This window comes from Manis pentadactyla, chromosome 10, assembly GCF_030020395.1.
Source record: "Manis pentadactyla isolate mManPen7 chromosome 10, mManPen7.hap1, whole genome shotgun sequence".
Classification (NCBI taxonomy): Eukaryota; Metazoa; Chordata; class Mammalia; order Pholidota; family Manidae; genus Manis; species Manis pentadactyla.
Genome location: NC_080028.1, coordinates 27,729,211 through 27,801,299, shown reverse-complemented (window position 1 = coordinate 27,801,299; position 72,089 = coordinate 27,729,211). Strand labels below are relative to the sequence as shown.

The 72,089-nt window shown below is 35.1% G+C and overlaps 2 protein-coding genes and 1 pseudogene across 3 annotated transcripts in view; all 3 read right to left on the bottom strand.

The window, feature by feature from the left end:
- LUM (lumican) overlaps nucleotides 1-3,896 on the bottom strand; it is a 7,157-nt gene extending 3,261 nt beyond the window's left edge. Inside the window, exons 1-2 of the mRNA XM_036891465.2 lie at nucleotides 3,739-3,896; nucleotides 489-1,374 (exon numbers count right to left, since the gene is read on the bottom strand). Coding sequence (XP_036747360.1) covers nucleotides 489-1,353 — 865 coding nt within the window. The 5' untranslated portion in view covers nucleotides 1,354-1,374; nucleotides 3,739-3,896. The remainder of the gene's footprint in view (nucleotides 1-488; nucleotides 1,375-3,738) is intronic.
- Nucleotides 3,897-31,922: 28,026 nt separating this feature from the next.
- On the bottom strand, nucleotides 31,923-68,452 carry DCN (decorin). Of its 2 annotated transcripts, none has more exons than XM_036891174.2 (8): nucleotides 68,250-68,452; nucleotides 64,164-64,410; nucleotides 52,097-52,209; nucleotides 46,393-46,606; nucleotides 45,458-45,571; nucleotides 41,213-41,306; nucleotides 37,623-37,761; nucleotides 31,923-32,659 (listed from the first exon to the last, which is right to left on the bottom strand). In XM_036891174.2, the coding sequence occupies exons 2-8, from the start codon at nucleotides 64,375-64,377 to the stop codon at nucleotides 32,465-32,467; spliced, it is 1,083 nt and encodes a 360-aa protein (XP_036747069.1). In that variant the 5' UTR covers nucleotides 64,378-64,410; nucleotides 68,250-68,452; the 3' UTR covers nucleotides 31,923-32,464. The 2 variants fall into 2 exon arrangements, with proteins under 2 accessions (XP_036747069.1, XP_036747070.1); XM_036891175.2 differs by lacking the exon at nucleotides 68,250-68,452 and adding an exon at nucleotides 65,170-65,325.
- LOC118915607 (U4 spliceosomal RNA) lies at nucleotides 39,060-39,189 on the bottom strand (annotated as a pseudogene).
- Nucleotides 68,453-72,089: the final 3,637 nt, after the last annotated feature.

Here is a 72,089-nt window from a genome sequence, read left to right as displayed (position 1 = left end):
AAAGACGTCAGAGAAGACCCTGAGCGCACACGGGCTGCCCTGGAGGCAGGCGGAGGAAGGTGTGGAAGCTTTTGCTAGCTGTGTCTCTTCAGGACGTGTTTGTTTCTGCCTCAGCTACGTCTTGACAAGAAATAGATGTAGGACATAAATCTAAGTCATGAAGGAGTCAAATAACAGATGAATATCAGAGAAAGCACAGTAAGATTAATTTTCCCAGAATATTAAACTGGAACAAGTTAGTCCTTAAATTCTATGATCTTAATGGTTTCTTATTCGGACACTCCAAAGAAAAGCCAAGTTTTGGAAAAAAAGCTGAGCTAGACTTCTTCTAGAATTGAATTAGAGAGATATTTTGTTGGCATATTAATTCGTTTTTTTCTGTTCTTTTTTTTTTTTTTGCAAATGGAGCCAGGACAATCTTTGTTGCTCAGCCATTTAAGAATTTGAGAAAACAACAATTAAACACAGGCACGCAGCGTTCTACTTACTTTCAAGTTCATTGACCTCCAGGTAATAGTTTTCAAGGTTTTCATTGACAGTTGGTATATTTTTCAGTTTATTATAGGAGAGATCCAGCTCGAGCAGGGATGATACATTAAAAGAATTTCCTGGTACCCCACTGTCCGCCAGATCATTGTGGGATAAACGCAGATACTGAAGTGCAGGGAAACGCTTGAAATACTCATCAGGGATGTTGCTGATCTTATTGTTGTCTAGGTAGAGAGTTAGAAGAGATACTGGGAGACCAGAAGGCAGTTTGGTAATCTGATTGAAGCTCAAGTCAAGGTACTCGAGTGACTTAAGACCTTTAAAAGCAGCTGAAACAGCCTCCTCTTTCAGTTGGTTGTGCTGAAGGTGGATGAAGGTCAGGTTCACCAGTCCATCAAAAGAGCCCAGCCTGTTGATCTTGTTGTGAGTAAGCTGCAAGTCCACCAGCGACTTGGGAAGAGGGCCCACAGACTCGGTCAGGTTGTTGTAATTTATATGCAGTTTCTTCAGTTGTTTCAGCCTAGAGAAAATTCTTCCTTTTATCTTGGAATTTTCTAGAAGGTTATGATCTAGAATGAGCCACTGCAGATCAGTTACATTTTCAAAGGCCTTTTCATCAATATGGTCAATCTGGTTATTTCTGAGATAAAGGTACTTGATTCCAGGAGGCACCATTGGCACGCTCTTCAGTTTCAGCTCATCACAATACATGGCAGTTGGATAGCTTTCAGGGCAGTTGCATTCTGGTGCACAGTTTGGTGATGATCGCCCGTAAATCGACAGGGGGAAGTCATAATCCTCGTAGTACTGGCTGCTGACACCACCGATTAATACCAAGAGGAGAGTAAACACACCTACATTCATTTTTGGCAAATGCTTTGAACCCTAAATAAAGTGGAAACATACATTATTATAACATAATATACTTTCAGGAGAAAGGTATTCTGTTGCAACCTTAAATGCATTAGCAAATGTGTATTTTATTACTTCATAATGCTTTTTCATACATCTTATAATGTCTCTTTAATTTTTATTGAAGTATGAGGATAAGATTATTCTGTGTACAATTTGTGGGGTGGTAAGCAGGTTTCAGGTCAGATTGCATACACATGCGCCCCCTTCTGGGCCGGCCAGACCAAATTGTTCCAGTCAGTCTCTCCAGGTCCTTCATTAATTAAATGCCTTCCTACAAGAGGTTTCTAGGTGGTGCCCATTGACCACCATGTTAGAATAGGGCTTCAGAGTACCCTTCAAAACCAGAAGAAATGAAAATAAGAAGATGATCGTAAACTGTATCCTCTACCCTACCATTCAACATCATTAAAATGTCTCATTAGGAAGACCCTTCTTAGAACACAGGCAATCTATGGTTTTGCCTGGAGGAAAGCAGTTCTTAATGTGTGTGTGTAAAGGGGGAGGATAGTCCCTTTAAAATGTCTGTTTTTGTTGTTGTTGTTGTTGGTTCTGAGGAAGAGGAACAGAATTCTTGATGGAGATGTGTGTGCAAATTATTTCAACTTTTGTTTAACATGCTAAATTTTTAGGCACATTCCCAAACTGTCTTCTCAAATTAGTCTCTAGTATATTCGTTTCAGTAAAACTAATGCTTATGAATCAAGGAAATGTCACAAATTCTAAAAAGTTTTCAGCATAGAAAAACAACCAACTAGCAAAGAAAGATTCTTTTCCAAGTTTTGAATTAAAGATTTCCTTTCAGTAATACAACAGTTCTCTACCTTCTTCATGCCAAAATTTAAGAAGGCATGGTTCTTGCATCTAGATTTTAGTGTTCTCCCAGAATGGGAGTCGGAGAGGGTGGAATGGAGGAAAGTCAGTATTTAACAGTGGCATTAGGAGTCATGTAGGAAAGGATAAAATTGAAAATATAAATTAAAAACAATTTACAGCAGTTGTCTTCCCATGTGAATATGTTTCTAAGGTGAGGCTCAGTAAAATATATTTCAGTTGCTTGGGGAAATACAAGGTCAGATAGAAGGAAATAGGATATAAGTTGGACTTTTATAGAGTGAAGAGTTATGGATGAGAAATTGATAACTTGGGAAGGAAAATCATTAATGTGTAGCAGGATCCACATTCCAGTAGATGTCATAAAACAATTTATCTTCCTGTGAGAAATATGGTACAAGTTTTTGGATCTAGGTAGTTTAGGATAAGGAGGCAAGAATTTTAGACAACTTTGTCTTAACTTGGAATTATAAGGCACTTTATTTTAGCAGATGAAACACTTAAAAAAGTTGTTAGAATCACTCTGATAGCTGACATAATGTAACAAGTAGACAGATTCTTAGTAAATTATTCCCTAAGATTATGATGGAGGCATTTAATTTAGTTGACAGGACTTGGCCATGAGAACAATTACATAGTGCTAATGTAATTATAGAATTCTCTATGTTATAGTATGTTAATGTTGTAAAGATTTGTCTTGCTTCATTACTAAGCTTCACCTTATTTAGAACTGAGTACATACCAAAATAGTCATGGTAACTATGATATGAATGTTGAATTTAATGAAAAAACGGTTACATACTCTTTAGTAGAGTCAAAACAAGGGTTCTGAATTCAAAGAGAGTTTGCAACCATATAATGACTCCACTATAAAGAAAGGAGGCATTTTACTCTTCCCCCAGTTTTTCCAAATACCTGTGGCTCTGGAGGAAATGCATTTTTTTCAAAAAGTAAATGTTTCCCAGAATTTCTTTAAAACATGCTCCTTAAGATGTACATCCAAAGAAGCAAATCTTTTAAAATTAACAAAATAGAAATAAGTAATTCATAAGACAGTCTAAGTTCTTTGGCTTACATTGTATAACATAAAATGTTTATTGTAAATTATAACAAATTATAACAATATACTTATGGCAAAATATTTTGAATATTGGTTGAAATGGCCTTCTTTGCTCCAGAATTAGGTTCTAACAATACTAACATATATAACTAACATAAAATAACAAACATTTTAACTGCCATACGTCTTCACCTCATTCTATCTTGAAACTTCTTTGATTTCCTTTGCCAAGCAACATAGTATATATTGTATAAAATTTATCTCAAGCCCCATAAATCATGGAAAGTATGTTAAGCAAAATGTGAAAGTAAATGCTCAAAACTGTAGACTTGCTGTTGAATAGCAATTGGCAAAGTTGCTCTGGAATCTTTTCTGTTCCTTTTACAATAAACAATGTCCCAAACAGTCAGCAGCCCCAGTGCTATAGTTAAAACAGCACTTACCTTAATGTCCTGACACTGCTTTCGTTAATTCTTAAAGCAGATGCACTATGGACAAGAACCCACCAATATATGCAGTAAACTCTGTCAGGACGGAGCTGGCTGCCAGATTCTTAGTGATACAAGAGCCGAAGGGGGGAAAACCCAGCCCAGTCACGCCAGTCTCTGAATGGAGTTATGTCATTGTGGGGAGCTTGTGGTGTGGCATGTGAATACTCTGCTCTCTAACGAAGTGCAGGTGGACATGGTGAACAAGGAATGTCCAGTTTATTCCCTATGGGATGGTAGAAAGATACATGCTTAAGTAACCCCCAAACCATGGCTTTAATCAAGTACTGAGTCCTGCAGCAAATCAGGCATCTACAATTAAAACATTTCTCTTGCAAAGCTCTTAACTTCTGTTGCTGTGGCAACAATTAATTCTGATTCTCTCACCCAACTATCATGTTCAGCTAAAGGCCTCATAAATCACAAACAGAACAAATAATTTCGGGAAAATGCAAATGAGCAGATTCAGAGGAACTGAATTCTTTTTGTCCATTATCTTGAAATCTGTATTGATATACTGGGATTAACTTTATTTTGGGCCCAGAAGGTAACTTAATATTAGTTTCTAAAATATGAAAAATACTTTACTTACACTCTCATACAAATGATAAATATCAGCATTGCCAGTTCACTTCTTATATTAGAGAGACTTGTTTTATGCTGTTCAGATCTGGAACAAATCAGCAATGTCCTGCCTGTTTCTTATTTTGTGGATTTAATTTAGGAATGCATCCAAAATCTTACTCGGGGATAATATTCTATAGCTCAAGGCCAAAAAACATAAAAGAACATGCAAAAAATATATACTAAAAATTTCATAAGGCAATAAACTTTCACCCTTTTATTGCATGCTAGCAATAGTTATTTTTCAAAACTAAAAGTTACACAAAATTATACTATCCCAGAGGCCTAGTTTGATGTGTCTTTCATTGTCAGTTCCTTATGCATGCTTTTAGCAAATGAGAGATCTACTTGATTCCTTGTCTATGTCATTTTGTGATTGTATCAGCTGTATTTTGGGGATTTTTTTTTTCCTGCAAAATTTTCATTTCCTCATGTTTCTAAGAACTCTTAGAATCAGACATTTTAATATAAGTTGCCATACTGTATGATTTCTTTTCCTTTTAAAATGAATGTCACTTTTTAGCTGTGAGACCTATGGGAAGTTATTTAATCTCCATGAACACTAATGTATTTGCCTGAAAAGTTTATATTAGGATAAATGTTTTATTTTTGTCATAGAACTGCTCAAAACAAAAGATAACCTTGAAAGTAACTCATAGAGCTGTGTTAATAGAATAATATTTCATTATCATTATTATTTTAATAAAATTACAGAAAAGCCTCAGCTTCCTAAGAGAGGAAATGAATAAACTTTGAAGAAATAAAGAAAAAAAAAAGATAAATAGACCGATCACATATAGAGGGGGTTATTGTCAGAAGATAATTAAAACAATTCTAAGCATTAACTTTCAGTGTGTCAAATTGTATAATCTAAGATTGTGTTGGAAAAATTCCAGCTATCAACTCCTAAGATTTTCCTTTATAAGCAATAAATGTGTTGTGGTATCTGTAATAGAGTTTAAATGCATTTAATTGGATTTAGCACATTATAAAGTTGATATTGTTAACATAAACTTTTCTTTTGTGAGACCAGTAATTGGATAATGTTGCGTATTTCAAAATGTATTTCTTGGATCTAAATAGAAAGAAATGAAGTTAATATTATAGTGTGTCTACTTTAGTCTCAGAATTTTCACATTTTTTAACTTTAAATTTTGTGCTTTAAAATACCTATTATTATCACATTCTCAGGTGTTGAAATGGAGATTCAGAAAGTCTAACTCATTTGCTAAAAAAGTCAACAAAACAAGCAAATGGAAGAACAAAATCATGAATACCTTCACCTTTTGGAAAAAGGTTTGGATTGGATAGAGTTAATTTAATCAGTCTAAAATCTCTTAGAGCCAATATTATTATCTTTTCAGAGAAAGCTGAAATATTAAGTAGGCAATAGTTTTGAAAAGGAAAACAATTAACTAACCAACAGTTTCTTTCCTTGCATATCACACACTCTCATGCACACTCACACCTGCACCCATCCTTTAGACCTTCAGGGTAAAGGCTAAGCTTTTCACCCTGGCAAATGGAGATTCAGTCATTTGTGGTCATGAATGTTGGCAGTTTCATTTGTATGCATGTTGAAATGACTGATTTGCCGGCTCTGCCCACCGACTGGATTCCCTGTCTCCTGAGACCAGCAAGGCGTTGAGGAACGTTATGACTATCTCACCCACCTTGTTCTGAATCCATCCCTGGACTTTGCAGAGTCCCCAAACTCACCACAACTTGATGGTCTCTTTTGTCATGACTATTCTGATGTCAAGTTCTGCTTGTCTCAGGCCAACTGGTGAATTCTGAAGAGTAGGTTCTGGAATAGGAGAGTAGTAAAGAACTTTCACTTTGTGGAAAGATTGATACATTAGAAATATTCTCAAGCAAACTACCAAGAGTTAAAATGAAAAAGAGAAAAGGTAATAGCTTTGATAGCTTCATCTTTTAAAATGGGTATTATGATGTCTATTAGAAATCTTTAAAGCATCAAAGGACACCATTTGTATAATGCCATTGGTATAGGGCTTGGCACAATACAATAGATTCCCCTTATCCATGAGGTATATGTTCCGACATCCCCAGTGGGTGCCTGAAACCACTGATAGTACCGAACCCTATATATATTATGTTTTTAGCTACGCATACATAACTATGATGACGTTTAATTTATAAATCAGGCACAGTAAGAGATTAACAATAGCTAATAATCAAATATAACAATTATAACCATATACTGTAATAAAAGCATGTGACTATGGTCTCTCTCTCTCTCTCAGTGTATCTTATTGTACTGTATTCAACCTTCTTCTTGTGATGAGAGATGATAAAGTACCAATGTGATGAGATGAAATGAAGTGAATGACGTAGGCATTGTGATTTAGCATTAGGCTACCACTGACCTTCTGACAATACATTAGAAGGAGGATCGTCTGCTTCAGGACCATGGTTGACCATCTCAAAGTACAGAAAGCAAAACTGCTGATAAAGGGGGACTACTATATAAGTGATTAACATATTGAAAGACTTACTATTTTATAGCTGCTATTAGTTAGTATTCAGAGGGTCCTAGAACCACATATTTGGAATGAATCTCAGAGATCAACTGCTTGATGGGTACTATTAAAAAAATATTTTAAGAAATATTACATTATGCTTATAGTTTTTATTCCTTTTCATATGTCATTTTTATTTACTAGGTGAAATTCTGTTATTTAGATGTACCATAATGTAGTTGTTATTTTTAATATTACAACGAACACTTGTTTTCTCCTATATTTTGCAAAGCACTGTCACATATAATGGAATTTTATTCTTCAAATTGGTTGTACTTAATCTGTCTACTCTGCTTATCTCAAAAGACACATTTTAAATGAAAATGGCCTTTTCTTAAATGGCTTATGTTTCCAAATCAGGCAGTAAAGGAGCAGATTTGAATTTTTTCCCTCCCCTCACAACAGTCTTATGACTGTTCTCAATTTTAGCATTTCTTACAAACCATGGGACTGACTTTCATATTCAGTCCTTATGGTTTTATGGGTGCATATTTTTAAACTTTATATGTTAAACTTACATTCTACAATTGCTTCCATTTATATTGCTATATTACATGAAAATAAATTTTTAGAATGATAATAATAGGGTTTATTGCATTTTTGCATTAATTTGATTGCATTATAAAATAATATACATGAATAGTAGAACACGTTTAAACATTTAATAGCATACTGGGTTATGAATTTAAATGTAAAATAATCTCTGATCCTACTGACTCTCTAATCTCACTCCCTGGAATTATTAATCATCGTTTGGATTTTGTTTATTATGTTTGTTTATTAAATCCTATATACACAACAAAATTTCATTTCCCTACCTCTCTGTTTCTCTCTTGCCCTATATAGAAGCCCTGCAGTTTTCACTGAAGATATTTTGTCTTATTAGTGTTTTGCATAGTTACAAAGCATGCCACTGTATGGATGTATCAAAATTTATATTCTTGCCCAGTGATAAGTGATTTAGTGGTTTCATTGTTTGTTGCTGATTTGATTAATTGCCATGACAAACATTTCTGTATTTAGCAAATTCTGTCCTCTAGTGAAACTGTGCACAAAATATTATTGCAAAACAAGACCACAAATTATAATTACTTCTTTTTGTTGACTTGCATACACACAAAGAAAATTTGAGGATTACAAAAATAATGATACACTGGACAATAACTAAGTTGCAGAAAAAATAGCAGGTATAAGCGAAGATAGCAGGGAACAGTATCATTTCTGGGAACAAACTGAATTCATCTCTGAAAATGCATTGATACTCTAAATCTACTTCTAGAGAAAATTCTACAAAGCACAAGAATACATCAATAGGTAGTCTATTAGCTATCAGAATGACATTATCACATGTAACCTCAGAAAACTCTACTTTTCACTTGAGAGAATTAAAGTGAAAAAATGCAAATAACATATTATTATAAAAATAATTTTCACTATCTCACTCTCCTAAAGATCCTCACTTTGAGAACAAATGCCCTAGACCTATAATTGTTGTCTTCTTGTCACTTAGGTCTCAGTTTCCTCAGACTTTCTAGCTACCCAAATGCAAGTAGTCTCTGAACCTCATTCAGTTATTCTGTCATCTTAATATATTATAGTTTCCTGTCATTTACCACTCCCCAGAATTATTTTTAGGTACTTTTTTTGGCAGTATATTTTATAACATTGACATTCTAGACTGTCATGTCCATAAGAATAAGGATTTAATCTGTCCCTCAGGCTTGCACAGGTCCTCCATACATATTTGCTGAATGAACAAAATATTTTTCCAGAATATTCCCTGTTATTATTTTAGATGGATTGTTATATACATTTTGTTACAGCAAAAACAATATTATTGGATTTGAATAAGATCATATTAATCCTCAGCTGAGGAGAAGTTGATGTCTTTAAAATACTGTGTTTTGACTCAAAGGATAGATTGTTCTAGCATTTATCTAATAGATTTGTGTGTGTCTGTGTGTGAATATCTAGCTTTTAACTGAGTCTGCATAGTAAATTAAGGAACTTTTGAAAACTCTCTGCTATGACAGAATCATGGTGGAATATGATCTCACTTTAATTATTAGAGAATTTTAAATACTTAAAAAAATTTTTTTTCTTCAGGCATAGTTTTCTCCAGATTATCTTGTTTCATTTAATGAACCAGCCAAAGTTAGAAGATTTAATTCTATGCTGTGCAGTGCTGATTTGGATTTCAATTCTGTTGTACAGGATAAGTAAGAAAGAATTAAACTTCCCTTTATTTGCATGAAAGCAGGTAGTCCATGAGAACTATGCCCATGGAATTATGAGTTTTTTTTTCAAAGTTCAAACAGAAGTTTCCTTGATATGTCCTCTAAAGCTCTCATGACAGATACAAGACACTGCATGTGAAACATTTCTATCAGATGCTATGGTTTTGTGTATCTAGTATCATGTATATCATTATTGCACATATTTAATTGGATTTAAGCAGAGTGAAATAGGAAGAAATGTGATAATCATTTCACATGTGAAAATAAAAATCACATTAAGATTGTATTATAACAACTAAAAACAAAAAAGTGATGACATTGGCATCCTGTCTTCTACCCTCCAATAATCTGTGTGCGTGTGTGTGTGTGTGTTCATGTGTGTATTTGTTTTTACCAAATACATTCTAGCAGTTAAGAGTGCTGTATAATATATTTGTTGTGTTGTTGGGCAAGCTACTTTGCCTCAGCTTTATTGTTTCTAAAACAGCAAAGGTCATGATGCCTATTTCATAAAGCTTTATTCATGAGCTTAAATGAGTAACATATGTAAAACACTTAGGACAATTGCTTACCTTAAGTAAACTACTCGATAAATGTTAGTTCTATCATTACTGGCATAGATGTCCACCACTTAACAGCATGTATGAAAGAGAATGACATGGGAGGAGCAGCAAATGCCCGGAGATGGGAATCTGCTCGGCAACTAACTCTATGCATAAACTCTTTAAACCTCATTTTCCACATTTGTAAAATAAGGTTAATGGGATGTTAAGAGGATTAAATGAGTTGATACTTTTAAGCACTTAGAACATTGTAAGCATACAGTAATTTATTTTTGTCATCCAAAAAATATACAACCAGGTTTAACATTCATAAATGCTTGATATTTATGCTGATATTTACATCAAACAACATGCAAAAACAAATAATACTTACAACTTTTCATAAATATTATGAAATAACAGGATGTAGTAAAAGAGAATACAAGCATGGGAAAGCAGAGGAAGTCTCCCTCTTGGATAAATTAATATTTAAACTGGGTAGGAAAACGTGAAGAAGTGAAGGAAAGAGTATTTAGTGCAAAGGTTTCAGAATTTTTGAATGAGGGACTGATGGTAAATGCATGGTGGTGAAATGGTATGCAAATCGTAATTAGACACATAATTATGATGAGCTCACATAGGTATCATAATCCATACTACACATTTTGGATTTTCACTTAAGTACTTTGGGATTTTTGTAAGTAACAAAATTACAAAAAACAGCATAAAGGCCAAATGAGACACAACGGCATTGATCCAGACAAGAAACAAAGATGTCAGCTTGAACTAGAGAGGTGGCAATCGAGTGGATAGATCTAGGTATATGCAATTGCAATATAATCTGGGAATAAGTTAACTGCATAAAAATATTTCCTTCTAAGTTCTGTTGCTGGGACTAATCAAGAATCTTAAAGATTGTAAACACTAAAAAAATCTTATGGAGTTACTCCCCAAGATGTAATTCAAATTAAAATCAATACAAACCTATAAAGTAAGTGTAAGAGAGTTTTAAAAATTCTGACTTGCCTCTGGAAGGAAAATCCAATTATTCATTCATCAGTTCACACATAAATGTCTAAAAAGACTTAAGCACCATATTGCACTAGAGACTGGTCCCTGTCATCAAGAAGCACAAAGTCAAGGTGGGAAAGATGCAAATAAACATGCAGTTATAATACCATGTGGCAACTTCCTCTACAGGAGGAAAAACAAAATACTACTGTTTAATTGAGTAGCAGCACCAGAATCAGTCTGATTTATAGAAGATTTTACATTAGGAAGTGAAAATCAAGATGAAGCTTTATAAGTGAAGGATGAGCTGGGTTTAGCAAAGGGGAGAATAGTGCACACAATTCTAGGCACAGGGAAAGCTTTAAAAGATACAAAGGAATGGAGGAGTTTTATACTTTTAGGAGTTGACTGGCTCACCATGGCTTAATTTATGAATAGAAGATCTGTATATATACTCAAAGTTAAAACTAAAATTGTTTTTCTGAAAAACTCTATCGTGGTTCAGAGCACATTGTTTCTCAAGGAGCTAAATTAATTGAAGGTTCAACTATGTGTAAATAACATATAAGATTAAAAATATTATGGGCTTACCTATTTACAAATGAAGACTTTCCTAAGATATCCTTTCCAGTAGGCATATCCTCATAAAACTATAAAGTTTTGAAGACTTAAGTAATCCTAAAGTGTGTTTTTTAGTACCAAATTCATGCGGCATGTTTTGAAAATGATATAATGTTGACTCATTATAAAATAGGTTCCACTAAAAACAAATTGACTTCTAACAGCAGGTGGTGTAAGTACTCATTATTATAGTGTTTAAAGCCTTGGTCTTGAAATTTAATATTTACCTTTTACTACAAATATCCTTCCTCAGTTATATTTGCAAGGAAATGGTTGATGTGTAAGATTAAGTAGTTAATACACTTTCAGAAGATACACATTTTCCAGGGTTATATGGTTTCCCCAACGCTTCAGAAGGAAATTTCAGAAAATAGTTCTGGGCTTTAAACTACAAGTTGTTGTTGACTTATTCACAAACCACAGAGATGTTTTTAGGATAATTATTTCAGTATTAAAAACTCTAGAGTACTTCTAAGTGTCTCCTGTGCAGAATATACATTTTTGGATAATCATCCAAACCTATTATATTCCAACCCACATCCAATTTCTTCCTTTACACAACAATGAAATGACCATGATATCCGTAAAAGTCCTTCTAAAGTTTCCAAGAAGAAAATGGGATAGATACATTATGGTAATCTTGGCAATGTTTTTTCTGTATTAAATATTTCTGTATTTTAAAAAAAGCCATGTTTTTTTGGTTCCTCTAGTTAGAGTTGGCCATAACTCACATTTTGAAGTAAATAATTGATTTCCTAAGTTGGCTGGTAACCAAAACTATTCAAGGAACTTTTAAAAATATAGATTCCTAAGAGATTTCCCTTGGAGATCCTGACTGAATGTGTGTGACTGAGGAATCTACATTTTTAACAAGCATGGAAGGTGATTAGAATAATCAGATAGAAGTAGAAAAATTGTATTCTATTCTTTCCTCTATTTTTGCTTCCCTATGTAGTTGAAGATCCCATTACCCTGAGTATGGAGGTGTTAGGCTAATATTAGGCACAGAGAAACCCCAACTTTGTACTATTGGAATTTATCTTCTAGAGACCTCAGATCCCAAATGCCTTATTTTTTATTAGCTCCTGCACTAATTAGAGAGTCCCTTTATAATATTTTTCAGTTGTCTCATGGGAATGGTGCTTCTGCCTTTTTTTTTTTTTTGTAAATAAAAAATGTGTATCTTAAATGGAGAAAATTTGGATTTAGTTAAACAGACCCCACTGGGGAAGCAAAGGTGAGATCAACAAGACCTGCCTCATGCTTATCCATAAATAATGCAGATTTGAGGAAACAAGATGTTAAAAAAACTCAAGGTCTTCAGAAATATATTCCTTTTGGCCAGACATGGATTCAGGCAAGTCTGGAAGCTAGCTAGTCACAGAATATTTATTTAATGTTGTTTGGAAATTAATGCACTGTATTCAGATGTACAAAGAAAATTAGATTTTTTTTCAACTTTTGTTTAATCTCCTGTCTAACAACCCTGGATGCTAGGACATTTGGATTTACTAATCGGTTAGTTTCTGTGTATCTAAATGGTCTCTTTCAATTTAGGTTGCCCCTTTAACCTTCCAGAGGTTCACTTCCTCACCATTATCTTCTGTGAGATGGAATCTGGGTGTGGGAAAGGCTGATGTAGACTCCTGGTGTCTGGGGACTGAAGGAAGGAGTGGCTACTAGGATTTGTATTTTGGTTCTTTTGCTCCTCTTAGTATCTTCATTAATTAACCCCTATACCTGGAGGCCACGGCTTCTGCCTTTGTGGCCTCTTTCTCTGCAGTCAGTTATGTAACCATCAGTAGTCCACAAGGATTCATTTCACAACACCTTGGACTGGTGTAATTTTTTAATTTATTAATTGAATTTTTAAATTAATTTTTAAAATTTAAGGTTTTTTTAAGGTTCAGTCATTCCGTGGGGTTTGCCTATGGCTCTCAAACAAATCCCTGCTTGGGGCGTTTACTCGGCATAACAGAACCAACGTTGGAGTGCCTGGAACACAGTGAGGGAAGGGGAGAACGACCTCCGTGAGTTTCGGTATTATTAGTTTCCTATTGCTGCTGTAACAAATGACCACAAATTTCGTGAGCTAAAACAGCATAGATGTATTATCTTTCACTTACAGAACTCAGAAATCCAAAACAGCTTTCCTTAAGTTAAAATGAAGGTGTCTACAGGGATGTATTCCTCTAGAGGCTTTAAAAGAGAATTCATTTCTTGCCTTTTCCAGCTTCCAGAGACACCCGGATTCCTTGTCTCTCAAGCCCGCAGTGTTCAAAGCCAGCAAAGGCGAGTCGGGGCTTTCCCACAGCACATCACCCTGGCAGAGCCTCTCCTGCCTCCTTCCTCCCCTTTCAAGGACCCTGTGATTCCATTAGGCCCCCAGGGATCATCCGGGATAATCTTCCTATTTTAAAGCCAGCTAAGTAGCACCCTTAATTCCAGCAGTTACTTGAACTCCTCATTGCCTTGCAATGTAACATACTCGTATCTTCTGGGAATTAGAAGTGGACATCTTTGAGGAGTCACTATTCTGCCTACAGTTTCCAAAACATTTTGCAGAGCTATAGGTTCATTTAAATAAAATCTCCAAAGACGTTTGTTTGGAACAATCTCTGCTCTTTAGATCTATGACTTCTAATATATTTGATAATAGTTTTTGAAAGTCAATTATGGCCATACCACATAATATCTCTTAATTTATACTCTAGAGAGTTGGACTTTCTATTTTTAGGCTTTTATTATCCAGCTAGAAGGTGAGTTAAGATGCGATCTTTAGTAGAGTAATGCAGCTGTTACATCACCAAATTGTGAATTTAATATTCCTTTGGAAGCCAGGGAAAATAAAATATAATGAACTTATTCTGAGTCTGGTTAATGTCCTTTCTGGGAACAGGCTTTGGAGTAACTTGAAAAGTGCATGGAGAAATGTGCTTGTGGGTATGTGGGTTGTTTTTCCCAGAAGTGATGCCATAAACTAGACTGGACAACCAGAAGAGGGAGGGTGTGAGTGCTCGCAAGTCTGCCTTCATTTCTGTGATCACCGTGGTCATGACTCAGAGTGGAATCACTGAATGAATCATCCTCTCGTTTTGCCATTTGGAGAAAAACAGAAGATGAGTATCTAAACAGAAAAATAGTTGTTCTGATGCATGGGTCTCCACCACTGGGAGTACTTGCCTAAATTTCTAATATCAATTTCTCCATGAACTTTATCAGGGTCTTATTAATGCTGACTCCCGTCCTTCCCCCTTTTCCTACCTACTCCCCAATTTTGTTTCCCTTTACTGCTCCTCTGATCACTTGTGATCAATGCAAACACCTGCCATTGTTCTATGAATATACATATATATGTATTATGCATTGAGTACATCATGTTGTGCACACACAGATTAAGACTAAACAGAACATGGAAGTAAACAAAGAAAGGTGGTGTGCTATTACTTTTAGATTCACTACTTCAATTTTTATTAGCCTTTATATATGATTCTTGCTTAAATCCATTATGGTTTAAAGAATACTGTTATAGTGTTCATGTGGTGGTCTTTCCTTAGAAAAAGAGAAAAAAAAGAGGCAAAGTTTTCTTGAATACAGTTACCATGTGGTTTAATTAGAGACCTATGCCTCCCTTCTGCAATTCCTAATATCGCTTTCTTCCTAAGACTATTTCAAAATGTGGAAAGGAAAAATAACCCTGGGAAAGGAGTCGGGGTTTGAAAATAAGTGAAATTCCAAGGTCTCCCTCTTTCACCAATACGTGAATCTTTCCAATTGAAGGGGTGAATGATGCCCAAGCGTCTGCAGACGGTGAGTCTGAAGCCCCAGGTGTCACCAGGTTTCTTTAAATGTGTCTCACTGTATCTGCTGGGCTCCGTGAGCAGCTTATTTTATTGCCTTATTTCTTAAGAGTCTTTTTATGGTTGTGATAGCCAGAGAAATTCACCAGTTTACCATTCTTGACAAATATAATAATGGTCATTAACATTTTACTGATTTACAAAGTAGGATGTCTTTTTGCATATATTTGTTTGAATTGGTCTTTATTAAAACCCACAGAAATACAAATTATTAAGTCTGTATTAAAGAGAAATAAAATCAGGCCTTAGAAATATGATGTCTGCCTCCAAATTCCCTGCCTTTGCACCTCTACCATTCTTATAACAGGTCATGTATTATCTTGTTTCCATATCCCTTTGGATACTAGTTCTCCTGCCAACCGTCTCCACCATCCCCAACTCAACTCTGATTCTTCTACTAAACGTGGTACATATAAGCCCTTGGGCTCTGATTTCAGCATGCTACCAGTTTCAGTTACTCTTTTGTTTCTACTACAGCAACTATTACAATTTGCCTTTTATTTATTTTTCTGTGTTTTCTGTGCCTGTGTGCATGTGTCCCTCAACAGCATGATCTCGTACTTGCTCTTTATGTTGTTATTTTCGCTGTAATGCCTCCAGCATCTATCACAAGGTTCTGCACAGGTAGAAGTCAAATATTTGTTCATTAAATGAACACATACATGAAAATCATGGTTTAACCTACTTATTCTTAAAATATTATATATACCAAATGATTCTGAATTCTATTAGGATTCTGTTGGATATCTTTTAAGAATTAAACCATATGGAGGTAGTCCAGAGATTATGTGAGGTCTTCCCAGGCTGTTTAATGAAAGCAGTTAAGTTTGGTCCTTTTGCATTTTAGTAGTCTCTTAAAACTTCTATTTTTCAACCAGTTTGTTTCAAAATTATTCATACTCTGATTCTCAGAGTTAACAGGTGCTTGTTAATTTAACAAATACAATTAACACCAATGTTGCATGTAAATAATAAAGGAAATATGGGTCTTGAGGACAAGTGGTAGTATTAGTACTTGCACTGATTTGCTGTTTTGTTTTTTTCTGGGCAGTCATTTAATTTCCTGGTCTTATCATTATAGTGAAGTTAGCAAAATGTAACTAGATAAAAAAAAACAAAAATAATTCTAAGCAGAGAAAATGAGTTACCATTGTGGACCTATGAAATGATGCTAATTTAAGACACATTTTTAATTGGCAAAATGCACTGAAATGTTCATAGCCTTTGATCCAGTAATCCCCATATAAAGGTCTCAAAATATTAAATGATGCATAATCAGGACAATATTTTTTCAATGCTGTATCATAATAGAGAGTTGGAAGAAATTCTAAATTACAGGAGTAAGTGCATAGATAAGTGACTGTATAGGAAATACACATAACGAAATATAGTACATCATTAAAATATACCCATATTACATAATGAAGTAGAAACATTTCTTTCCAAATAAATCAGTAAAAGTGTAACACAAAAAATCATTTCTATCTGCAAGGATATAATAGCATACCCTTGCATCAGCCTACATACCTAACAATGAAGAAAATTAAAGTGAAATCAATGAAACAGTTATCTCTTTGAACTAAAGATTCCTTTTTTAGCTTTAGAATCACAATTTTGCACAACTTAATATCAAAATAATTGTTTCACTAAGAAGCAATTTCTGATTCCTAATACCAGATCTCCTACTTGTAGCTCAGTTTTCATTATTTTATGGATTCTTTTTAAAAATTATGATCTACTTCTCTATCCTATTTATGATTTCTTACCCTAGCAGAAATGAAGTGAAGAATTTGCCTGCTAAACTTATGTGGATGTTTTGGATAAAACTTTGAAAACTTTTCATTTAAGTTTTGGGCTTTGATAATTATAGTCCTTTAATAAAATAAAATGTACATTCTGATTCAAATTTGAGAAAAGGTAAAGTCAAAAGTTTAAATGACATATTTTCCAAATTCCCTCATGTTTTCAAATAATGTGATAAATATTCTTATATATATTTTGTCAAGCACATCACCCGCATTTTTATGCCTGTACTTATTTTGAAGAAAATACTCTGGGATTCAGAAATCTTTACCTCACCTGAAAAAAAAATACTGTTTTTAAATAGATGTACAGTCTGATGACCAAAGAAGGCTTTTCAGACATTATGCCTAGTGTAAACACAGGCAAAGCTCAAACAAATCCTGGCTCGGTTTGCAAAAAGGAATTTTTTATGTGACTGTTTTTAAACTTCATTGACTCTAATTTTCCATTTTACAGCTCCTGAGGATGGTTCCTTAAGGTATCTGTCAAACTCACCAACATTTACAGAACCCAATATGAGATGTGATTTTCCCTCATTTTTCTTGCTGAAAATAATGTGGTGTTTGACCACAACTGCAGTTTTCTGATTCACAACCCAACCCAGAGAATTTCATTTGGTTTCTAATTTGGTCCAGCTGTTTAAATGGAGCTAACTTACCTCCTTCCTCCCCACCCCGCTCCCTCCCTTCCTTTCTTCCTTCCTTCCTTCCTTCCTTCCTTCCTTCCTTCCTTCCTTCCTTCCTTCCTTCCTTCCTTCCTTCCTCTCTCCATCTCTCTTCAGTCAATAATTCTTTGGACACTCATGGGAAGATGAAAGTAATCTCATTGAAAAAAGTAAATTTTCAGTACCAGAAATGCTACTAGCACACATTTGTTCCATAACATAGGTATCTGTGGGTATTTACAAGGGTTAATGAGGACTTTGCTAAATGTGCTAATACTGTGTCACCTTTTACTTATTTTTCCCCCTTCTAGTATCCAAGCTATTCCCTCAGATTCCTCTGGCAGAACCCAGCTACAAATGACCTCTACTAACTGGACTTGCCCCCAAACACTCCAAATTAAGGAAAATGAGAAAAATAAAGCAGCTAGTTTGCACAGTTTTGAACAATGATTCCAAATCTGAGTAGTTGTGGTGGGTGAGTACAGAGAATAACCAATAGTCTCTTTGTTCATTCAGTCGTTCATGTGTTTAATCGTGCATTCATTCACTCAATATATATGGACTGCCCAACTATGTGTCTAGAGTTATCATATGTTCTTGGCGTATAGCAAAGAACAAGACAGACCAGGCCTCTGACCTCAAGGAGCTTATCTGTTTGGAGGGAAAAGATAACAAGTAAACAAAATAATCTCAGAATAGCTTGAATGCTATGAAAAATAAAACAAGATAAAGGAATGGAAAGTGATGCAAATTGTGTATGGTGGCCATGGAAATAGCATTTGAACACAGATCCAAGTATCCCGGACAGGGAAGAGTGAGGATAGATGTCCTGCAATAGGACAAGCTTGGTGTGTTCGTGGTGGGGGTTAAGCGCAGAAGGTTGGACAAGAAGGTGTTCATGTTACAGGCTTATGGATTGTGTGGTCGCATAGAGGTGGAATAGAGAAAGAGGGGAAAAGTGGAAACAGGAAAATGACTCAGACTATTTCACATCCCAGGTAAGATATGATGGCATGGATTTGGCTGGTAGCAGTGATGATGAAAAGGGGACAGATTGAAGATATGCTTTGGATGTTATGTCAGTAGTACTTCTGATGGATCATCAAAAAATGTCCCAGTTTTGGGGTGAACAAATTGATGACTATGTACTATGTTAAGAATACAACCTTCATTCATTTCAATTAACACGGAAGCAATGAAGATCGTATTATGTTCTTTTGGACAACAAAAGGTTAAGAATATTAACAACAATCAGCAGCATATATGGTTGAAAATCAGGTACACTAATGACTACTTAATGAGTAAAACTCACACTCTATGTTTAAAATTCACTGGGCTTATTACCAGTACATTATGCTGTTCCTTAGTGGATTTAAAAGGCTTGCTCTATAGCATTTGTATCTATTCCTTCTTAATTCAATTAACAAATATTTATTGGCTGCCTGCTATAACTCTGGTCTTAAGGCAATAACATAAAAGACTACATAGACATCAACACAGATTTTTCTGTCAAAATTTTCACAGCTTTGCTCCATTTCTTTCTGAAGCTTAGAGAAGTCCAAGGCAGGTAATTGTTTCCCTTTGCAGACAGACTCTTATTTGTGGCTGTCTGTCCCACGTTATGCCAGTGTAATTATTTTGAGTTTGGTATTAAGTTCATTTTTGAAATCTAAGTACCTTAACAGGTTTCAATCAGCTTGGTTTCTTTTCATTAATTTTTTTGATACTTCATGGCCTCCTTTTTAAGCTGTAGATTCAAATCTTCAACTCAAAAAATGTTTCTCCTATTCTGCCTTTGCATTATTTCCTTCTGCATTATTTCCATTTATTTCTTTCCAAAGAGCAGCAGTTACCCACCAGGTGGTCTTCTCGTTCTGTCTTTATTTGTCATCATCTTGGATCATTCGTCCTTTTGTCTTCAGTTTTTGCTTTCTTGCTGTGGTGTTGATTTACCTCTTCACTGCTTCTGAAACTATGTTAATCTTCTCATAATGTATGTTCATTTCTTTAACTCTACCTATTCAGATCTCTACTTCCTTCTATCTTATTATCTGTTTCATACATACCGCTTTTTCAATATTTATTTAGAGTAGAAAGAAATGTCTGTCTTCTAGATAAATGGTTTTCAAAGTAGTGTTTTTCTCCACAACTTCAGTTCTCCTTTTTCATTTCATGTTACAGTGTTTTTCCATAAGGTTCTAGCTTTTTTTACAATGTTTTCTCACCCTTGAATGATTTCTATTCAGGCTGGCATTCTGCCCCACCAACAAACTTCAGATTCTCCTTGTTGTGTTTTTCTTTCTTTTGGCTTTTAAAGAATAGTCATTTTCTATGTTAAGCAGGAAATGGTGGTGTGCGGCATTCTCATCCTTTATGGTGTTTTCTTGAATATGAATCTGCTGATTTAAGGAAGAAATTCCTGGTTCCATCATCGGTCATCTTATCTTTCCAGAAACAATGAAAAGAGGTTTAAAAAAATTATTTAAAGACTCTGGAGTGCACGATTTCTGTGGCTCTACCAGGAAACATAAAAACAAAAGTCTGTGTAAGACATTATAAAAATGAATTGCTTATCTCCAAGTTTACATTGTTGGATGTGAAATACTATTTTCTTCACTTTTGCCTATAACTAACTGAGACCCCAATCACAAAATGAATGCCCCCCCAAGAAAAGTATGAATTATGACATAAGGTGGGAAACTTACAAAGCTTTTGCTCTCCCAGAAGTTGACTCTAGATAAATAGTGTTGCTGGTTTCCTCATTCTGGCCATGAAAGGACCAGTATTTTTGTGGTAGGATAATTACGTCTTGTCACCAAAAATATATGAGAGTTCCAGTTGCTTCACATCATTGTCCAGGCTTGGTGTTAGGAGTCTTTTAATTTCAGTATTGCCATAGGTACATAGTAGTATCATATTTTGTTTTATTTTCTTTATTTTAAATAAAACTTGTATGTATGAAAGGTGTATAGTATAATGATTTGATATACATATACATAGTGAAATGATTACTATAGTCAGGCTATGACTGTATCTTCTCACATAGTTACCATTTTCTTTTCTTTGTGATAGGAGCACCTGAAATCTACTCTCAGCAAACTTTCAGTATTGAGGACAATATTAGCTATAGTCATCAAGTGGTTTTAATTAGCATTTCCCTAATGACTACAGGTAATGCATTTTTTGGTTATTTGCATAGTTTCTTCTCTAAAGTGTTAAAAAATTTGCCTATAATTTGAAATTTGCTTAGTCTTGCTGAATTTTTTAAGTTTATATATATGTACACATACACATACACATATTCTAGATATAAGGACTTTGTTAAATATATATGTTGTAAACCTTTTCTCTCTGTAGCTTCCTATTTTTTTTTTCCTTAAAACATCTTTTGAAGAGTAAAAAAAATAATTTGATACAGTCCAATTAATCAACCTTTTCTATTATGGTGAATACTTTTTTGTATCTTATCTAAGAAATCTTCAAGTTCACAAAGACTGTCTCCTATGTTATATTTCATATTTATTTCTCCCATTTAGAAATTTTACAGTTTTAGCTTTTACATTTATGATCCATTTTGAGTGGATTTTTATGCAGAATATAAGGTAATGGTCAATGTGCATTGTTTTCCATACCAATATCCAGTTGTTTCAGCACCATTTGTTAAAGTGATTTTCTTTCCCAATTGAATTACCTTGTTACTGGGGTTAAAAATCACTTGACTGTGTAAGTGTGACCTCTAAGCTCTCTCTTCTGCTCCATTGATCTTTGTTTGCCCTTTTGCCAACACCACACTGTAACTTCATGGACATTTTAAAAAGTATAAGTCCTCAATTTTTATTCTTTAAAAGGGCTTTGTATCTATTAGGTTATTTGCATTGCCATGTAAACTTTAGAATCAGCCTGTCAATTTCTGTGTAAAGGTTTATTAGAATTACTGGAATTGTGATGGTCAATTATCTATTATCTTGGCAATACTGAATCTTCAAATGATGAATATGGCATATGTTGTCATTGTTAAGGTCTACTTTAATTTCTGTTGGAAATATTTTATACCTTTTTATGTGAATGTCTTACATGTCTCCTCTTAAATTTATTCATACATTTTTCAAACATGTACTTTTTGATTCTAAGGTAAACAGAATTTTTTATAATATTATTTCCTAGGTTTTGCTGCTAGTAAATAAAAACAAACCTGATTTCTTGATTCTGTGATCTTGCTAAATTCACTTATTAATTCTAACAGGTATCTTTTATGGGTGTCTTAGGATTTTTCTATGAACATGTTCATGTCATTTTCAAATGAAGTTTTATGTCTTCCTTCTGATCTATGCTTTTGGTTTATTTTTCTTGTCTGCTGCATTATCTAGGATTTTCTGTGCAATATTTAGCAGAAGTGATAAGATCAATCATTCTTGCTTTTTCCTGACCTTAAGGGGAACACATTGTGTCTTTTACTATTTACATATAGTATCTCAGCTAACTGTCCTAAGTAACTTATATGGAGATGGCTTTATTATAAGTCCCCATTTTTAGCTGAAAGTGATAAACTGGTATTCCTAATGTCACACAGTTTGTAAACACAAAACAAAGACTATCCCAGGCCAATTTGACCACAGGCTTTTACTCTTTGTGATACATCCCACTGCTCAGAAGCTGAATCACATTTTGAGGCTACAGTTCAGGCTTCCACATGGGCTGCCTGGACCCCCAGGCACATCTTCCCTCACCTCTGGAACTTGAGCCCACACCAGCCTCACAGCCAGGCAGGGGATCTCCACCTGTGAGCCAGAACCGTCTGTTCCAACCCATTCATGCAGCAAGGATGTGAACCTCCGTGCATGGTGGGGACCATCTTACTCAGCCTGGGCTACCCTACATTGGTTGGCTTGTAAATAACAAAAATGTATTTTTCCAGTTCTGGAGGTAGAAAGTGTGAGATCAGGGTGTCAGCAAGTTCAGGCTCTAGGGAGGGGCCTCTTCTGGGTTGCAGAATGCTGATTTCTCATGGAATACTCACATGGCAGAAAGCTGAGCAGAAGCCACATCTCTTGCTACCCTCCTAAGGACACTAATGCCATTCATGAAGCCTCCACCCTCAGGATCTCATCTACTGTTAACTACCTCCCAAGGGCCCCACTCAATACGTTCACAGAGGTGGGGGATAGGATTTCAACATAGGAATTCTGGAGGGTCACAAACATTCAGAACCTAACAGGGCTGGGATAGATAAGTGGGAGAATGAGGGAGTAAGGGAGAGAATGGGGGTAGACGATGATTCCAAACAACAGGAAGTGAAAAAGAGACCTTTATCTTCTCCAACACTATTAGCAGTTCAACTCCTTGTCCCCTAGTTAATGGAGTAGGCCTATGTTTAATCTCATTTGTCTATGAAAGTCCTTTTAAATTACTTATTCCTTGTCTCTTCTTATCAGACTATAAACCAATTGTACTATTGGTTGTGAAACAGCAGTGAGATTGTATCAGTGAATAAACTTGTCAATGAAAAGCGGTCATATCCATGCAAAGTAGCATTGGTGTTGTTATTGTTATGAGTGCTAATGAAAGAAAACTGAGAGACACAGATGGATGTTAGCTAAACTTACTGTGGCCATCATTTGGCAATACACACAGACACACACACACACACATATATATATATATATATACACACATAATGGATATATTGGACACAAAATCATTATCTGTATACCTTCAAATTAAATAACATTATAACTTACACATTATAAACTTATATAACATTGTATGTCAATGATACTTCAATAAAACTAGAAAAAATAAATGTTTGCCCATGTAAAAAAAAAGAAACTTTAAAACAGTTTGCTATTTGCAAGAAAGGACCAACGTCAAGTTCTAGTGAACTATGGAAAGACTATGTTTACATTATTATCTGACTTCAACGTTTTGCAAGGAGGGCCTAAGGCATCCTTTCTGAGGGAGTTTAAAAATGGACCCTGGATAGCTGGAGAAAATGTGGGCTTTGTGAATGCGTAGCAACTTTTAAACGTGGGCTAAACTGTACAGCCCCCTCACGAGTAGTTGAAGTCTTTTGTACTAACTTCTAGTACTCTACTACTACTAACTCTCTTGTCATTTATCTTAGGTACACAGATCTCTAATATAGTTGTCAATGAGAGTTGTTGAAGCTAGGAAGAAATGCCCTAGAAAAAATTCCATCTATTAATCCAGATGGCATGAGAAAGCTCTTAATCAAAATAACAGCATCCAGAAACATCTGGTCTCATAAGCTTTGTTTATCCTTTCCTAGGCCTCAGTAAAAGCTTTGTGATTTGTAGGTGGCCTGGTAGTTCTTACAATGGTCCAGATGTTTTTCCTGAAGTCAAGGACAGGCACAGGAAATTTTTTTAACATTATAATTTTTAATAATGAATGGCTACCCAATAATTTTGACTTTCATTTCCTCTCAGAACCTTCTCAGATATTATCTTTTTATTCATTTTTAAACTATTGAAACACCTCACTTTGACATTCCTCAGTTATTTACTACAAGAAAAAAAATACATATTTTTTATTTCCTCCAGATCTAGCATTTTTCATCATATGTCAAGTGTTTGGTAAATGTGTAAATTAAAGGAATAAATGATCAAAATAATTACAAATTTTTCTCTCTTATGAACATGTTGAGATTGCAAGAAGATGTCTCCCCCAACACACACACACACACACACACACACACACACACACACAACTGGTTTGTGAAAAGAGGGGGAAAAGTATTTCAAGAGAAATGTTTTATATTTTCCACACATCAATGCTAGATCAAGTAACCACATGGATTTTTTATAACTAGTGGTCAATATAAGTAATTACAGAATTGCCTATGCTAGGATTCCATGGAATCATGACCTTGGTTCTGAAATTTGTACGATTTTCTAGTTAAGTGTGCTGGTACAGTGCCTGAGGCCCACTGAGACCTCCTGTAGTTTCAGGAATATGCTTTCTTTATGGTGCAAGACTGTTTATTCATAACTGTCAAACCTCCAGCGAGTTGTCGACCCACTTGCAAGGCAGGCACCATGCTGCATTTTTGTTAATGTGAGTTTTTAAGAGAAACAGAAACTAGTTTTGTTTTTTTATACAATTTTAAACTCATAAGAGAGAAACAGGGATTTTTTTTTTTCAAAAACAATAAAATCCTTTCTCCTCAAGAGGTTTTTCTTTCATTGTGTTGTTCAAGCAAGGACTGTTTTGGAAATGCTGACAGGATCTTAGCAAAGGCATCCAGAGGGAAACATATAATGTTTATTTACCTTAGAAACCACAAGAACATTGCAAAGGCCAGAACTGGCTCTGTAAAATGTGCTGCTAACATGCACAGTATGAATGCTTAGTTTGGACAGAGTCAAGTCCTTTCTGCACTGATAAAGAAGCACAATCTACACCTTGGCATTTCACAGATTTATGTCTACAACCCAGTCCTCTCCCTTGAGCTGCAGATCCTTGAGCGAAAGCCTCCTCGAAGGAAACTGAATAGGACCTGAGTGTAAACGGATTCAAACCAAACTTTTGATATCCACCCCCTCCCCCTCAATTTCGCAGTCTTTCCTGTCCTAGTCAATGGTGATCATCCCCGTGGTTCAGACCAATATTCACAGACTCATCTCTGGCTACACTCTTTCTCTCTCACACCCCATTTGATCTCTCGGCCACCCTTGCCCTTTGTGTCTTAAAAATGCATCCATATTATGACCCCTTTTCAACAACTTCTCTGCTACTTCTAGATTAAAACCATCATCTCTTACTTGATTATTACAATAGCTTCCTAAATGCCCTTCCTGAGTCCATCCCTGTCCCTTTCCATCTATGCAGCCAGAAATATACTTTCATAAATAGTTGAGTCAAGTCAATATTCTGCTGAGAACCCTTCAAAAGCTTCCTATCTGCTCAAAGGAAAAGGTAGTCTTTAAAATTGCCTAAAAAGCCCTACAGAACTTCGTTCCCACTACCTCTTGACCTCACGTCATACCTTCCCTCTCCTTACTCACTTTACTCTGTTCACACTTGACCTCTGTGCTATTGCTAGAATCTGCTGTGACTCTTCCCAATTTGTCTTTGTCTTGCTGGCTTCCTCCTGTCCTTCCTATCTCTGCTCAAATGCCACTTTATCTGAAGGTCTTTTTCTTACCATCCTATGTAAAAGAGCACGCCCACCACCTCACATCCCCTGTTCCCCTGTCCTGCTTTACTTCCCTCTGTTTCAGCTGTCCTGCCCTGGGACATCTCTTCCCTCTATGCTGTCTGCTACCTGAGGACAAGGCATTGTTCCTTGCTCTGCTCAGCCATGAGGACAGTGTCAGGCACACAGTGGGTCTTTAATAAACATATGTTGAACAAGCAGTAATATGTGCTAGTAGACATATCAAACCTGGACAAGAAGGTTGAGTTATTTTGATGTTTTGAGGATATTTTAAAACTGATTTGTGTTGCTATGCTTTTTCTGATGGCCTGGGAACATTAACTTAGCCTTCATAGTACCTGTTGAAAAATCAGTAGCCTGGGGAGAGAGTCCTGTGATCATTGATGGCTAACATATTAATGGCAGTTGTACTCAGGAATTATGACATCACCCAGTCCTTTTTCAGCTATCTTCCAGTGGGGAGATTTATGGACTTTCTCTTATTTGAAAATTATTTAACTCTATTTGAAGGGTTGTTTTACATTCCTGGATGTTCATATTTGCATTTGATTTTAATAACTTCAGTGTTCTCCCTCCCTTGACTTTTCTTGGCTTCCTACTGTTATACTTTGTAGTGTGAAATTGATAAGGTCTCTCACAGACTTGTGACTTGAAGTAAAGGGGACAGATGATGTGCTAGATACATAAACAGATCCACTAAAAGAAATTCTTTAGCAATAAGTATAGGAATTAATAAATGAGCAGCAGAGCCAAGAATCAAAAGGCTGTAACATCAACTCAACAACCTGTAATACCTGTGCCCCTGGAGATCGGGGTCTGAAGGGCAATGAAGTTCTATACAGGGTTCTCTGTGCACTAATGGGCAGTCTTGGAGCCAGCCTCGTTGGGACTTTGGGTGAATGAGAAACTGCTCTATTTGATGTTTTTAGTATACTTGAGGGATTAGGCGTTTCTTTGTTTGCATGGACGCTAAAGCAGTGAGATCTTGCCTCTGCATCCGCAGGAGACTGTGGAATGAAGTTCTTTGGAACAGTATTTTGGAGAAGGAGGAAGGGAGAAAAAAAAATGATAATGATGGTGACTCAGTAAATTGAGTGAACCAGAAGGAAAATGGAGACCCAGGTTGTACCTAATTTATGTCATGAAAATGACATAGTAATTTTCATTGCCAGATCAAGGTCATTGAAAAGGAATCTATTACAATAATATAAATACTGTGTTCTGGAAAATTTGGGTCACTTGAATATGGTAAGAGGACTGGACTTAAGACAGAAATGTGTGTACAGCCCAGGCTCACAGGAAAAATGAAGGGGGCTTACCCAACCACAAAGGGTCAGAGGCACAATCACACTTCGCAGCTTCTTAGGCAAACCATTCACAATCACACAAAAGTGCTAATAACAATAAGAACAAAAAATAAGCAACCATTTTTATAAAGAAAGAAAGAAAGAAAGCATGATAGTTGAATTGTGTTCTCCCCACGAAAAGGTATTTTCAACATCTAATGCCTAGTCCCTGTGAGTGTGATCTTATTTGGAAATAGGGTCTTTGCAGATGAAATCAAGTTAAGATGAGGTCATACTGAATTGGGGTGGGGCATAATCCAGTATAACTGGTAGCCTTATAAGAAGAGGAGAAGAGACAGCCACAGAGGGGAGGCCATGTGGAGTCAGCAGCAGATGCTAGAGTTACGTAGCCACAAGCCAAGCGAGACCCGGAGGCATTCAGAAGTTAGAAGAGCCGAGGAAATGTTTTCCCTTAGAGATTTCAAGGGGATATGGTGCTCTCAACCCCTTGATTTTGAACTTCCAGCCTCCAGAATTGTAAGAGAATAAATTTCTATCATTCCAAGCCAGCCAGTTTGTGTTGCTTTGTTATAGCAGCTCTGGGAAACTAATACGGTGGGAGTTTCTTTCAGGCGCCAACTAGTGGGAGACAAGAGACAGATCTGGGTTTAATAGGCAATGAGAGGACTCTGTTGCTTTGTTCCTCAAAGTATTGGAACCAAAAAGCAACAGCATTCCTGGGAGCTTATTTAAAATGCACAGTCTCAGACCTCATTCTAGACCTGGGACATAATTTCCCTTGAGATGGTTGCAGCCCCAACAACATGGCCTGGAGAATAACTGCAACAGCAATCAACATATCTGAGCCCTTTACATGTGCTGGGCTTTGGTGTAAGAGTTACATCCTATGTTAACCGACTTAATTCACACACCAACCTATCAGATATGTACTTTTATTATTCCCATTTTATATAGAAAGGTTAAGTAACTTTTCTAAGTCATGGAAATAGCAAATGGTGAATTATTGAATGAGCTGGATCTCTTTTTCAAAAGAAAGATTATAGGAAAGTTGTGTTGATACTTGGTGTTGAAATGTCAGGCACCTCTCTCCTGTGGATCCTGAACAAAATTAGGAAGAACTTTACTGCTGGACATGAAAAAGGCAGGACTAAAGAGGAGAGGACAATACTCATGGTCCAGCCTTGAAAACAAAAAAATATCTAGCAATGACATGGACCGTGAACACCTAACTTCCTTCCAATAGAGACTACCTTCTTGCTGTAGTCATGAGTGGGATCTCTTGTTAGGTCTAAGAGAAGAAAAAGAAAGACATTCCCTCCTCTTATTGAACATTCTGAGAAATTGATATTTTGTGGGCCAGCAAAACTGTAGAAAGAGGAAAAGGGGTGGCTCCCCTAACATTTTCCTTAACTCTGTGTATATCAGATGTGAATGTAAAGTACTGCCTCTGCTTCAGTAGAAGGTAAAGGAGTTCAGTTAGCTCTCCTTTATGCCAGTTTATCAGAAAGGATGTGCTTTGGCACACCTCTGAGTCTTTGAACTTACTCTCTGCCTTGAAGAGCTGCCTCTCCCAAATCTCCCTGTTGAACTCTTGTGCATTCATCAAAACCCTCCTCCACCAGTACCTTCTCATTGAAGTGATCAGTGTTCCTCTGTGATCATTCGGCTAGCCTTGGCAGGACTGATCACTCTGCCTCTAAGCCACTGCTGTAATTTGCATATATTTCTAATGATAAAATTTATCTTTCTGTATTTCTATTATTTGGTCACATGATTGCATAGATTTAGTATTTTTGCATGAATAGAAATCCGCTCTGTGTCAGGAAAGTCATATGTAAACTCAGTGCAGTCTGATATGATACCAACTGGTTACATATGGCTGTTAGCTTTAAATTCATTGAAATAAAAGACAACTTAAAACTCAGTTCTTCAGCTACATAGTATTTCTGGTGTTCATTGGTCATGTATGGCTAGTGGATACCATGCTGGACAATGTTGATATAGGACATTTTCAAAATTGAATAGTGTAGAATATTTTCAGTTTTTTAATGAACAAATCCATCCTTTTTGAAATGTAACAATACTAATTCAGACTGGTAGGACTACCCATTATTTTAGAGTCCTGCACAATATTGCAAAGAAGATGGAAGATGCTATGGATGTTCAGTGATTCTTCATTGTTGGACACAAATACATTCTTTTCTAAGGCAGCAGATGACAACACATTGAAGTGATGGAAAATTTACCTTTCCTAATTACAAGCTATGTATCCATGGGAAATTGTTTGAACCTCTGTGGCTATTCATTTGCTCATCTGTAAGAGGAATATTGGAAAACCATACAGAGCCCAAAGGGTTATTATAAGTATTAAATGAGACACAGTATGTGCAGATTGACATATGATGTTCAATAACTGATAATTATTACCTTTACAGCACCTACACCTCAATAGATACCAACCTATTGACACAATGCAGAAAGAATTGCTAAGAGCCATGAACAGATGCCTTTCTTAATTTTAAGATTACCATGTTTCATTTCAACGTGCTATGAATTGTTTAAACTACTAAAAGCAAAGGCTGACCTTAGCTGGTTCAGCATACATCAGAGTTATAATTCGGACTCTGCATTTACTGTATCTCAATTTCAGCATCTGTGAAATGGGAATATTATATTCTGATGGACTTTTTGTGATAAGCAGACATGGTCCAAAAAAAGACTAGCACTTGTTGTTTTCATCTTTCTACCAGAAGTTATCTCATGCCTACAATATACTCAGGGCTATTTTATTCAATGAATGAATGAATGAATGGAACATACTAAATCAATAAATAAGCACTCCTAGTTATTGCCTGATGCCAGGCTATAAATAATATCACTAATATGAGCACTTCATAAATGTCCAGCAGGAAATTAGCTCTTACAAAGCTTTGTACATTCGAGGTCAATGGATAATTATATATTGTACATAAATTTAGCAGAAAACTGGCATAATGGAGACTATGACCTAAACTGCAATAGCTTAGAACTCTATGCTCCAATTCTCATAATTCTCATGATTATTCAAATATTTTTTTCTGCTAAATTTATTTATAATACATAGTTATCCATTAATATTGACAGTGTAAGTTGCCTGATTACACTTTGATTTTTAACACTAACCATATTTCTTTAAATAAGTAAAATCCTCTTCTGTCAAATCCATTAGAAAAATAGCCAGGTGTTTCTTTATGGAAAACCATATCCAGCTAATCATTTGATTAAGTTTCATCAGTTTCTGTTTTTTAGTACCTCTGATCAATGCAGAAAAGTCTAAAATAATTGGGGTTCAGAAAAAGTGCCTGAGTTGACATAAAATGTGAATGTAATGCTTAACTGAGGCTGAAGGAATTTGTTCAATAATCCTACAGATATAATTATAGTGCCTGAGCTAGTTATTCTCCAAGTGCCCTGAACAGATCCATTTTCCTCCCCTCTCTTCCCTACCCAAGAAGGCTTTCTTGATGGTTGTCTTCCTCCTAAGTTTGATGAATGGGAGAACGTGAAGTAGGAGAGGTAGGTACTCTGCTCAGCACTGCCGTCTGGCAGAAGCTGCATGCCTCCGGGAACACGGCCCCTTGGGCATGGAAATCCTCCACAGTTGTCCTCTCACATGGCTCCAGAAACTTTCCGCCACGGCCCACCTCTGAATGCCTCACCATCCCTTGTTTGATGCAGGAAACCCTGTGCACACTGTATGACAGTCCTTTCCTTAAATCATCTTCATTTGAACTCTCAGAAGTAAATTCTGTTTTCTACCAGACCCTGACTTAAATAAAGATGAAAAGAGCAAGTTCTGTGGCCAGGTATTTGACTACAGGAACGTTATTTAACTCCTAATTTCAGGTTTATCTTTCTACAAAATTGGAATAACAATAGGATTTTCTCATTGACTCTATAGGGTTGTAGAGTTGGTATGCAATAATTAGAGAGAATCTCATGATTTTTCCTGGAAATTTTGTGTTAATATGCTTTGGTTGTCTGAGTGGGGTACATAGTGGGGGAGAATCATGTTTTGCAACCATAAGGGAGTCAGCTTGAAAATGTAATGAAGGCCGGCAAAGCTGAAAGAACTGCGGAGAAGCTCAGCAGGCACGCAGACAAACTGGACCTAACGGCTCACCTCGCAGCAGGACTGTTTTGTATTTCCCTTTATAGTTTAAAGCAGTTTGGGTTGGTTTTCAGTATTTGCAACCATAAAACACCCAACTTTGTAGAAGAAACAAACTGTCCCCTCATGTTTGCTTATTAGAGGTTGATAGAAGAAATGTACTTTTTGATAAATATTTACTCATAGTAAATCAGCCCATTACCCAGGCTGGTTGAATGGTCTGCTTTGAGAGCTGTTTCTAAGTCCTACAGAAAAAAATTGTTAAATTGAAGGTTTAACTAAATGCCATAAATATTTCTCATAGTAATTATGGAGATGGTCAGGTGAGCAGCCTGATTGTACACATGGTAGTTTTAAAATTGATTTAACATTTTAGTAACTGAAAAATAGCTGTTTTCTAGGCCAATTGGAAAAAAGTCAGCTTTGTGCTTTCTTAGCTTACTATTGAATTCAGATGATATAATACACAAATGTCAAAGCACAGGGTAGAAGAAATATCTAAGAACTTGAAAAGATGTGCTATTCTTATCTAGAAAGCAATATCTACTCTCTTTAGGAAATTGCGTTTACAGAAAAGTTACAATTACACTTTATACAATGGTAATTTTGAATGTATCTGTGAATTTATTTTTTTCAAAATAATGACATTAGCAAAACTTTTACATAGCCTGTATTGAATTCACATGTTCAAATGAGGCTTTACCAGTAATAATGAGGATTAAGACAGAACTAGAACTGGACTTTGGACTTCATGCCAAAGGAGCTAATTATCTTATGAGTTACAGAAGATGGATACTTTATTCTATCTCTTCTGAAAATTAAAAAGGAAAAGCTTTACTAAATTGTTGAGACACACAGTTACTCCAAATTTTACATTTAGTGAAAAAAAGAAAATCTGCAATAGCTCAGTTAACATCAACAGGAAGCTTCAAAAAAGAATTCTGAAAATGACAGGCAAAATTCTTTTTATTGTAGGCAATTATTTAAACTGCATATTTGGGTGTATGCATAATAAGTCATGTGGGAAAAAACATCCACACTGCTATTAGGCTTCCAGTATCTAGCTTTCTTTTTTTTTTTTTTTTCGAGTAATGATATTAACAGGATTTTTCCAGGTTATAAAAATGAGGGCTTTCTTGGGAGTTACTTGTAGTTTCCGAGCTGAATGGCAGAGCGCACATAGACACATCGGAAGGTGGATGGCTGGATCTCCCAGTACTGGACTGGATTGCTGAAAAGGCTAACACCAGAATAAGAGGCCTTTTTGGTGTTGTATCCAGGCGGGCAGAAGTCGTTAGAACCAACTGCAGAGATGTTGTTGTTATGAAGGTAGACAACCTATAACATGAAATAATGGAGAATGATTATTTTCCTTTTAATATATTGAATGCTTCATACAAATACATTTCTTTCTTTTTTTAAATTTCTTTTAGTATTTTCATCCTTTGGTTTGAATACTTTAACACTTCTCAAACCAAACTTGAATTTTCTCTTCCTTTCTAAACTTGGTTTTCCCTTTTTTAGTCTCTCTTATCTCAGCGTGGGCATCTCAATCATTCCAGCTGCTAAAAAATTGTTATAATCCTTGACCCTCCCTTTCTCTTATCCTCTCTGACCAACCATCAACAAATCTTAACAGCTAGATCTTCAAATCCATTTCTTCTTCCTATGTGTATGCCTACCACCTTGCCCAAACCACCATTATGTCATCCTGGATTATTGAAGTTGCCTTCATTGTTCTTGCTGCTTCCTCTATTGCTTTCTTGCCCCCTTTTCTTCTCTTTTCTCTTTTTTTTAGCTTTTAGAGCAATTATTGAAAAAATTAAGTCAAATTATATCTTCTTTGCTTCAGTTCTCCAGTGGCATCCCATCTTATGCAGAATGAAATCCAAAGTTCTCACAAAGGCCTGCAAATGCTATGTGATCTGATATCCTTCTGCTCTGACCTTATCTCCCTGCAGCGTTCATTCCAACCACACTGGACTACTTGATTTTCCTCTAATACATAATGCTTGGTTCCTCTTCAGGTTGGCACATACTTTTGCTTCCACCTAGAATAATCTTTTTCAAGATGTCTGCAAGACTTACTGCTTCCTATACTTAATTTCTCCTTACCAGAGAGGTCTTCCCTGACAATCTCATTCAGCCAGTCTCTGTCCCAATTACATTTCTTTCTTTTTCTTCATGGCAATTATCACAATATAGCATATCATATTTGGTTTTTTTTGTCTGCTTTCCTCCTCCAGAATAAATGCTTAGTGAAGAGAGGAACTGGTTCTGTTTTGCTCATGACTGTATCTTTAGAGTCTACTAGAACAGAGTAGGTGTTAAATAAATACATGCTGAATGAATAAATGAGTGAATTCATGTTATTTCATAAATTGTATCTATATGGGAATGTTATGTTTATAGGGCAAAGATAAGATAATAGACCTCTTAATGAAATTACAGAAAATGCGGTAGTGATATGTAATGAAGAAAAAGAGTGAATACTGTATCAGAATCAAAATAAAGAGTCACAAACTCTGAGAAATATGTGTGTCGCAGCATTTGAAATAAAGAGAAAGTTTCAATGAAAATTCAGCCTATGTTACAAGTTCTACTCTATGAATATAGTATTATAGTTCATCAGAATTTTTTCCTGAAATATATTTTATGATTATTTTTAAGATAATGGTAACTTATTCATAGATTTTCTTAGAGAAATTAAATATCAGACTTACAAAAAGAACTTTAGAAATAGGTTTTTACTTACATTATGTAGACATGAATTCTGAAGAGCAAGAAGTGACTTAATTATACAACAAATGCTAAAATATAATGTTGATGTAACAATTTCTAAAGCGAGCTATAAAACCTATGATTTACTCCTTTAAAATAATAACTTGAGATATAATTCCATCTACCAGAATACTGACACTCTTATGTTGGTAAAGAGGGCCTTGTTTAAGAAAGGTTTAGAAGAACAATAAATGCCATATAAAAACAGAAAAAAGGGGTATTAAAATCAAAACAATACCTGTATTTTTGTGTGTGTGATTCTCAAATTATGAAAATTTCTTGTTGACATTTTCTATTCTCTATTTCCTAGCAGTGATTAGCAAGAAAGTGGAGAGGTGTTTGGTGAGAGCTTATGGCTAATATTGAGGATGAAAGAAGATATCAAGACATAAAGCAAATATTCATCTGTATAAATTCCCAGCTCATTTAAGAGGCCAATATTTTTTAATATTAAAGGCAGACAAAAACCATCACAAAAAAGAGAAAACTACTATCAAATATCTCAGGTAAGTATACACCAAAAAACCTTAAAATATTAGAAACTGTGTCTCATAACATATAAAAGGGTTATATACCATGACCAATACCAAGTATTATTTATCTCAGGGATGTAATATTGGTTTACAATAAATCGATTAATTTAATGTTATATTAAAAAGAATAAAGTACAAAACCACATCATATTCTCAATAGACATAGAAAAAGCATTTGAAGAAAATCCAGTACACATTTATGTGAAAAATTTTCAATAAATTATGAATAGAGGGTGAGCTTTCTCAATTTGATAAAAGAGCACCTATAAAAGACCTTTAGCTAACTTCATGCTTAATGGTAAAAGATTGAATACTCACCCACTCTTAAAACAGAGAACAAATCAAAGATATCTAATTTCACCACTTCTATTCAACATTGTACTGGGGATTCTAACCAATGCAATGAAGCAAGAAAAATAAATTGAAGGAATTCAGATGAGAAAAGAATAATTAAAACTGACTATTTACAAATGATAGGATCCTGAATGTGGAGTGTCCAAGGGAATGAACAAACACGTCTGCAATGAAAACAATTTCAGCACAGTGATAGGATAGAAGGTCGCTGTACAAAAATCAGCTGTACTAGCAACAAATAATTCAAAATAAAATTAAGGTAGCAATTCATTCACAGCAGCATCAAAAATATTAAAAAATTAAAAAAGTAAGAATGAACTCAACAAAAGAATTGCAAGGTTTGTATGCTAAAGAAGATGAAACGCTGCTGTTAGAAATTAAAGAAGATAAAATAGAGAGATATTCCATGTTTGTAAATTAGAAGACTCAATATTATTCAGATGACAATTCTCCCCTAAGTGATCTGTAAATTCAACACAATCCTTGTCAAAATCCTAGCAGGCTCTGTTTGCAAAAATAAACAAACTGATTCTAAAATGTATGTGGAAAGGCAAAGGAACAAGAATAGCCACAACAATTCTGGAAAATAAGAACAAAGTTAAAGGACTTTTGCTCCCAGTTTTGAAAGATTATCTAAAACTACTAATTGAAAGGTGCAGTGCTACTAGCAAACAAAATGTGGTATATCCATACAATGGAATGCTATTTACCAATACAAATGAATGAACTACTGATCCATGTTATGATATGGATGACCTAAAATCATCATGATACGTGAAAGAAGTCAGACACAAAAGCCACACATTGCATAAGTCAATTCATATGAAATGTCCAGAAAAGGCAAATTATAGAGACAGAAAGCAGATTATTGTTTCCTGCGGCAGGGGAAAATATTGAGAATTGACTAGAAATGGATAAGAACAATATTTTAGGGGTAAGAGAAGTGGTCTAAAGCTGGATTGGGTGATGGTTAAACAACTATATAGTGTCGCCAGAAGTAATTTATATATTTATGAAAAAGGAAATAGAGCAAGTGAAATCTGTGATGGAAAACCAATAGTGAGGCCCTTCTGAATGTGGGGCTCTGTGTGAATGCCCATGAGACTTGCTGATATTCAACAAAGACTTCAAAACAGTGTGTTTTATCATTTTTTTCTGTCCCACCATAAGAAACACATTACATACTGAGGTTTAGTATATAAGGATCTGTGTGTACGAAACAAAATTTTTATGAAATGCTTACCATTATAATGATATTTTTTTATATTCAATTCAAGATATTTTATTCTTGCCCATCTCATCCTATCCCATCCCATCCATGCCATTCCATAAAGGTTCTAATGAACCCATTAAACTCATTTTATGAACTCAATAATACATCCAGACTGACATTTGAAAAACATTGATCAAGAAACTGATTATTCTGGGATCCAAATGTTAAAAAAAAACAAAAAAATGCATCACCAACAAAAACCTTAATAACAACAATAGCTATTCTCATTAGGTCTTCTAAGCACCTTGGTTTTACTTGTGGCTTCAAATTACTTACTCACTCTTCTACCGTCACCAAAGACCCACTGAGAAAAGAATCAGCATGAAATAAAATGTCTTTAAGTTACATCTTTGTACTTACAATTCAGATACTTAATTGAAATCTAGCTAATGTAAATTGGGATATATCAATTGATTTTGGAGTTTTTGTTACAACTCAATGAAAAAAAGAGATCAGTAATTTATGAACATTGTTGACAACAGAGTAAAAAATAAACCTATCTTGAACCCCAAGCAAAAAAGTTGAGATACTAGTTCCACCAAAAGGGCAACTTTATAAAATGGTTTTATCTGTGAGAGAGTGTCAGTGTCAATGTTTAGTTTCTGAATCAGCATGATTGAGCTAAGCATCTATGTAAATTTCTGAAAGAAGCAATTTAAATACAACATTTAAAAAACTGGAAAATCAGATTAAGTAGATATGTAAAATCTAGGGATAAACACATTATTAAAGTTTTCAAAAGTTACATAATCTGAATAACATGCTTGCTTTATTTCTTCAAAGTAACAATGGAAATCTTATATTTTATATATGAAATTATTATCACTATTTAAACTAATATGCATGCGTTAGATTTATAGATTCATAGACTATAAGCTGTACTACATCACAACAGACCACTGAGCCTTATCGTCTTATCCTTATAAATGTGCCATAACTTGATAGTCTGTATAGTCAATGCAGTCACTCTGCTAGCTAAACATTCCTTTTGACCTATATAACATGTATGGAAGCTGAAAGTGAAGACTACATTTTATTCCATATCTTTGCATCACAAATTATATCATCTTTTCTAACCAGTATATATTTGTTACAATGACCTGTGATTTGAAATGACCCTGTTTCACAAAAAATATATATATTACATTCTGGGAAGAAGCATAATAATTTCAAGGCAATAGCCCTCGTCTTTTAAACTCAACTATTTAAACCCATGTTTTTCATGAAATGAGAATGAATATTTATAGTGAAACATTAAAAATATCTTTCTACCAAAAGACTCGTAAGCAGAACTTCCTGCCTCCTAGCATCCCAGTAGGGAGGGTGTGCTCCCTCAACGTTCCTAGCGGCGTTGAGTTACCTGGATGTACTTATGATCTGCCAGCCCACCAGGCACTTTGATGAGCTTGTTGTTGTCCAAGTGAAGCTCCCTCAAATGTGGAGTGTTGGCCAAAGAGCCATTGTCAACAGCACCAATGCTGTTGAAGCTCAGTCCCAACCTATAACAGAAAAGAGAAATAAATGTATCCATGGAACCAGGGCCCTTTCCTTTCAGGCATGTGTGATTTGTCAAGTCAATAGAAAAAGAACATTATTTTGTTTTTGCACTTACTGTTCCCTCTGCCTACAGTGCTTTTTCCCACCTTTCTGAGCTTGTTCTGAAGGTTTCCAACCTTTCCATTTGTTCTGAAGGTTTCAGTTTGAGTTAACATCTGTGACACTCCTCTGACAGCACCAGACTGGACTGGTGCCCTCAGTAAATGTTCCTGGGGTCACCCTCTTGTAAAACTCAAGGGGCTGTGTACTCGTGTGTCTCTCCTTGAGACAAATAACTGTTGTGTGGCATATCCTGTACTAACACAGAATTTGATAAGATCAATGAATAGCTATTGAATTGATTTCTAGGTGTAATGAACGTACGCAATTCACTTGAGAGAAAACTAAAAGGAATGCTACTATCATTTTTGGTCACTTGGAAATCAAAGGTACAAAGTTCTAATCAGTCAACAAACCTACCGGTCAGAAGGATTCACAGAATTAACATTTTGCCTCAGTTTGAAATCAGAGTTCATCAGTGACAACTGTTAGAATTTGCCTGGTGCCAACATTGCTGGCCTCTGACCCTCATCTCTGACCTAGATCTCTGTTTCTTGGCCTCTTTGACATTTCTCATATAATGCCACTCAAGGTTGTGGGTTGTATATTTTAAATTATATGTACAACTAGTGAGAGTTCTACAGCTGTGGGGTCCGTTCATAGTAAACCCGTCCAAAAGTCAGAAGCTGACCTGGAGACAAAGGTGGTATATTCATCGTTCTAGGGATGAATGAATCTCTGTCAAAACTAGGGTACTGTCAACCCAAAAGGCAGAGAAGGGATGCCAGAGATGAGGCAACGAGGTAATGGAAGAGAGCCAGAAAGCTCCAAGGGAGAGAAAGAGGAAGAATCAATTAGGTTCCTTCAAAGGCAGCGGAAGAGACAAGGGTGCTCTTTGTGCAAAGGTTTCTGCTTGCCTTCAGCTAGTTACGATCTTTGAGCCCTTTTGGGATTTAGATTCTGGCTTACGAGACAACTCTTCAGTTTTAATCATGACTTGGTGTTTGGAATAACTGAGATGAAAGTTTATTGATTCTAGGCTATTCATAGCAAATTTGGTTTATCTTAGTTATTAATGGATTATTAACCAATCATCTTGGCTGAGAAAATTTTGTTTTTCCCTTAGTCTTAGGCATTTATCCCTTTTTATTGGTCTTTCCTTTTCAATGTCAGAATCATGTACCGTATTTCTTTTTCTTTTTTTCTTTTTTTTTTGCCAATGCCGATTATATTTCAAGTCGTCATGGTGGGGTATTGGGAAAAGTTTTCAGTTAGCAATAATCGTGCCAAGAATAAACCTATTGGCTATCATACTGCCACTGCACAAAACTCATGTGTCCTATTTCTTATAACAGTTCAAGTCCCATATCCAATTTGGGGCCAATACATTTCTTAGAATATATTATTCCTAATCATTGATTCAAGGAAGCTTCACTTTTTCAGTGATTTATTTTTACATTCAATCAACAGATGTTTTTGAGACCCCACTATTCAAGATATTATCCTAGGCTTGTGAGGGGAGAGAACACATGGCTCAAAAACCCTGATTCTTTCCATAATAGAATATTTTCCTTGTATGGGAGATGACTATATATATATATACATATATATATATACATATATACTTAATAAAAAACAGAAGTTGCCTGGAAACAAGTTTACATTTTTTACAGAGGGACAGACACTATTTTCGCCCAATTGTTCCTAATAACTAACTGGAATATTTGTCCTGCTGCAATATTCTCAGATCAATGGTTGCTTTTTCCTTCTTTTCACAGTTTTGATTTTCAGCACCAAAATACTTCTCACATTCCATCATCAGGGAAGAGCAAAAAACACAAGGATTTGATGGCTTAGTAGACGTTACTGGACTTGATTCCAAGAAGTGTTTGACAAATTTAAGAGGTGGGAAAGTGTGCTTGACCAATGAGGCAATCTGCTCCAATTTAATGAACAGAATTCAAAATCTACTTAAAGGGAAATCGTCACTTCTATTGACCTTTTCAATTTTATTAGCTCTTTATGCTTCTATTTGACAAAAAGCATGTGATGTCAATATCAAAGTGTAGAATCTCAAAATCTCCATAGCACTTTCAGCACAAAATATGCTTTTATTGTAAAAAGGCACAAATGTAGGGAATGACTCATTATATTTAGAACTTAGACGATTGTTCATTCCTAATGCTATTACTACTAATAATAAAAATAATTCAATAATAATAGTTATCCTAAAGGCAATTTTACACAATAACCAATACAATTTAATTTCCTACTTTTTTCTGAGGCTAGGGGGACCTACTTAACCAAGAAATGTTGGTGATACATAATACTATTTTGAAAAATATTGTCTACATCAGGTACTGTGATTAAAATAGCTTTAGACAAAGGATTTCCTATCACTTGAGGCAACATATTGTAGCTATAGTGACAAGCATATGCTCACCTTCAGCCCTTACCACCCACTGACTCTTTGGGGAATGTTCACCAACATGAGGAAAGCTGCATTGTATATCCATTTGGTCTCAGCTATTTCTCAAAGATAAATGATATACTTTATATTTATTTATGTACCATGAAGTTTATATACAAAAGAGTGAGCCAATTTGGCCTAATGCTGTGCTTCTCTGTGAGAACATTCAGCAATACGTGTGGCTCAAGAACAGAGTGTTCCTTGAAGACAAATGAAATAGCCTGCCAGAATTCTCTTTTCATTGCTTAACCCGATTGCAAGTGAAGAAAGATTGAAGTTAGGTTAGAGAGCAGAACAGACACTACTGATCACCAACTGGGGAAAAAAAAAAATATAAAGAAGGGCCAGAAAAATTTTTTCCTTTGTTAGACTACATTAAATATCCAGAGACATTTTAAACACTTCAGAAAATAGAGGTTAGAGAATATCATCATAACTATCTGAATACTACAGTATAGTCAAATACATTTAAATACTACAGATGCCCAATATCTCCATGTCCTGATAGCATTCTCTTAAATACATTTTTAAATTCTGGACATAGCGTTATAATTTACTTAACTTGTTTAATGCAACTAAGTTAGAACATACTGAATGAACATACTGATTTAATCATATACCTTGTACATAAGATGAATCTCAATCTAAAAACAATATGGTACTCATAAAATATGGGACTAATCATGTGGTTATGGTATGTATACTTATACTATTTCATTAGGTTTTTTTTTTCCAAGAAATTATTGGGTAGGCTGAAGTTTAATGTTGTTACAAACAAAATGTGATACAGTCAAAAATCAGTCCTCAGGTTTCTGGTTCTGAGCATGTAGCACTGACACACCTAGCCATCTGACTGATAGACTGTCATGAAATAATATTATTACTTAGCCAAATTAGTCAGTCCTTTCAGGCTGATTGCATCGATCTTGGTGATTTTGTTCCCATCAAGATGTAATTCAGTAAGGGAAGGAGGAAGACCTGGAATATGGTAATACAAATTGTTAATTAGCAGATAAATGTAATTACAGAATATAGAAAGACTTAACGAAGACATATGCCATCAATTTTCTAAAAGATGTACAGTTTTAAAGGGTTTCCATTTCTTCTTTTTCCTTTATCCCTTTTATGGTAATATATACTTTCAGAACTATATATTCCTTTCTATTCTTCTTCTAGATTGAGTTTAACAAACACATGGACTATGCTTGTCACATAGATTTTTGTCCTAGCAACTGTTAGGATACGATTGTAGATCTGATGTCAAACCCTGAATCTCATTAGCTTCTTACATGTTTGTTAATAGGCTAACACACTGCCATTGATAAAAGCTGATACAAGCTGATAACTCTCAACAAGGAGATGAGCATATGAACTATAATAAGGAGATTATGTATAAGTTAAGTCTATATACAAACCTAAGCATGTATTTCATTAATGAGCATCATTAATAATGAGCACTGACGTACTATGCTGGCCTTAATCTCTTCCATAAAAACATTAAATGCCTCTGACACATGGGTGTGCATAAAGAGACTTGGACCTTTTAAAGCAAGGCTATTTCTTTGTACAGGAGGAGTGCAGAGCCCTATAAGGAAGTGATCTGCCATATGCAGAGCAGCCAGGGAAATAATTTTAGATCCAATATATCCACTAAACCTCTGGATAGTACTTCTTGAATAGCTGTGATTTCTAAAAATTTAGTAGTACGAATATAAAAGTTTAAATATTTTAGTTTAATTTCCTCCTGCCATCTGAGGATGTACTACATTTTCATACAGCTTTTCAAATAGCATATTGTTCCACTTATAAGAAAAGCAGCCACTACAAAGAAAATAGCAAATTGGTTACATGCAGAACTAACATCTGCTTGGCAGGAAGTATTGGTGATTTGTCCATAAAGTACAAGAATGGAAAATCACAGGTTATCTTTGGCATGAAATTTTCATTGCATCTCACTGCGTTATGTCAATATTGCCTATTTAATTTAATGTTTAGTCCATATTTGATTTGAAATTATTATTAGTTTCTCTGCAGTAGTATGTTTTGTGAGGGAGATGCTAAGGAAAGGAACTTCTACTTACTGAATGTCTGTTATGCGCCAAACACAGATATTGGCACTTTTCCTAACTTAGCTCATTTAATTTTCTCATTGTGTAAATTATTTTTCATTAATCCTCTTTCATAGATGAGGAAACAGAGACTCAAAGTTACAAATTTTGTAGGTTATCTAGCTGTAAGCAGGGAATGTAGTATGCTTCCAGATGGCTTCAGGGAATTAAAATAGCAGGCTCTTAACTGAAGGAAATGAAAATCACAATTGCATTGTTCATAGGCATAAATGCCACAATACATAAGTCATAGCCACTTTTGGAATAAGGCTTCCAACCACTTAAGTTTCCTTAGTATAAATAAATGTGTATTTTTAAAATACTACTCTAAGTAAAGAAAGCAATTTCAATGTACATCCTTTCTTCTTACAAAAACATGTTTTTAAAATGTAGTATTTTTGGAACAATTACTATCACATCCATCACTCTTATTTAAGTGTTTCCCCTTTTGGGGTGTCAGTTTCCCAAAGGAAAGTTACATCCTGAAGGAAGTTTGACTGTGGAAGAAAACTTTGCTGCAGGATAGAGAGAGGCAAATTTGTAAAGAATATCATGAGCCTTTGCCACTTGTAGCATTTAGCCAAGGAATCTATACTCTGGTTATTTTATTTTATTTATTTTACTTTTCCTTTTTCATTTTTAGAGTACAATATATTGAGAGTTTTCTCTGGGCCAGATACACTGCATGTGCATTACAAGTCTTACTTCTATCTTTTACTCCTCCCAAATACACTAGAAGATATTTGTTGTTAACACCTTTATTTTATAGGTAATAAAACTGAGATTTTAGAGATGTGGAATAATGAGCCTATAGTTAGAGAAAGAACGACTAAATGGCTGAATCAGCCTCCTCACCCAGGTTGGTCTAACTCCAGAGTGTGAATTTATAATCTTGCCACTCCACCCCACTACCTTTCTGTTCCCATCGGAGATGGGAGATAATATGTGGAAAATAAGACTCCAGGAGGTTGGTGATGTTCAGCATAAGGGTTTCAGCCTAGGAAAGGCTGACTCCTCTATTATGTAGGCATAAATATACACAGTAGGCAGGAACTTAGATGGCAGCAGAGACAGGGTCAAACACATGAGCTCTGACATCAGCTCAGCACAAGCCCAGCTTGGCCCCTTCCCAGTTCAAAGCCCTTGGTTACAATTTACTTCATTCCTTTAAGCTGCACTTTCTTTATTTATTAAAGAGGTGTGATAATATTACTATAAAGGAAGATTTTGAGATTCATATTAATGAATCCATGAGAAAAGCATTTGGCACAGTTTCTGGTGCTAAATAAGTGCTTAACAAGATTTAGTTACTATAATCTTTATTGTATTTAGTAAATAAAAGTAAGCTAGAGATGAGAAAAGAACACTTAGGATAGGGAGAAAAACATAAGAAATTAAAGGAAAACAGATCATTAAATGATGAAATGTGTTACAGAGGGATATTTGGAGGATGCATTAAGAAGGACAGCAAAATCAAAGATTGGGCTTCATGCAAGTCATCTGATAGCATGAAGCAGTGGAAAGGACCTGGGCTGTAAAGTTCAGCCACTTTACTTTACCTCCTACAGCCCTCTGGCTTTATGGAAGGTGTGTAGGTACACACACACACATATGTATATAATACAAAACATAAAAATATAAATATATTATTAAGCATATAAAATATATTTAAAATACATATATGTATACATCTCTGAACTAGGGTTAAAAAAAGATCACTCGTTAGATGCAAAAATTGGAGACTCAACACGACAGTGCTTTATAAACTATAAATCAATACCTACCATCTATCTATCTATCTATCTATCTATCTATCTATCTATCTGTCATCTGTCTTACTTATCTAAACCAATGGCTGTTATGACGGGCATCAAAAACATCCTCTGTAAGACTGTGGAGAGGGCAAGGGGTGGTAGGAAACCATATTATGGAATATTACTCTCAGGAGATGAAGCTTCCTGTGGAAGCCCAATAAAGGATAATTGTTTTCTACGGGCAAGAACCTACATTTTGTACCCAGTCCAAGAACAAGTTCTAAATTGAAAAAGGGCCAGATTGACAGAAGAACATGAAAATCCAGAGGGGCTTTTGTGAGACTGAAAAACCTGGGATAGAGCAATGTGAAACTCGGAGGAATTTCATTTTGGTGAGTTGATGCCTTTTCTGATTCACAGAGAGTGGCTTATGTGCTTTGTGTAGCCCTTAACATGAAGTCCTCAGCCCCATGGCTATGTGGCAACTGCTGTCACTTGTCTGGCTTTGCTCTAGGAAAGGAGCTCCTTGAAGGCAGGCAGTATGCCTGATGCACTGTCCTGTCTCCAGTGTTTGGGACTTTGCTTAAGCAAAATGAGAATAATTGAAGGTAATATTAGTCCATTATTTATCGACATGCCAGATATTTCTCTATTTATTTAATTTTAAAACAATCCAATCAGGTGGATATTAATATTGTTACTACCTTAAACAGATAAAGAAATTGAGACATGCATGTTGAATAACTTGTCTAAGACCCTAGAACCAACAACTGACAATCCAAACTCAAGCAAACTGACTCCAAATCCACATTCTACACCACACAACTGCCACTATTCAATAAGACTGTGGCCACTGTGGATCTTCTTATTCAAATAGTAATTCTTATTGTGGCATGTCCTATGATAAAAAGGAACTCACTGATTTTTTTAGGTATTTCCGTGTATCTTTTCAAATGCCATGAGAGCATTCTATTTTTTAAATAACTACTTTTTTCTTTGAGATACGACAATTTTGTAATATAAAATTATTGTGTATTAAGTTATCCTTAGAAGAGACTTTATAGGTAAAATAATCTAGCCAGCTCTATAGTGAGCCTGGATGGCCCAGTGGTTACCCATACTCAGTAGAAACACTTCCAGGGATAGAAAATTTACAGTAATAAAGTTGGCCAGTTGAGTCACTATTAAATTTTTAAAAAACAATATTTTAAAGTGTCAAAGCCTTTGGGTTTATATATTCCAATTGTTTTGGCTAATTTTCTATCACCTTTAGGGATGGTGGTTATATTGGTGTCAGCAATGCGGATGTAGGAGAGCTTCTTCATTCCTTGGAAGGCTCCATTTTCAATTCCTGAGCTCTTCAGTGGATTGGTGCCCAGTTCTACAAATGCAATAGGTGCAAAGCTTTTAGAAGACAGTTAGAGGATATTACAAGCCAGACTGGTATCTATTTCAACAAAGAATTTAACAGAAATTTGGGTCAATAACAACTTAGGCAAGGATCTCCCTGAACTTAGAAAAATGAGACATTAAAGGACATGCTCCTCAAAGGGATAGCAAACTAAGGTAAAAATGTCCCATATTAAAACAAGCAACAACAAAACACAAATATTTGTGAAAAAACAATAGCAGGAAAAATAATGATAACAAAAATTATTTAAGGTGCATGCACAGGTTTGCACAGAAAAAAAAAAAGGCAAGTGTTTACAAATCACACTTATTATGGGACTCTTTCCTGAGATACATAAAAATTTTAAATAATTTGGATCTGGCATTTTGAAAGCCAATAAGAAAATTGCAGTTTTTTGTCACACAGAGAACAAAACCTGAGAATTCATTTTTTTTAAAGCAAATTATTTATAAATGTTTAAATAGAATGAGTTCCCACAATGGAAGCTATCCCCAAATATCTCTAATTAAGCACTATTTAATTCCATCCTGCATCTTGGGCAAGCAACAGGTAACGTCAGCCCTAGAGCTTTCTAGATATTCTCAGATCCTCAAGGACAAGGAATAAAAATGTTGGAAGGCAGAGATTCAAAATCCCATTTTTTCTGGCCCTGCTCCTGTTATTCCTATAGGCTTAGGACATGTAAGTCCTAGCTAAATTTCCTTCCTGCGGCTAAGGCTTACTTGGAATCTCTTCAGGTGAACCTTGAATTCTCGTGTTAGAGCTCTACAAGTATATAAGAATATCTGTACCTACGACAATCATCTGGTTCAGTCCGTTGAATACAGCTTTTCGCACTTTGGTGATCTCATTCTCATGGGCCCGCAGCTCCTGAAGAGTTTTGGGCATCTTTTCTGGCAATTCCTTCAGCTGATTCTTGGACAGATAAAGTCGTTCCAATTTCACCAAAGGTGTAAATGCCGCAGGGCTGATTTTGCTAATTTTGTTGTTGACAAGAATCAGTGCCTATAGTGAGCAAAACATCTTTTTAATTCCAAAATCCTACACGAACACACTCACACACATAAAATAAGCGTGCATTCATTCCATTCGCGAGACTAGCAGAGAAATCTGTAAAACTGCAAGAAATCAAGAAAAATTAGGCATATATGATTCCTTTACTTAAGAAGTTTGTGAGGACCTGAACATTATATATTAAATATAGATAGACTGACATTTAATTTTTAAAATATAACCACTCCTAAAGATTGAAATTACTAGAGGGACCCAAGATACCTGAAAAGAATCCGATACCACAGGCATCCACTCCTGTCAGCTTTTCAACCTAAACATCCATCTTCACTGACTTTTGTCATGGATTCCACTAGAAAAGGGTGGCACTAGTGTATACTACAACCAGCAACGTAACAGAGCACAATTTTCTTGCAGCCATGCAAATTTAGATATAATTGTTTTCAAAAAGTTTGTCAAATCGCTACATTTTCTTGCAGCTGATCGCTTTACTTTGCATTTCCTTGTCACTTGAGAAGTTAAACAAATTTCCTCTTATTGCTACCATTTTTGGGAGGGAAAGGGTCACAATACTTATTTTTATTAAATTTTAATATATTTCAATAATTAGTTAACAGAATAAAGATACAGTTCATATAACTAAACATAATTTAAAATGTGTATTTAAATATATTTTTGTTCTGTTTTTGTGCTCTTTTTTACATATAAAGGTTTTATACAGCTAAATATGTTAATATTTTTTGGTTACTATTTTGGCTTAATTGTCTAAAATTTTTGTTTCTGAGTTCTCACAATATAGGTAAGTATTTTTAATTCATTAATGTTATGCCTAAAGCTATAGTTAAACCTATATTTGCATTTACATATACATATACATTTATATACAGTGATTTATGTGATATATATGTCTATATAACCACACTGCTACTATTTTAAGTCATTTTATCAACAAATCCTAGGGAATTTAGTATAATTTTATTAAGGTCTAAGCAACTTGCCACTGTCAATTGTACCCTTTTAGGTATAATGCAGAGGGGCCAAAGAGGAACTAAAGTGAGAAGAGTGAGAACTCATGCAACAGTGAGACCTTTCAGCCTTGGAATGCAAGAGTATTTTCTGAAGGTAGCAGCTGGTTAACTAACCCATGTGCATCCTTCTTCACAATATTGTACACATTATTCAACTAATTAAAACTTACTACAAGGAACATAATCTTTTAACTGATCCTAAAAGATGCATTGGTTGATTAAATCAAAATCCTAGGAAATTTCAATGAATATTACATAAAGTTTGAAACCTTATGATGTTAGGTTCATAGGAAGTTGATATTAATGACAAAACATCCGGGAAATCAGTAAAATCCAGAGCTAGAGAAAAGGGTTGAAAGGACCTGGGTCGTTGAAAGACACCCAAAAACTGGATGCTTAGTTACAAATGTAAATAATTATAAATATAAAGGAGATCTTCCACTGTAATTTGTGGAAGAAAATCCTGAAAGCTTAGTATCATTAAATACATTAAATATGGTTTGAAAATCTGTTTTATTTTATGTTAAATGTTGAAACCTATTATGAAAAATCAACCTGATCATGCATCATTACCTGCTATCTCATGACATAAAATATTACTTCTTTTACTAGATAATAACTAAATAATGCCTCTACCTGTGAGAATGCTGCAGTAATAATAATAGTTGCTACTAAATTTTGGGGTAGTATGATATTTGTTCCCAATTATTTCTTCAGTAAAGTGAGAATAATAGTAACACCTATAGGAGGTTGTGGTGAGGATTAAAAATGATAATGTATATTGACTGCTTCTTTGCAAAGAATCTTTCAAATAGCATTGTTGATTAAAAGTTTTAGTCCAATGAAAGCATCTTTGCTTTTAGAATACAATAAATTTGAAAAATAAACTATGCAGATTTTTGCCATAATGAGGTAAGATTTTAAGAGCTATGAAAATTAGAACTTCATATAAAACAGCTTCACATGTAAAGAAATTTACTCAAGTGCACAGAATATTGCTAAGGATGGTTAATGCTAGTTCAGTACACAGGGATATGCATTTAAGAAAGCTGAGTCATAAAATATGAGGCTATGGTAAGGTGCTGAGATAGGGAAACTGACTGATTACATTGGCTAATGATAAAGTCTGGCTAAACTAGAGAAAGATTCAAAGGTGAACTCCAGGTGTTCTTCAGGCAGTCTGCTAATGAAACGAAGAAACACAGGCAGAAATGGATTATCATCAGTTAGCAGAGACTGAAAGAAGTCAGATTAGGAGAGAACTTGTTGCTTGGGGGTCAGGAAATGCTGGGAGTGCCATTTAAACTAAATTGAAACCAATTAAAAAAATCAAGACTATTTACCTCTTTGGTAACTAAAGAAAAAGGGATCTAGCCTGGGAGGTAGGGAAGAGGTGATGGAAAGATGACCGGCATAACACACAGGGCAGAAGAAGGAGTGAAAACATTTCATCACCTTCATCCAGGAAGGTGGACAGAAGATGCAAACTTCCAGGTATAAAATAAAGTACTGGGGATGCAATGTACAACATGGTGACTAAGTTAACACTTCTGTATGGTATATTTTTGCAAGTTGCTAAGAATAAATCTTAACCATTCTTATCATGAGGGGAAAAAAGGTTTTTAAATGTTTTAAAATATTTATATGAAATGATGGATGTTGACTAAAATCGTAGTAATCATTTTGCAATATATGGAAGTCAAGTCATATGCTGTATACCTTAAACTTATGCAGTGCTGCATGTCGATTATCTTTCAACAAAACTGAAAGAAAAATATGTTGAAACCTGACTGAATATTATGTACAATTTTCTCCAAAGCCACTTACATTAGGCTTACACTGTACCAGGTATTGTTTTGTTTTAAAGGATTCTGTAGTTACTATCATTTGTAGAGGCAATTAATTACCAGTGCAGAGACTCAAGTTAGACTGCTTCTGAGTTTAGATCTCAAGCTCTGGCTCTTACATGCTGTGTGACTATGAGCAAGTAACTTAGCCTCTCCTGCCTGAGTGTTCTCACCTATTTTAAAGGGGTTATCAAGAGTCTCTACCTCATAAGAATTAGATAAGTTCATTTATATAAGGCATTAAGAACAGTGCCTAGTAAATCGTAATTGTAAAAAACATTAGCTGTTATTCAACTTTGACAATTTTTGTTTGTTTTTATTTAAAAAGGCTTCCTTACTAGATTTATTAAGCTTTAATTCACAAGAAATATATCAAATGTTGGCATTATAATACTTGATTTTCCATTATTTTATAGAATAATTATATAGTTTTTCTATTACACATAAGTATAAAACTATTCTTATACGGCTACTACTCATAATGAGCTACAGAGCCATAAACTGATAAAATTATTGTGAAAAAAGGAAAATTTTCTGTTAAATCCTTGCTAAATTTTCATTTGTCTCCTTCCTTCTCACTCAAGTGTGGCTTTCCTGGCTGAAATTATGAAGCTCACTTGCATAATAAGAAGGATAGAAATGATCACTAGTGAATGAGTATGAGAAAAAATGGCTATTTAACATTTCTCTGAATGGTCAAAAGCTCTAATAAACTCTCTCTTCTTTTAATGTATACTTTGTAGTAGAAAGAGATGGCCAAAATGATAGTTTCCTAAAAACATACTTAGAAGGAGACATTGAAAAGAAAGAACACATTATTACAAATGCCAGATTTAATAAGAGCATCAGAGAAACTAGGTATCTCTTATTTAAGGATATAAGGAGTTTCAACAAACTATTCAGAGTATACTTTAACACACAGGAAGTTGGGATTAGAGTAGGAGAATTTCTCTTCCTTAATAAAAAAGTAACTGCAGAGTAAATTTATAAAAATAAAATGAAACTATTTTGAATATTTTAGTTTCTTGAACCAATATTCTAACATTCCATTTTCATTATTTCCTCTTTTAACATATCCCAGTGTTAGCACAAATAGTCATTGAGAAACCTTGTTGGTATCAGCATCAGCTCACTTCCAGGGAAACCATAACATAAAAGCAGAGAGAAGGTGAAATGGGGCCCAGGCCAGTAGCCTTTTGGTGGAGAGGGATCCCACTGGTCCAGGTTTCAAGATGCTAGTTCAACTCTAACGGGTCAGAGGCTGTATCTCTGCAGCTTCTGTTTTTGTCTGTTGCTCATTTTCTTTCACCTTTCCTTTCCTCTTGCAGAGAAAACCTTCCTTCTCTTCCTTTCAAAATCCTGTTAATTCTCTAAGACCCCTTTGACCCATATTCTCTCAAAATATTAGTCAGTACCCTGATGTAGGATGATGTCTGATTTTTCTCTTACTTGGTGCCCGTAACATTCGTTACTTACATCATTCCGGGCTTATACTGTTGGACGATGCTATAAATTGACTATGTCATTTTATTATGTGCTATAATTTTTGTCAACTGTTCCATGGAGAATCTTAAAATAAAAAATTCTTCAATTCCTTTTAAATCTTTGGTATATTTTCTTCTAATGGATAAATGTTTATTGTTTTTCTTTGCTGTCAGAAAGTTGATAACTAAATTATGTCCTGATTATACTAACTCTATAGTATATTATAAGCAGTTAATTTTACTTTACATTATTTCTCTTGAATCAATATTTCTTATTCTAATATATAGCAGTCAAATGATTTACTTTCATATTTATATTTTACTATGTATTGCCTAGTCTTGCTATATGTCCCTCAATTATTTTCTATAATGGCTAGAAGAAATAAACGGATGTGAAATTAGAGTTTTCTGTTTATGATCCCAAACTTAAGAATGTATTTCTAGGACAATTATCATAAGAAACTATAATCTCCAAAGATAGGTTACTTATCACTGGGCAGTTCTGTTCATTTTCTAAAAATTCTAATGTTTTCCATATATATATATATATATATATATATATATATATATAGAGAGAGAGAGAGAGAGAGAGAGAGAGAGAGAGAGAGATACATATATATTTATATTTGAAGATGGAATTATATTTACTAAATAAGATATGGATGATTATCCTCTTTTCTCTTGGTGCCAATCTCTGAGCCTCTACAAAGTCATTCATATCTCATAGAAAATGATGGAAAGAAAACAAACGAAACAAAGAAAATGATACTGCAATCAGTCCATTTTGTGTTTTGTTCTATTATTAAAGTACAGTCTAACTGGGAAGATAAAGATTTTTATTTATGGAACATAAAGGTGATTAAGATATAAAGTACTTTCTAGGAAGTAAATAGTAAAGATATATGGGGTAGATGTAAAAACAAGTAGCCTATTTTTTAATGGTTAATTTACATGGGTTAATGAATATGATTCTTTGCTTCCCCACCACCCCCTAAAAGAGACATTAACACACACTTAAGTGCTTATTTATTACCATACAGTACTCTTGACCTTAGCTAAGTTTTGTTTGTAAAATACTTTGAGTCAAATCTTGTTAGAACTCAAAAAAAAAAAAAATTTTCTTACATGAAGGTTCTTCAGGTTCTTAAAGTCCCCATCTTTGATTTCAGTTATTTTGTTGTTTTGCAGGTCCAGCAGCGTAGTGTCAGGGGGAAGATCTTTTGGCACTTTGTCCAGACCTAGCATGGGAGTAAAAGCAGTGTAGTCAGTAAAAGGGACCTATGACTACAAACAGACTATAGAACATACGTTTACAAAGAAATCAAGGCGGCAACAATAGTTTCACCACTACAGTATTTTTCTTCTAGGAATTGTATCAACTGAAGTTTCAAATATCTGCTGTACCTTTTCTAACCAAGTCAAATTTTAAAAAATTGTAATTACTCTTCTACATAAAAGGAAAACATATTTTCTAAGGGTATAGCTCAAATTTCTCTGTGCGCAGTATGTTTTAACTCATTGGTCTTGTTTTAGGAAGTAATTGATAAGTGTTAAGTGTGAGTGATTTGTAAATCTATACCTTTCTACATAAATATTGTGTCAATAGAGAAGAGCTTTAGCCAGATCATCAGGTACAGGTCCTTTTGACCTAACTTAACACTGTCACAGATCTATATTTAAAATTAAAATTATGTGAACATACAACCAAGTTATGTCAACAACTAATAGATATGTGGCTAATTAGAGTAAAATAAACAAAATTTGTTCGTGTAACATCTCTAAAGTGTGTTATATGAAGCATTATTTTCAGACTTTAGCTCTAGGTAACTGAGTTGTTTTAGTTTATAAATATAAACTCATTGAATAACCAAATACTCTATAGTATTAAAACATGTCCATAGTCAATTAGATGTATAAGAATGAACTATTTTTATTCAAAAGGTATGATATTTTAAATAAATCATCATCATGAATGTTATTGGGGAAAAATAATAAATGATACAGCCTTTTTACCTTTCTCTCTCTTCCATTGGCTATGTTCCATATTGATATATGATGTTAAGCAAAAGAGTGATATTCTATTAACTGAGATTCAGGTGATCATTTCTATATTTTAAGATTGCATAACATAAATAAATATTTTTCAGCAGGAACAAGACAGAAGTTGCCCACATCCTCATGGAAAACATAATTAATCTACAGTTTATAATGAAAAAGAAAATTGCAACAGGGTATATAATAACTGCTATGTTGGGAAGATAGCCTTCCAATTTTGCATTATGTAAGTGACTACTGGTTCATCATGGTAGCCATATTCTTACCTTTACGTCTCAGGAAAATTACAGAAAATGTATCTGAAATCACCTACCTTCTAGTTCTTTCCAAATAAATTTTTGTTCACATCATCCCTGCTCTGTTGATCAAAAAAGTTACTTCCCAATTTAGTGACCGACTAAACATTTTACATTTGAATATCAAAGTGCAGGTAATTCTAAACGGGCATAAGTACATTCCAAGAACTTGCTACAGAAACAATTCACAGAGAAATAACAAGAATATAGTGTTTTCAGTGACAAACAGCAAAAACCACCGGAACAGATACATTGTAGGAGGATATTTAATTGCACTATGTGGTTGTGATCGCTGCCATTTTCAGAAATGTCAGTTTGCTAATTTCATGCAATTAGGAGAGGTAGACTTCTGCCAAGTCTTTGATAATTAGCACTCTCCAACCAAGAAACGCACATTTCCTTTCATTTGCAAAAAGTTACTGCCTACATTTCATCATTATTTCATGGTCTTTGTCAAAGTCTTCATTCCCACTCAGACTTATCTACTCTTATACATTGTTGAACTTAAATTCTACAGGCTCTCTTAACATTTGTTCAATGCCATAGTTGCAGATACATTTCAGATGTGAAGAGAAAAAATGATAAATCTGGATGGCTGGCAATTTTGATTATGTTGTCATCCTAGAATTTTATAACAGCCAGAATTGCTGCAGGTGAATTATATACATTATTTTTTTGAGGAGTTAGCATTAAAAAAGTCTTCAGGCTTGTGATCTTTTGTAGTTTAGTTCTCATAGAGTCATTTTAATAATCAAAATCATAGCCCTACACTCTTCTCTGAATTACTAGTAAACTCATATCCATTTTGAGGATTTTATACATCAGTATTTTATTATTAAAACATTGTGTACTTTCACAGTTTATAAAAAAATGGAAAACGTTATTACCTGATTTACCGCACAATAATCCAATGAGGTAGGTAAGATTCTATGATAATTTCATTTTTCCAGATGATATTTAGTATGATAGTATGATAATTCCATTTTTCCAGCTATAATGACATGAACAAGCTAGGAGGAACAAAATGGAGCATAGTAGACAATTCTCCTGGCTTCCAACAGGATATTGTCTTCCATCATCTCTACCTGTATCCTCAACAAAAATTATTCTGATATCAGACACAACAAATATTCTGTACATTCAAGGGCATTGGGTTGTTAACTAGTTTGCTCAACAACTATCAGCAGAGCAAAGAGGAAAATTATCCCAGTTATGAGTTCTTAGAATGCTAGAAAGGAAAGGACCACTAAGTATTAGCTAGTCTGTGCTGCCCCAGTGCTCATCAGATAGATCCTGGGATAAGGTTCTTATCAGTCAATGTCAAAATCGGAAGAAAATGAGGGCAATGTGATTGGTCTGAATATAAATTACACACATGCACACACTCACATAGACACATACACATTCACATACACACCCACACATTTCTGAGACTAGCTCCTGTCTCCATTTTAAAAACACTTCTTTAAAAAAGGGATTCTGATAGCAGATAGCAAGTTATTGTTATTTTACTGAATTTGGTTTTGACCTTAATAAGAAACTAACTTGGTCAACATTTAAAAATTTTTACTTGTCCCGGAAATCAGATAACTTCTAAGCTAGTCCAATACTCTCCTTTCTTACATAAATAAATGAATGAAACCCAGTGAAGTTAAATGGCTTATTTGAGGTGCTTTATGGCTTAAATGTTTCTTGGCTAAAGCCAAGAACAATTTGGTATTGGGTCTTCACTCTAGAACTATCCAATATGCCTTTTATGCATGCAAACATTGTGCACATTTTTAAAAGATGCTGATCTACACTGTCCCTTGAACAGGCAGTGCTTATTCCTAGCTACTCATTTTTGTTCATGTAACTTATGTTTGATGGAATACTTCACCCACTTTTTCCTTTTACTTCCATTCTAACAGCCCTTTATGATGTACCCATTTAGCTTCCCTCATCTATGATAATCATCCTCACAGTGCCAGATGGTGATAATCACTCCTTGTAAACTCCTTATCTATATGTTTATGATAGATTGTCCTGCATTTCAGTGGTGTTTCTTTTCTGTAAGTTCTGGGTAAGCAGGGACAAATGAGTATATTTTCACCAACACTTGATCTTACTGATTTACACACAGAGGTAGCTTTCTGATTGATTAGTTTTAAAATCCATCTGTCCTGTGTTCCATGGTGCAAAGTTCATGGTCATGGCTGCAAAATCTTTTCATCTATGTTTTGTTACAATCATCTCTTCACATCCTGCTTTCATAAAGGTTCTTATTTTTCCTCAGAAGTATTAGGACACAACTGCCTATAATAATCATAATTTACTTCTGAATCTTGGTTAGCCATGAACATTTTAGAAATGAATGTTACCAGCAAATATATCATCCCTATTATCTGCACCTGAAAAATTCTCACTTTCTTCTGTCCTTGATGAACTTGTGAAGAACTTTTCTGTCCAATATGTGCCTGAAGAAGACCACCTTTTCTGTCCCATATGGCAACAGTGATCCAATGGTAAGAGTTTCTTTGCATGACATATATTTCTTGTAGGGAAGGATTAATTATAAGCCTTTGGATAGAGAAATTGACCATCATTTATGAATTAGTATTGTCAAAAGCAAACAATCAAGCAAATAATTGATACTGGATCTAATTAAGCCTCTACATGTAATTCCCCATTAATAAGAAATAGAAAAGTCAAAGGATGTGCCAAAGTCTTCTAAAGAAAGGGATTCAATAAAATCCCAATTTCTTCAACAAATAAACTGCAAGGGCAAATGAAGAAGTGTTGGTGAAACTATAGTTTAAAAGAGACTTAAGAGCTATTTATATATTTAAATGTATGTACTTCATTTAAACCCTGATTCACACAAATAGACTGTGAAATGAAACAGTCTGAGGTGATTGAAAATGTATACATTGGGTGGATATTTAATGATATTAAGAAATTACTTTTAATTTTAGATGTGATCTGGTTGTTATGATGGTATTTTTTAAGATTTTTAACTTTTCTGAGAAAAACCCTGCTACATTGTCAGATAAAATGATACGATATTTGGAATTTGCTTCAAGATAATATGGAAGGGGAAAAGTGGGTGGGATATATAAGAAAATACTAGCATTAGTTGATACTTGTTGAAGTTTGGTGGGTACATGAGTCTCTTATTCTGTAGATCGTGTATATTTAAAAATGTTTCTATAACTTCTTTTTATAAGATTATTATTTGGATTTAATCCTGGTTCTTCCTGATCCTCAAGATCACTGGGCAAGTTGCTTAAGTGCTCTGTGTCTCGGTTTTCTGCATCTTTCACAGAATTTTTGTGAGAATTCAATAAGTGATTCCACAAAATAATACCCTACCATAGCATGTAGCAGGGTTCAATTACTGGTACCCATAATTGGTAACAACAAGGAGACGAGAGGGTGCAGTTATTATCTTGCTGGTTGTTAGTCTGTGACAAAGTGATTGCTTTTTGGTTTGGGTTTTTTTTTCTGTATAATACAATGATAACGCATGTTATCCTGGATGCTGAAATGTGTTTTGCAAATGTGTCACACATGGAGTTTTCATTTAAAACTCTTGATCCTGGCTTGGCTTCTCTTGTCAGTCATGTGTGGCAGTGTTCATCACTGTGCCCGTGAAGCTGAGGGTCTTTGAAGGGTTTGTCTACCAAGTTCCGCCTTTGGATGGCCACCCCTTGGTGTAGTAAGCACATGTTCCCCAGTGAATAATTAAACCCTAAAAAGCTATTCCTGGTCAATTGTGATTGAGATGCTTAAAAATTTTATTTCTATTAAAAACTATTTGAACTAAAACTAATCTTCAGAGAGTATAAAAACAGGCAGTTATTCTACCTTGTTTTGTCTTTATATGTGATTTTATCAACCATATATGATTTTTAAGTAAATCGTCTCTTATTGATACTGATGCATTTTATAGTCATTCATAAAATGCTATGGAAAGTAAGATATTAAGCATTTTAAACAAGCTATAAATTAGCTAGGAAGAATTTGCTTCAAAGAAGATGTTTTACAATGGAAACAAAGCCTTGAAGATATGAATCAATGTCTTTCTTACAACATCAGGTAAAAAGTATAAGTAACCATGAAGTAAACTTGCAAATAAATTTGAATATAAATGATTTGACTTCTTAGGTAGTTTATAATTGTTAAGTGATGACCATTTTAGGGACATGTAATATCTGTGGACTTCCTCTGCATAATACATAATTTATTCTTATACTTCTCATTATAAATGTATATAAATCTAGGCAATTGTGTAGATAATTCCATTTTCCAAAGATGGCATTGATTCTATCTTCCATGGTATATATTCTTATGCAACACAAACTTGTTCCAAACCCTATCAATAGTTGGAGTCAAATTCTCCTCCCTTCAAATCTGAGATGGCCTTATGATGTCTCTATGAACTAATAGAATATGGCAGAAGTGATGTAACATGACTTTTGAGGCTAGGGCAAAAAAGGTTATAAATTCTTCTGGGACATTGGATCTGGGAGCACCAGGGGCTACATAGAAAGTTTGTCTTCATTGAGACCACCATGCTGGAGAGGCCACCGGGCACTCCAGGGGACAGAACAGCTGAGCTCACAGGCAACAGTGGCTCCAACTGCTAGTTGTGAGTGAGCTGTCATGGTGTCCAGCCTAGCTACCCGCCACCCATGCTTATGGCCCCAGCCAACACCTGACTGCAAATGCACAAGAGACCCCAAGTGGGAACAGCCCTTCTGAGCCCTGCTAAAATTTCCTGTGCTTAGATCATGAGCAAAATAAAAAATGTTTTTTGAGTTGCCAAGCTCTGAAGTAATATTTATTCAACAATAGTAACAGGAACAAAGTGGTTCCCTAAATATAATTATTTTTCAATGAGCATCGTTTAATATAATTCAATTTATTAAATTTTTATTTATTAAAATACAATTATTTCCAAGGATAGACTGCATTATTTATCTGCTCTACTAAATTCTATAAAAGGAAATGTATCTTCCTTAAAATAGGGTTATTTATTAAAGTAAATAAAACTTAGCTTAGGATATTACCAAAAATTATTTCTAAAATAAAGACTAATAAGAATTGTAGATTTTTTTTTCTAGTTGTCCCCCCAGTGATGAATAGCATTGTTCTGCTAGCAAATGTGAGCAACCTGGTAAACATCACTTTGGGCAAAGGCCAGGTTGTCCTAAAACATTATGCTTTTTTTTTTTCTGCCATGTGGCAGGGGTTCAAACTCCAAGATTGATTCTTACTGATTTCCCACAATATTTTTTTTCATAATTTTGTCTTCATTTAATAATTAGAACAATGCTGATACACTTCAGTTTTTGACACATGACCAAAATAATATGTAGGAGTCCCAGGTCCATGAAAAAACCCTTCTCTCCAGGCACGCATGTTTCCCTCTTGCTCTCTTAGAAATGGCAATTTGACTGGGATGATAGTTGGATCAGTTTTGAGATAGAAGAGTCCCTCTTTCATTAGATTCTCTTTCCAAATGAACTGAAGGAAAGGTTAAGCTTCCTGGTTCTACTGTCAACCTCTAAAAGAGTATAAAGAAAGGGTGGACGAAGGCTCCATGACCCTTGATTCCTAGTCAGTCATGTTCCCTCTTGTTTCCAGCTTGATGGAATCAAGAATGTTGTAAACTTACACCCTCATCCAAGCACTAAGCCAGGCATATGCTCATTCATCAAGAATTTATTGATGTTTGGGAGTCTACCAAGTGCAAAGCATTTTGTTGAGTAGAGATTCTACAAAATTAAATTATCCCCATGTTTCCCTTCTAGGAGAGAAAGTACATGTTTACGTACGTAATGAAAAGATATCGAATAATTATTATATATGTATATGTAATTGATTATTATGGAATACTCAAAGCCAATGAAGATTACAGTGAAAGCGCAGAGGTAGACAGGCTGCAGAAATTGCCTCAAAGCAATCTGCAGACTGACTAAGTCAAGGGTTAATTCAATCCTGAGTGTTATAGCATAGCAGCTGCAGTGCTTGCTCCTTTTATTAAGGCTGGATTGCAACGGGGTTCATTCTTCTTTATCCCCATTTGAAAGGAAATGCATAATCTTGCTCCTCGTTTGAAGGCAAAAAGCTAAGATCATTTCCTCTTTTGCCCAGGGAGTTTATATTCCGGCTAACCTATTCCCACCCCGTCCTCCGGAGCCAAGGATGATCCCCCAGAGGAGGCTGCATTGCAGCTGCAGTCTAACCAAATGCCTTGATCCCACACAGCTGCCTCTCTCTTCCTCCGGGGACTGAGAAGGAAACCAGGGCTATGTCAGGTCTCAGTCAGGTCAAGGAGACAGACGCTTCCTTTGGCCTCTGACTCCTCTCTCAGGGTCACATGAGCATTCCTCTTGCTTCATCTGAAGAGCTGTCCTCCTCCACCCCTACCCATACCCGTAAGTTAGGCAATGCGCTGGACATGCTCTGTGCACAAGCCTCCTTCCTGTACCATGTCTTAGAGACTCTCTTTTGACCCATTTGAAACTCTGAATGAGGGTCACCCGTGTCCTTGCTGCTCAAGAGCCAGACATAAACTATGAAAGCAACTGAGCTTCCAGAACTGCCCCTCTACAAAATAGCCCTAATTTATTCTTCTGGGTGGATTTCGTGGAAGAATTCTAACTCATGGATAAGATTTTCTTCCAGAAAATCAATTTTCCCAGACAAGAGACAAGCTGTGGCATACATGTCCTAAGCAAATTTTCACCAGCTGAAGCAGAATTGAAAAGAAGAAAACTAATCTATGCAATTTAAGGGGTTATACTTTTTTCCTGGGATTTTTAAAACTAAAATATCCTTTGCAATGAGGTAAAACAATGCTTTTAAATGGTGACATAAAGTGTTACATCCTCTGACGTGATTTTAGAGAGTTAAATATGTGGATTGTGAATCATTTTTACTATAAAATAGCCAAATGCTTAGTTGTTCTCCATTTGAAGTTTTGAAAGGAATAATGTTTGGAGAGTGGTGAATTGCTTGGTAATTGTACAATTTTCTAATTCTTGCTATTTACATCTGGAGGTGATGTGGCCCTTTTTGGGAGGGAGCGGGGAGAAGGCGCATGTTGGCAAGCCATAGGCTTAATAGGGATTCTCAATTTCAAAGAAAAATAGAACTTTATGAGAAATAGCCTCATGTTATTAGCCAACTTTGTGTGAAATGGTAAACTGAATAGGACAGTTACTATGAGAAACACTTTTTACAATTAAGTTCTATTTTTATCTAGTGAAGAAGATATATTCCCATTTATCCAATGAGGACACTAATAAAGTCATAGGTAGTAAATGGGAAAGGAGGACTTGAGTTCAGAGGTATTGAACTGCATAACCCAAGTTCTTTCCACTGCTAAGTAATTTCCAAAGGTATTTCAACTATTTTGAAAATTGTTTATAAGAAATGTCTCAATAACTTCTACTTTTCTATGGAAGAATCGTAAAAATGATGCATATCATTTCACTTGTCAGAATTGATCTGCCTTTCAGCAATAAGATGAAAGTCAGTACCAAATAATGCTACTTGCTGACACTTGGTCCAACGATGAATTGCTAAGCCAGAGTATACAAGGAAGAACACTGTCTTCCTTCAAGATCCTAAGTACATAAAGACAGAGCATCCAATCACAGGATCAATATTAGGACTTTTTAAAAGATTTGACAAGAATGAGTTACATCATGGATTTATTATTTTCAAGTAACCCATAGATTTTAAATTTGTTAAGTGTGTTTACTTTTATATTGTTATTTCTCCTAAGTACTATAATTAAAAGTGAATTGTTTTATGTCTAAGAAGATGGATAAAGAAAGAAGACAAGATATGAGTCTTATAAAATTCTAGTTCAAACGACAAGCTAAATTACAAGTTCAGGCAAACAACTTGACGAGTATCCATGGAGAATTCATTTCTTTCTTGGACAGGCTAAAATATATGTTTACCTTCTCAATCCCCATGCTCACCTTCCAATGCTATTCTATAAATTGGAACTAGGGACTAAAACAGTCAATGTACCTTCTTAACACCTTAAATTTTCTAATGGGCTAATTATTTAATTTTAATTTCATAGTTCTTACATCTAAGCTTTGAAAGAACTGCTTAAAATTTTGATGTTCTCTACCTTTGTCAAAAATACTTCATGGTTGCAAAAATAGTCAAACATTTTAAAAAGAAATATTTGTTTACATTAAACTTTAGACAAAGGACTGCTATCCTTCAGCAGAGTAGTGCTTATTTGCTCATTAAAAACTCTAGCAAGTATGATCCTTAGCTTTTGGTACAGATAAACATTCACATTTAATGTTCAAATCACTAGAAAACTTTAAACAAAAAACTCTGTTACCTTTACTATGACTGAGGTCACCATTTCTCCTTCCTTTTTTTTTCCCTACTTTTCTTTCATCTTTTATGGCATATAATCATCATATAGAAAAATATATTGAGCCTGTACAATGAGCCAGACACCTTACACAGAAAATCAGATCTCTAAGGCTGCCTGTGATTTTTCTGCAGATGAAGTTGACAAGGCTCTGAATAGCTTGCCAAGATCATAAGATAAGCAGACTTATATAGAAGTTAAAAATGTGAATAGTGTTTTCTTTAAAGGCAAGCAGACTGCTCTTCCTTTTAAAAAAGGTATTTCCTGGTTTAGAAATATCTGATCAAAATTGTTGACAGTATATTTAAATATGCATTGGTGAATCCATAGAAACTTCAAGTAGCTTGGATGACCATTGCTCATAGGAATTCAGTGCTCTAATATGGTTCCCAAAACAAATCATTCTTTCAATCTTACTTCTTTTGCATATAAAGTCAGTAAGCCTAAAGGAATTATACACTCCCTGGGCTCTTAGAGAAAAGATAAGATGTAGAAAAGTTTCTCATCTAAAAACAACACAAAGTAAACAAAACAAAACAATAACAAGGACAACAGAACTGTATCATGAGATACCCAAGTCAATGAACTTGATGTTTCCTTGACACTGCATATTTCTGTTTAGTTTTGACCAATAGATTTGGGCCTTTTACATGATAGACAATTGCAAAACTGTCCCAGTGATGTCAGCAGAGTAATGCTTCATGAGCTATTTATCACACAGGGAAAATAGAATTATATTTATGGAAAACAAACTTCAGTGAGGTGCCGGGACAAGTTTTCTTCCTTAGAAATATCAACTCTTCATTGCTGATAATATAGCTAGTGGGAGTAGTCATGAATTCTTTTAACCTTGTTCTCAGAGTCTAAGTGAGATCTAACTTGCCTCACGTTTCTTAGAAACTCAGATATTTTACTAAATTTTGAAGAAGTTTATGACTAGTATATCCATCATATGCTGATTCCTTTGTTCAGATACTTTCAACCCATTATTTTCCTGCCTAGGCCAGTACTGTGATGCAAACTCTAGATGCTTATAAGAGTTTCTGTGGAATTGGTATCAGTCAAATCTCCCATAGAGTGAATATACAATCCAAATAAGAAATAATCACCACCAGTAGCATATCAGACCCAGAAGAGCAGAGACATTATTTGTCTTCCTTATTCCTTTCTCCTCAGGCCCTAGAACGGATCTGACCCACTATGGGCTCTTGATATATTTACTGAATGAATGAATGAATGAATGAATGAATGAATCCCGTGGAATCATCGTGTAGCCTTTTCGAAGTCTTTGTGCACCCCATTCATTTGGGTTTTAAATGGCTATGCAACATATGCCAGCATGGAAGGAGCTATCTGAAAGTGTTTTTCACTTGTTACTATTTAACATTTTAACATTTTGCTGGGTTCCTGTATGTAGTTTATTCCAACTGTACAAGTTAGTGGTATTTTTTTTTTCTTTTTACTGCAAAATGCTTGTAGAAAGCGTGTTCTGAAAAAATATAGGGCTTTCTAAAAGAAGTGCCTTACTACACTGTGGTGTTTCTTCCATGAGGAAATGCACCATGGCAGAATCATCCTGTGAGGACTTTTTTCTTTCCAATAAGAAAATAAATCAAAAGAAGAGAGGAATGTGAATCAGCTGCCATGTAAACTAAATTCATTCCCCTTTGGCCCATCTGCTGAGGCTTCAAACTTTCTGGAGATTTATCTTCTGAGTGTACTGCTCTTGGAATTTCCAGGCCAAATTTTTCTTGAAAGATGATAAATCAAACTGTACTTAGAGTGTTAGGCTAAAGATATATGCTCCAGGATTACACTGAGCATTTACACCTTATCTTAAATTTCCTTTGAAGCTTTCTAAAGAACATAAACAACTAGATTACAAAATGCCAAAGGTAAAGGCAAATCTAGGATCTTGAGATTAAGGGAGTTTTTTGGTACTTGAAAGATAATTTTTTGTTCTCAAAGTTTACTTGTTTTGCTTCTGATAACTCTGGCTACTTAACAAAAATTTAGTAATGTTCAAAGTCTGTTATCTGGGCTAAGCCAAGAGTAGAGAGATCATCTAGGTTTTCTTACTATCTAAGATTTCACAAAAGCAAAAATCATCAAATTAAAATAAGCCATCACTCTGGAATCATGGAACATAAGATACTGTTTTGTTTAAAATTTTATTTTACTCAAGGGAGACCATGAAGCTCAGAAGTGTCTAAAAGCGACTTGTCCAAGATGGCAAAGTGATGGAGCCCTGACTTAAACAAGAAAGAAAAAAAAGTCTCCTAACTTCAAAGGTTTCTATCCTCCTCTACTTCTTTTCCTCCTCTATAGGTGGCACTGTCTCTCATGTTTGGAATTGCAGAGATTAAAAATGGAAATGCTAAATGCTCAGGGAAGCCATGACCATGGATAAAACAAGGCAGGTCAAGAGATCCTGCAGCCCACTCACCCAAATCAGAACACTGGACAACTCGAAGATGGCATTGACAGCGAAAAGGACACACTGGTCCCAGAGGCTCCAAGTCAGTAACATCAGGAATGTGTTCCTCTGGGCCTATCCCAGAAGCTTCATCTTCTAGCATAAAGTCAAATAAGCCTCTCTGTTGAAACGGACCAGCCCAGGAAACTTGTGCAAGCAGGAGGAAAATGATAGTTGCCTTCATGATTTATCTCATGTATTTTCACAACAAAGGAACCTAGGAAACGAACAAAAGGTTTAGAGGAGTAGCATTGCCTAATGAATAATGTGTTATTGTTTCTATAACACCCCATAGTAGAGTGAGCATAGAGAAAAGTATCATATGTTTAATTTATTGGTAGGAAGCAAGAAAAATTAGCAATATATTTAAAGGGTGATAAGATACATTATAAAATAATTTGCACAGCTATTTCCTTATGAAGAGAAATTTGAGTATTATTTCAATCTGCTTGCTTGAATTTTGGGTCTGAGTTAAGATGATATATGAATCACGTCTTTTGCAAAGTGGTTATGCTGATAAATCATGCTGGAATTTTCAATGTTCACTCAACACAAGCCATGCTACAGTCAATGTTTCTTCTATACACATGAGAGAACTCCTATTCCTGCTTCAGAAGCCAGTCTCAGCTCTCCATCCCACTGTAGTAATCTTGGTCCAGACCTTTCTCATCACTCCCTGAACTATCACAAGAACTTCCAACTGGTCTCAGCCTTGAATATTTCTATTCTAGGCCATCTCCCACTCTGCTGTCCAAGTCATTTCTAAAAATTCAATTTCATTGTTTTAATCTTCTACTGTAAACCCTCTGTTGGCTTCTCTTGCCTTGCCAACAAGGTCCACATACCGGGTGTTTCATGTAAGACCATTCACAATTTGATCCCAACATTTCAAACCTTATTGCTTTCAATCTTCTCTCCATCCCAGTCCCTGTCTCAACCCTGACACTCAAAGTTAGCTGCCATTTATAATACCTACCTTGTAAGACTGCTGTAAGGATAAAATGAGATGATGGGGTTCCCTTGTGTATTCTCTGGCACATCCAAATAGGATGCCGCTTCCTCCCTCTTCTCTGCTCCCAAAGCACAGCGTCCTTACCTCTTTTAAAGAACTTATCACATTATATTGTAATTTGTTTCGCGTGCTTGGTCTGCCCCCCATCCCCATGAGAAGATGTACTCCTTCAGGGCGTGTCTTTTTATTCTTTGTTCTGTACCCAGGCCTTGCACAATATTTTGTACATAAATGACTCAGTTGTCTCTCAATTTATTAACAATACAAGTTATTCAATTTATTCCAAGCAAATAAGCAGTCTGATTTTTTAAAACACAAAGTTTTCATTTTTCAATATCCAATTTTTAGCATAAGAAAGATATCAAGTTGAGAATCTCAATTTGCTATAAGCAAGATTCACTTTTAATGATAAATCTATTGGTCAGTTTCTCAAACTGATCATTTTTAATAAACCAATAAACACATATGGAAAATCCTATCTTATTTTTAGATAACTTATATGTTATATGGTTTTACCAATAAGGTTATTTTGTAAACAAACAAAAAGTGCAATTTCAACAAATCCATGCATATCCATTCATACAATAAACACTTATAGGTATATAATCTATTTTATTAAATTGGTTGTTTCAGCTGAAATGAACTAAATAAACCTGAATAACAAAAGTAGTTGATCATGAAGACATCAAGCAATCTATTTTTGAACGGATATATTTTAAAATCCCACTGAAACTGGTCTTTCTAAAGCATATTATCTGTAGTCATCGCTACTTAAAACTGTACACATATAAGAATCCATATTAAAGCTCCACCTTTATAACTAGAATTAAGTAATTATTTTCAGTCATTATTCAATTGTAGCACATGCAAAAAGAAAAGTGAAGAAAAAAAGAAACTTTGCATGCCTTAACCTTTATGTATTTTTTAAATTTTTGCTTAAATCCACTAGAGAGGAACATTTCTGCATTTTTTACACATTTGTTCTATGTATTTATTACTGAGCTATGTCTAAGGCAGCACATATACAATACAGACTTGTGCCTTTTCATTTAAAAAAATACCATGAAGACTATTATTCACACTGCCCCTTTAAGTTCAGTATCAGGTTTTCTCTAGGAGTGCATTTCCACCCAGTTTCTGCATTGCTTTTTAATGAAGACCCTATTGTTTTGGCAGGATTCCCTTGGACGGAATCTAAGGGAGTGGTTTCTGTCTGTTTTACATTAAAATGTGATGTTTACTGTTTACCACAGCTTGCTAGCCTTGCATATTTAATGTCCTACAATTTTAGAAGAAAAATGATGCAAAGTAATTGCAGATTTAATAAATAGCATTGAAAATTAAGGCAGATGTCACTTTTTTATCTTTTCTCCAGAGCAGTGAATGCCTGGCCGTTTCACTAAACCCCAAAAAGGGAAGGAAATGTTGAGCATTAGCTCAGAGGAATATTATCATTTATATTTGTTCACTCTTGTTAAAATGGTGCAAATTCTCTACACAATGTTCTTTTTGGTTGAAGCTCAATGCGAACAGGCAGCTTATAGCTCCCATTACTCATTTTATATCACTTTGATGTGTGTGTGTGTGTGTGTGTGTGTGTGTGTGTGTGTGTGTGTGTGCATTTTAACCCTGAATGTCCTGGGAAAGAATAACATGTCCAGAAAGTTTATACAAATTGCCACATGAAATAACTTCTTTGAAATTAGTGTCAGTAAGATTGAAGGCTCAACATCTTAAAATAATTAATGGGGGCTGTTGATACCAATGATTTTTAAATCATTTCCTTCCTTCCTTAATAAATCAAAAAATAAAATAAAATAAACAAAAAACAGTGGTTGCCCATGCAGAAACCAAGGGGATTATTATTGTGATGACACACTTTTTAAATTTTACTGAAACTGTTTTAAGTATTCTCAAACTGTATAACTCTTTCCTAAATGCTAATGGCTAAGTATAATGTCACTGCTGCACCAAAACTCATTGCTACAATTCATAAATGTTGAATCAAAAATAATACTTTCTGGTTCTTTAAACTACTTCAGCCCATTCAATTAACTATACCATTCAAAGCAGCATCGATCTGATGTCATTTATGCTTTCGGTGTGACTTTCAAAGTCAAAATTTAACCCTTCAGTGAAAGTTTAAAATTAAAATATCCCACCATTGTGTGAATTCAAAACCTTAATAGTAATAGAAATAATTTAAAAATAATAAAAGCAACAGTGATCCTTAAATAAGGAGTACTATAAGAGGCATTTGGGTTTTTTCTCATCAAAACAGCAACAGCAAAAAAAAAAAAAAAGCCACAGGTACTTACACCACAGGGCGCCCACTTATCTAGTGTCATCATGTTACCTAGTTTTGAAATTAGAAAAATAACCTACACATGAATTTTATAGCGACGCATCTTACAATAAAATTTCTGCACTGAAGATACTGCCTGGGTCTCTTCTTTACATGTAAGGAATTATGTAGCTAACTGTGAGATTATCTTTAATTATCAGCATAAATATTTTCATTATTTATTTTCACCTCTGTGGTGATAATTTCTATTCTCTTCTAGGTTGTAGAAATAGACATTAGATTTCTGCAGCTTATCCCCAGAGTTCACTTCTCTGAGGTTTTAAATGTTCTCAAAGTACATAAGAATTCACGAGGGAAATAAATCCTTAAATATATAACCTAACTACACACAGTTTGCTAGCCCAGAAAATTTTTTTGTAAACACTTCCTAAAGAGACAAATATTTCATTAGTACAAATGCAAAATATATTAATACAGATAGCTATGGTGTTAGGTTATAGTTTCTTTAATTAACATTTTTGCAAGAACAGACAGAAAGAACTAAAACAATGCATTCAACCATTTTACCAAATACTTAACTTCTATTTTCAAGACTTGTTAACATGCTGTATAAATATTATTAAAAGTTTAGAACGATTTTTTCTCTTCTTTTTCTCACCATATAATTCCTTTTGCTCTCAACTTGATCGAAGTTTTATTAGTCTGCAGCAGAGTTCAGGACAATTATTGAAAACCATACCTTTTAATCCGGGGATTTGCCACAGGAGCCCTCAGAGCTGAGATGTAATTACACTAAAAATTCAGCCCAAGCAAAAGAGTTTGCAGGTGTGGAAAGGAGGAGGGGGTAGGTGCTGCTCTGTGACTGTCACTAGGTTGAAAACCTCCTGCTTCTACTCCATAGCACAGTTAAAAAATAAGGTTTCTCTCAATGAACACAATCCAGCTGACACCCACATTAGATCATATGGTAATGATATGTCTCTTGTATTGTAGCCAGAAACTTTATCGGTCCTTTTTTCTCCCCATTTGCTTTATTCCTTTTGCTTCTGCTTAAGATTCTAAACTGTTAATGCAGTATAGTGGAGCGACTTGACTTGAAATTTGTTTTATTGTGTTGATTCATTTCCCTAAAACATTATAACTAAAGGGTTTGTTTCCCCACCCCCAAACCTACTCCACTATCCACCCTGTCTAGTCTTGTTTATCAGTAACATTTATTATACTCTAAAATAACAGTTTTTCTTTCTTTCAGGGTGTGTTAAGTCCAGCAAATGGAATGAAATTAATCTTGTGGTTATTTCAAATGTGGCCTGTGAAAATAAATGAGTAGTTTTATGTGAAAATACTCATTGAGATTCCTTCTTGCCTCGGGCTGTTTGTGAAAATTCAAGCATTATGCTATGGAGGTTTTCTATGTATTTTGAACATATTTCCAAAGTGTCCTGGAAGAAGGCCATGGCTTTATATGAAATGCATGTCACTTACAACTTTGATTACTCATAGCTTAAAATCTTTCTTGTCCACCAGTTTTTTAAAAATAAAATACATAGATATGTAGAAGTTTGGTCACAATTTAATTTAGCCTTTATATGACAATTTTGATGTTTATAGACTACACTTTTATGTAATCCAGAACTTTGAAGAGGAAATAGAGTCTATGGTTTGTTCCAAATTTCAGTAAATAGAAAAAAGAAAGTGTAAACACAAGGAAAGATATTTATTTAGCCCCTGGAAAGCTTTTTTGGAGGTTTTGTAATTCCCTTGCTGGATGCTGTTAGTTCTGTGTGTGTGTGTCTCTCTGTTTTGACTTGTATCTTTATGCTCTGACCCTTAGGCTATTACCAGGTGGAAACTTGAAATCTACATCTGTGAAACATGAGAGGATAGCCTTCCCATCCTCCACCCTCCTTCCTTCCCTCCTCTGGCGATCTAAGTACACAATTCTACAAGTAAATATTCCTTTGCCTTGATGAAACTTGCAGGAATTAAATTATTGAGTGGGCCTCTAAAGGAGGGGATGGGTGCTGTCACATGATATTTTGCTTACTTCCCTAATTTTAGGACCCCACCCAATTCCTCCTTTCCTTGACATTTAATAACCACATACCTAGTTTAGAAAAAGTCATGTTATTTCCCCTGCACACTCGCACAGAATTGATGATTCCCTTACCTGGAATCTATTAATTTCTCCTCTTGAACTTTTCTCGTATTTATGTTTTTCTTATGATACGCAATCACTTCTTCATATTATGGTGTACGTGTCTTATCTCAAGGGAGGAAACACATTGTCTTCATATTTGTAGAGTCCTTGCACCCAGTATAGTCATGGTATGTAGTAAATTCTCAAGAAATATTTGGTGAATGACTATATAACATAAAGACAACCAGATTGTTGGCTATGGATCTGCTTTGCCCAGTCCTGGTTTGGATCTTATCAAAACCCAACCTTGCTATAGTGTATATGATAAATAACATCAATATTTCTTACCAAAGGTTGGGGGTTAAGGGTATTAAAGAAAAAGGAGAAGTAGAACAGGAGAAGGAGAAGACGACATACTGTTTTGATGTGTGCATAGGTCATCCTACTGTTACAAAACAGAACCATTTTGGTTAAGGGTCGCATCCAGGTTCTTCCTTCTGAAAGTAAGCCATGTGTAATCAGACAACCTACTTAACCTCTGTGAAGCTCAGTGCCCATATATGTAAATTAGGTAAAAATTATTACTTAATTCATCGTGTTGGCAAGAGGATGAAATGAAGCAACACATACAGAGCAGAATTCATAGCATGGCGCTGATAAATTAGACTTCATAAACGTTAGCTTTTGTTTTCTGATGTATGTCACAGCAATCCTTGGAGGGAGGGGCAAGGGAAATCATTTTTACTATTTCCATTTTCAGACAAGAAAACTGAAGTCCAATCCTCTGCCCGAGTTTACAGAGCTGGAAAGAAGCACAACAGAAGCAAATACCCAGTTCTTGTCACACCTAATCTTGTGTTCATTACCATACTGTATTTTAATCAAGATCAGATTATTAAGATGTATTAAACTAATTATTAAAATTCTTATATAGCAGGTCTTTGCAGACTAGTTTGAAAGCTGTCACAAGTTACAATGCTTTTTAACTCTTATGTTCGTACAGGAACAAATAGTACCATTTTTAAAAATTTTAGTAAGAACCTCACTTCCAAAGCCCCAAGGATTTTACCAAACTTCACCTAACTTAAAATCTTTGCCTTTAACCAGGTGTTAAGTTACCTGTAGCAGTTGCACCGACTTTCAGAAAGAAGTAACTAAGTCACAACACAGTCAGATGCAGGTAAGTCACAAAGCCCTGAGGCTATCATCAGCATCCAGGTCTCTTGTGATATAACGGGAAGTAGAGCAATTTTGAGCCTAGAAGCAGTGTTTGCACAGAGACTGCTGAAACTGACCCTGGATTGGAATGTTGGGGGCAGGGTTCACTGAAACCTTGGCTGCCCTATAGATATTTCAAATATTCAGATTCAGCGCACATACCACATCTGCTGTTAAAACCACTTAAACTGTGATTTCCACTGACAACCCACTCGTTAAAAAGGTTAACTCTATTCTGCACGTTGTCAAAGTCCATTTCAAGGCTGGTCAGTCTTTCACACTGACGTCAAATACCAGGGATTTAAACTGTACCTGCATATTAAAGATGTGAAGGATGCCAGAGCTTCTAACGGTCTCCTTCTGACACCCTTTTATTTTCTAAGAGATCTGGAAGCAAGGGATTATCTTTACAAACCTGTGACTAGTTTATTCTTAGACTATCTCTTCAAAGTCAGGGAGAGACTGAAGTAGGTTATCCCGCTATTTTGCCACTCTGGACAGATTTTCTTCTTTAGCCAAGAAAGAAGGCTAGGGTGGAATTCTGGGCAGCCTCAAATGCAGAATGGCTGGAAAGAAAATTTAGTAGTAGAAAACTATTAGCTTTACCATCTTTTTTCCTTTCCCGCCACCACTCACCACTGCATTCAGTGTCCTCAGGCCTTACTAAGTAACTTAACCTCTCTGTTCCTCAGGTTTTTAATCTATAAAATGTGGATAACCATAGTATTTCCTACATCATGGGGTCGTGGTGTGAGATTTTAAAAAGGCTCATACATAAAGCATCAGAACTGCTCCTGACACGTGGCAAATAATATTTAAGTGATTTCCATCTGTTGCTGCCCCTCTTGTGGTGGTCGTTTTTACAGTTTCCTTGTGACACTCCAGTCCCAAGACCAGACTGCATCATCCCTTTACTGACGCAAGGCTTTTTCTGCCCAGCAACTCAAGACATCACCTAAACCATGACATAGTTGGAAAAACAAAGACTTTGTGGTTAGAAAAAGCTTGGGTTTAAATCTGTCCTTGGCCCTTGCTAACTAACTGTGTGCCTTCTTTTTGCATAACATTTTACTGGGTTCCAAGTCCTGCTGAAATCCATTCATGGACTTTACAAGAATCCAGAGACTCCAAGTGAAGAATCCCTATTCCCTACTCTGAGCAATGAAGTAGAACCGGGAATAGACAAGGAGATGGTAAGTTATGAATTGACATAGGGAAAAG

Coding starts and splice junctions, on each gene's coding strand:
- DCN (XM_036891174.2), bottom strand. CDS start 64,377: ATGAAGGCAACTATCATTTTCCTCCTGCTTGCACAAGTTTCCTGGGCT. Junction 46,607..52,096: donor AGAACCTGAAGAACCTTCAT/GTAAGAAAATTT, acceptor TGCTCACTATAG/GCACTGATTCTTGTCAACAA. Junction 41,307..45,457: donor TATAACCACCATCCCTAAAG/GTGATAGAAAAT, acceptor ACCATATTCCAG/GTCTTCCTCCTTCCCTTACT.